Source organism: Staurois parvus, unplaced genomic scaffold (genome assembly GCF_062004578.1).
Source record: "Staurois parvus isolate SC_StPar_1 unplaced genomic scaffold, SC_StPar_1.0 ptg000335l, whole genome shotgun sequence".
Lineage (NCBI taxonomy): Eukaryota > Metazoa > Chordata > Amphibia > Anura > Ranidae > Staurois > Staurois parvus.
The window spans coordinates 1,305,995-1,368,032 of record NW_028318131.1 but is presented as its reverse complement, the minus strand read 5'-3'; the positions used below and the strand labels follow the sequence as shown (position 1 = coordinate 1,368,032).

The following is a 62,038-nucleotide window of genomic DNA, read 5'->3' as shown; positions in this document are numbered from 1 at the left end:
CGCCTGCACACAAGGCTAGTGTGAACGTAGCCTAAGTGGCACTACCTGGATGAAAATTGAGCTGTAGGGCCAGGACCTTGGCCAGGAAGGCTTTGTAATCACATGCAGTACAGGAGCGCTGCGACCATAGGTGATACAGGCGTACCCTTATGTCTGTGGGTAGCACGTGGCGTAGAGTGTGAAGGGGTTGGAACAGTTTTTGCATCAAGTTTTGGAGCCATTCTGGAGATTTTTAATCATGTCTCTGTATAGTATTTATTTATGCCTTCAAAGTGCGCTTTATAGAGTTTTGAACAGATAAAAGACTTTCTTTTACTTTTTTCTGACCTCCGGAACGGATTAATTGGTTTTCACTGCATTTACAAATTAATTCAATTTTAATCACGTCCCTATAGTATTTATGCCTTCAAAGTGCGCTTTATAGAGTTTTGAACAGATAAGACTTTTTTTTACTTTTTCTGACCTCTGGAACAGATTAATTGGTTTTCAATGCATTTACGATTTTGTTTCGCAGTACGAAGCAAGTTTCCCCGGGATGAATTGCGCCTGGGAGGTTTATAGCACTGCCCCCATGCATGTTGGAGTCTGTGGGTAGCACGTGGCGTAGAGTGTGGAGGTGTTGGCACGGTTTTTGCATCGAGTTTTGGAGCCATTCTGTAAATTTTTAATAATGTCCCTGTATAGTATTTATGCCTTTAAAGTGCACTTTATAGAATTTTGAACAGATAAGAGACTTTAACTTTTCTTCTGACTTCCGGAACGGATTAATTGGTTTTCAATGCATTCCTATGGGAAACTGCATTTCGGTTTTTGAATTTTTCACAGTACGAAACGTCTCTGAGAACGCATTAAATTCGGAAACCGAGGTACACCTGTACTTGGCATGAATAAAATCCAGGGACTGAAGGCTGAGATGCTAAAGGGGTTCTCTGAACATTTGGACCCACTTAAGGAGACCGGGCAACTGCTTCACACTTTAGAACCACTGAAGGACGTGCTCTATAAACTTGTGTGAAAAAGCTGGCTCTGACGGGAGTGACTTTGGGTGGGGGTCCATGGAACCCATCTCACTTTGAAGTGGTGAGGAGACCCCTGTTTCAGCTCCCCATATCCCTATTATGTGTAAGTCACCCTGTGCCTGTTAGGGGTACAGGGTGATCTGTCCTAATATTGGGGTGGGGGATTGTTGTTGGTTGGTGCCATGTGGTTGCATCCCATTGTTCTATTGTGTGTCTTGCCTGGGAGCAAACTATCATGGGATGTACATATGAGTCCTCTTTCGATCTGGACCTTTCCTGATCATGTGACCGCCGTGACAGCGAATCACGGCGGTCACATGACCCTAAAACCCTGACCCCGCCTCCCAGCTTCTGAAACCCTTAAAGGGCCGGGAGGCACCGGTGTCAAGGGGTTAAAGACTTACCTGTAGGTAAAAGATACCAAAGTGGAATTACTTCCACTTTAACCACTTCAAGTCTGGACACTTTTACCCCCTTCCTGTCCAGGCCAATTTTCAGCTTTCAGCGCTATCACATTTTGAATGATAATTGCGCGGTCATGCAACACTGTACCCATATGAATTTTTTACCATTTTTTTGAGACAGGTAAAGCTTTATTTTGGTGGTATTTATTCACCACTGGGAGTTTTATTTTTTTTGCTATATAAATTTTGAAAAAAAGTGTTTTTCTTATAAAATTTTGCAAATAAATATTTCATCATAAATCTTGGCCAAAATGTATTCAGTTAAAAAAAATAACCCAAATTAGTTTATAACCAATAATTATAATTAAAAAAAAATGTTTACATTTTTTTTTTTTTTTTTATATTATTATTTGTTTGTTTTTTTTCTACATACTGTTACCCTAGCAGTACAGTGTCACCATGGTGACACTGTACTACTTGTGGGGGGTGATGAAGATTTTTTTTTTTTACACATTGTTTTTACACCCATAAAGGCTGTAAAAGCAATCATTTCTCCTTCTCTCTGGCTGCATTTTTGCAGCCATTGAGAACTACCGTGAGAGCTGTGATTGGTCACAGCATGCTACATGCCCCCAGGCAATAGGGGATCATGGGGCCCCTGTGCCCTTGCCCAAACTCAAAAAAGCCTATGAAAAAGGTACCAGGGGCATCTCATGGGGCGCCCTACTGACCCCGGCCCTCGGGCAGTGCCCGCGTTTCCAAATGGTCAGTCCACCTCTGCATGTGCCTACACCCATGCCTATGCCTGCTTTTATTTACATGCAGGATTAAGCCCGTTATATGCTTTTTGGCAGCTATATTGAACCATAAGCTGTTTACTATTGGCTATAATAAAAATACTACACTATAATAGCTTTTTTCTGGTGGCTTATCCCTGGAGCTGCTATAAGGTGGATATCCAGCATTGCTAAGTTGCTGTGATGCCAGGTGGAGCTAACACCGAGGAGCTGTCCTTTTTGCTGTGAGGGTCCCATGGAGAGGTCTGAAATCCAGTTAAGGGTGGCACAGTGGCTAAATGGTTAGCACTTCTGCCTGGCAGTACTAGGGTCACTGATTCAAATCCCAGCCACGGCTCCACCTGCCTGGAAGTTGCATGTTCTCCCTGTGCCTGTGTGGGTTTCCTCTGGGTACTCCAGTTTCCTCCCACACTCCAAAGACATGCTGGTAGGTTCATTGGATCCTGTCTAAATTGTGCCTAGTATGTGTATGTATAAAATGTAAGTTAGGGACCTTAGATTGTACGCCCATTGAGGGTTAGGGACTGATGTGAATGTACAATATATATGTAAAGCGCTGTGTAAATTGACAGCACTATTAAGTACCTGAAATAAATAAATGAGAAGTACCATATCCCCAACGGTTCCTAGATGACTGCTAGTGCCCTACAGAATGCCTTTTACATGCACATTTTGGTTGTGCGTCCGCTGAGTGCAAGCACCCCTCATCTTCCTTACCCACAAGGAGTCACCTTGCACCTTATCCTAGATTGTAAGCTTGAAAGAGCAGGGCCCTCGAACCCCTCGTGTATTGTATTGTTACTGTATTGTCTCATGTTCTTCTCCATCTACACCGCCTCCTTTGGCCAACTCATACACTCTCACGGCTTCAACTACCACCTCTATGCCGACGACACACAAATCTATCTCTCAACCCCCCACCTCACCCCCTCAGTCTCCTCCCGAATCACACACCTACTGAACGACATATCAGACTGGATGTCGCTCCACTTCCTTAAACTGAACCTCTCCAAAACCGAGTTTCTTGTCTTCCCCCCAGCCCGGACACCACCCCCCACTGACTTCTCCATTACATCTAACAACGCCACCATCAAACCCGCCCCGCAGGCCAGAGTACTTGGTGTCATTCTGGACTCCAACCTATCCTTCCAGCCCCAAGTCCATTCACTAACAAACTCATGCAGACTCCACCTCCGCAACATCGCCAAAATCCGCACGTTCCTAACCCCAGAAACCACTAAACAGTTCATCCACTCCCTCATCATATCACGACTCGACTACTGCAACTCCCTCCTCACTGGCCTGCCTCGCCGCTGGCTATCCCCGCTTCAGTCCATCCTGAATACGGCTGCCAGACTCATTCACCTTTCCAACCGCTCCATCTCCGCCACCCCCCTCTGCCAATCCCTCTACTGGCTTCGGATTGCCCAGCGGATCAAATTCAAAATCCTAACCCTGACGTACAAAGCCGTCCACCATACTGCCCTGAACTACATCACTGACCTAATATCCAAGTACCACCCAACACGCACTCTCCGCTCCTCACAAGACCTCCTTCTCTCTAGTTCCCTGGTCTCCTCCTCCCATGCCCGCCTCCAGGACTTCTCCAGGGTGTCACCCATCCTCTGGAACTCCCTGCCCCAACCCATCAGATTATCACCTACTCTCCTCTCCTTTAGGCGCACCCTGAAAACCCATCTCTTCAGGGAAGCCTACCCCACCCCCTGCTAACTTGCCGACCTCCTCCACTCTTCCTACCACTCCATCCCCCACAGCTATCTCCTCCTGTGCCACCATCCCCTCCCTCCTAGATTGTAAGCTCCAAGGAGCAGGGCCCTCGATCCCCTCATGTTTTGCATTGTATTGGTATTGTTCTGTCACATGTTCTCTCCCCCTTTGTAATGTACAGCGCTGAGCGAACTATTGGCGCTTTATAAATACTGTATAATAATAATAATATTCTGTCCCCCTTGCTACTATACAGCGCTAAGCATACCCTTTGGCGCTATATAAATACTCTATAATAATAATAATAATAATAATTTGTCTGAATCTGTAAAGCAGCTACTAAGTATCCGCACACACTGGATGATATAAACACATATCTAAGGAAGAAGTTGTGTGGACCAGAGGCGGACTGACCATTCAGGTACTCAGGCACTGCCCGAGGGCCCAGGGTCAGTAGGGGGCTCCATAAGATGTCCCTGGTACCTTTTATAGGCTTTTTTGTGTGTGGTTTGAGTGTGGAAGAGGACACAGGGGCCCCATGATCCTCTATTGCCCGGGGGCCCCATGAGTTGTCAGTCCGCCCCTGGTGTGGACTAATATACATTTATACTGTGCGTTTATGTCACTGGTTTTTTGTCCATATAGGATTCTTGTCACTTTATGGTGCTCCTTGGTAGCGCTGTTTCACTTATCACTTTATATTGCTATTTGACATAATATTATTATTATTCTAGCGCTGCAATTATGATATAAATGAGGTTTCACCATTCATTCAATGACCATCCTTATTTGTCCTCTGTTCTCATACACAGCTGTTCATAAATATAGAGAAGTTGCAATACAAAACAGGCATTTCATTTATTTACAGACAGAAGTTACATGACAGTTCAACAAGTAATTCAAGATCATTGATTTACAGGCAATTGAAGGCACATAAGAGTTTCATGACAGTAGTCTCAATTCACACACGTGGTTAAATCAGCAATAAAGCCTCTTCGACACAGATGGTAAGAGGCTGAAAATATGGTGGGCAGGGGCGGACTGACAACTCATGGGGCTTCCGGGCAATAGGGGATCATGGGGCCCCTGTGTCCTTCCCCAAACTCAAAAAAGCCTATGAAAAATGTACCAGGGGCATCTCATGGGGCCCCCTACTGACCCCGGACACTATTTTGCGCCCTAGGCAAGACCAGCTACTTGCTCCCCCCTCAAAAAGAAAAATAAATAACAGATTTTTTTTTAACATGAAACTGCTAAATTTCTTTTAATTTGCAAAAATAAGTGCCACCAGCACCAATATTAACCGGTTCCCAATCGCGCTATAGCGGAAGGACGGCTACAGCGCGGTTGTGTAATCCTGGGATGACGTTCATGGACGTCTTTCCAGGACACGCCCCCCCATGCGCGCCCCCAGTGGGGGGATACAGCTGATCACGGGGTACGGTAATCGGCCAATCACTTTTACTAAATAATTAATATGCCACTCTAACAAATATCACCCCACAATGAGAAAAAAAAAAAGAAATATAAAAATAAAAGTCCAAAAAAATGAATAAACCACACAAGTGTCCCTCAAAAAAGTCATAAAGGTGATTTCCACAAATTGTCCAAATGTCAGAGCCTCCCAAGGGCTTTCACGACCATTGTCACCTCAAAAAAAGAATGAGTCCGATGACGAAATGCGTCAAGTGACGTCAGACCACACAGGAACCGGAAGTGGAATAGCGGCCATTTTGGAAAGTGGCAAGAATCACACCAAACATTTGTGGTTTATTAATTTTTTTGGACTTTTATTTTTGATTTTTTTTTTTCTCATTGTGGGGTGATATTTGTTAGAGTGGCATAGTAATTATTTAGTAACAGTTACCCCTTCAAGGGTAAAGGCGAAATATATGCTGTAAGGGAGTAATTATATTTCATTTATATTGGAGTGGTATTGTAATTATTAATCGGCCAATCACAGCGGCCTTTTACCACGTGATCAGCTGTGTCCAATGACACGGCGATCACCGGGTAAATGCAGTTGCCGGTTATCGGCTGCACTTTCCTCGCACTGTCGCAGCATGAGGAAAGTACTGTCAATTGTCAGTAAAGGGATCGGCCAATTCACCTTCCAGCATGTCTTTGGAGAGTGGGAGGAAACCAGAGTACCTGCAGGAAACCCACGTAGGCACAGGGAGAACATGCAGACTCCAGGCAGGTGGTGCCGTGGTTGGGATTTTGTACCAACGACCCTAGTGCTGCCAGGTTGTCATGCTTTGGGCAGTCCTTTCGAGTAGCTGGGCTGCCCTATACAGTCGCACAAAACAGGCGCCAGAAAACCACTTGGAAAAACAAGCATTAGTGCGACAGGAGCCTAAGGGCTCGTTCAGATGGGAGAATAGAAGCGGCTGAACAGCAGCATTCAAATGTAGATGTAGCAGCACTTTGTGCTATAAGCTGCATCCAGTTTGCATACAGCCAAAGCCGCCATACCCGGACGCATACTATCCATGGCTAACTAGCCCCTATTTCAGTTGGCGGTTGAGCGGTTACGTGCAAACAGTGGCGGCACCAGCACAGGGTACAAGTCTCCCCACCCCATTGCTGGCTGTGGCTGTTCACACACAAAGTGTACATGGAGGTATTCTCTCCACTGGCAAGAATTGTAGCTTGATGCCGTTGGCCATCTATGTGAATAAGCCCCAAACAGATGCACTCGTGGTCAAGGTCAGGCTTTACTCTTTTGCCCCCCGACTTTAGGGCAGCTGCTGGAGGAACTCAAGCTGTAATCTTGTAATAAATCTGCTGAACCCTCTGTCTCAGCAACGTCTGTCGCATTTCGACAGAAATGATAAACGTCCCCCAGAGGTCTTTGAATTCTTGTCACGTATTCAGTGCAGATATCTATTCTCGTCCCAAGCAACCTTTTGACTGTAGAGAAATATTCATGTCACAGTCTTGTGTCCGGGGTACCCTGCAAGACAATAAAAATCAGATGAAGAGCACAGCCAGCCTGTCTGAAAATTCTTTGATGCCAATTGCCTGATCTGAGCTACAAGTCACCTATAATATTAGAACATCTGCATGCGGTCTCATATGACTGCACCATCTGTCACAGCTGCTCAGTATCTCCACTTATATAACTTTTTCATCCATGAAGTTCTATGCGGCCCGTATATAAACACTGAATGCCTGTCCGCAATGGCGTCGCACCGGGTGACACCTACCGCACGGGGTGACACCGGACCCGCTCCATGAAAAGGTAAGTTGTAAAGCAAGCCGACGATCCCCGCAGGATGGATCCGATCTATACTGCGGGGATCGTTGGCTTTCTTTACAACTTACCTTTTCGTGAAGCGGGTCCGGTGTCACTCCGTAGAGGTTGCATGCTGACGATCCCCGCAGGGTGGATCAGATCTGCGGATTGGGGAGCATAATGGATCGGACTCCGATCCATTATGTTCAATCCGCAGATCCGATCCATCCTGCAGGGATCATCGGCATGCAACTTCTACAGGGTGACACCGGACCCGCTTCACGAAAAGGTAAGCTGTTGACACCATCGTTGGTGTCAGCGGGAGGAATAGTGGCCCATCGTTGGTGTCCGTGGGAGGAATAGTGCTCCATTGTTAGTATCAGTGGCAGGAATTATACCCAACTGTTGGTTTCAATGGAAGGAATGGTGCCCCATCATTGATGTCAGTGGGAGGAATAGTGCCCCATTGTTGGTGTCAGTGGGAGGAATAGTGACCCATTGCTGGTGTCAGTGGGAGGAATAGTGACCCATTGCTGGTGTCAGTGGGAGGAATAGTGCCCCATTGTTGGTGTCCGTGGAAGGAATAGTGCCCCATTGTTGGTGTCAGTGGCAGGAATTATTCCCCATCATTGGTGTCAGTGGGAGGAATAGTGCCCCATTGTTGGTGTCCGTGGAAGGAATAGTGCCCCATTGTTGGTGTCAGTGGCAGGAATTATTCCCCATCATTGGTATCAGTGGGAGGAATAGTGACCCATTGTAGGTGTCAGTGGGAGGAATAGTGCCCCATTGTTGGTGTCCGTGGAAGGAATAGTGCCCCATTGTTGGTGTCAGTGGCAGGAATTATGCCCAACTGTTGGTTTCAATGGGAGCAGTGGGAGGAATAGTGCCCTAAGGGCTGGATGAAGGCAAGCAATGGGCCGCACCCAGCCCCCAGGCCACAGTTTAGACACCACTGTTTCAAGTACTAAAATCACATAAGTAATTAAAGACGCAGACATCTCATTGGTTGAAGCACAGCCTGTTGTCACTCACATTGACACCACGGATGGAGATGTGGTCGTGATCCATTGTCAGGAATGTAACTGCATCCTGGATAGAGGGAAACACCTGAGATTTGGTGATGGTTTCATTGAACAAGTTCCCTTCCTCTAGACCGGTGATCACTGTAACTGTATGAATGAAATATTGATATTAATGTCATTGTAATATATGATGCAAAATATCGAACATCTCTTTTCATTATAAAAGTAAAAAAAGCAAAAGAAATGAACCTCAGTAGTCCTCTCTTTTAGCAATGCATACAGAGGGGTAAAGTGAATGGACTCGTCCACTCCACAGCGCATGCGTTAGCGAGTACATAATGCTCATGTGATGGCATGCAATTTCAAACGTGCGCATTGAGGCGTGTGTTTAAGGGCGTCAGAATGCACTGTATGTAAATGCACAGGATTAGCTTATCCCTATTCTATTCAAATCTAATTAGAAGAAAAAAAAGATGTGTCATAACCAGGGGTCTCCAAACCTTCTAAACAAAGGGCCAGTTTACTGTCCGTCAAACTTTAGGGGGTCCAGACTGTAGACAGTGGGAGTACAAAAATGTCAGTGGGAGGAATAGTGCCCCATCACTGGAGTCAGTGGAAGCAACAGTGACCCATCATTGGTGTCACTTGGAGGAATAGTGCCTCATCATTGGTGTCAGTGGGAGGAATAGTGCCCCATCATTGGTGTCAGTGGGAGGAATAGTGCCCCACCATTGGTGTCAGTGGGAGGAATAGTGCCCCATCATTGGTGACAGTGGGAGGAATAGTGCCCCATCATTGGTGTCAGTGGAAGGAATGAGTGAGCCATCATTGGTGTCACATGGAGGAATAGTGCTCCTTCATTGGTGTCAGTGGGAGCCATAGTGTGTCAGTGATTGGTGTCAGTAAAGGGAATAGTGCCCCATCATTGGTGTCACTTGGAGGAAAAATGCCCCATCATTGGTGTTAGTAAAAGGAATAGTGCCCTATCATTGGTGTGAGTAGAAGGAATAGTGCCCTATCATTCGTGTGAGTGGAAGGAAAAGTGCCTCATTATTGGTGTCAGTGGAAGGAATAGTGTCCCATCATCGGTGTGAGTGGAAGGAAAAGTGCCCCATTATTGGTGTGAGTGGAAGGAATAGTGCCCCATCATTGGTGTGAGTGGAAGGAATAGTGCCCCATCATTGGTGTGAGTGGGAGAAATAGTGCACCATCATTGGTGTCAGTGGAAGGAATAGTGTTCCATCATTGGTGTCAGTGGAAGGAATAGTGCCCCATCATTGGTGTGAGTGGAAGGAATAGTGCCCCATTATTGGTGTGAGTGGAAGGAATAGTTCCCCATCATTGGTGTCAGTGGGAAGGAATAGTGCCCCATCATTGGTGTCAGTGGGAGGAATAGTGCACCATCATTGGTATCAGTGGGAGGAATAGTACCCCATCATCAGTGTGAGTGGAAGGAATATTGCCCCATCATTGGTGTCAGTGGGAGGAATAGTACCCCATCATCAGTGTGAGTGGAAGGAATATTGCCCCATCATTGGTGTGAGTGGAAGGAACAGTACCTCATTATTGGTGTCAGCGAGAGGAATAGTGCCCTGTTGTCATTGGCCGGTAATAATGCCCCAAGGGTCAGATAAAAGCAAGCAAAGGACCAAATCTGGCCCCCGGGCTGCAGTTTGGAGACCACTGGTCTACTTCTACAAAAACTTCCTTTCTGGAATGGGAAAGAGGGACACCTTTTGGCACAATACACACTCCAATATATACTCTGCCACTTCTTTATTTGTGATTTTACTAGTTCCTAATGATCTGATAGATGGGATACTGAATTTTCAATCAGCTAAATGCCAATCACTGAGCAGAGATGACAGGTACACTTTAAAAATCATTATTTAGTGATGGTACAAACATCTTCAAGATATTAAAGCATAGTTACCATTGCAACCCACCAGGTACACATCCACTTCTATTTCAGCAAAATTCTTGAAAATCTGTAAATTAAAAATAAAGTTTTTTTACATTTTCTCAGTTGTGTCCTTGTTTCTAGTCTAGGCCAAAATGATGTCAACCATCCCTGGAGTCTTCATGGGAGGAGGGGCTTTCTTAGCTAAGCACGGCCTCTTGCCTACATGCCTGAGCTAAGGGCAGAGGGATTCCAGGATATGATGGCTGCGGCTAGAGGTGGGTGTTTTTCAAAGTGGTTTGTCAACAGTATAAACCATGGAGACATGGATGGGGGAGTTTATTTTGAATAATAAAAATGAATTAAATAGAGTTTTTAGTTTGTGGTGCTCCAATTAGTTTTGCTTCAATGCATATTTATTATGGGCATCAAATCCTTAGGGTATGCTAATATCAGGTGGTTTGGGAGTGTGCCGGACACAGGTACGGTACTGGAAAAAATCAGCATGAAACTCAGCAACATTAACCCCTTGACCCCGACATCACACAAATATGCGGCCTCACAGAACTGAGCTTTTTTCCGTGGGGCCGCATATTTGCGTACCTGTCTCTGTGTTGGGAGCGTGCCACACCATGCGCTCCCAGCACAAAGACCGCGGTGTCACTGAGAGCCCCGAGTCCCGTTCTAACGATCGGGACCCGAGACTCCCGATTCCGGGTCACATGATCGCTGTGATAGCCTCTGATTGGCTATCACAGTGATCAGTCACTGTGCAGCCCAGCCCCTGTTTTTTTTCTCGTTCTATGAATGGAGGAGAGAGATACATTGTATCTCTCTAACTCCTGGCATAGAGAGAAAAAAAATGTTTGTAAAAAAAAAGAAAAAGATAAATATTAAAAAATAAAGAAAAAAGGTTTTGATCTAGTGCCAGGGTTATTGTTTGGGTCAAGGTGAAAGGTCAGGATTAAAAAAAAATGGTGTCAGTGTGTTTTAGGTAAAAAAAAAAAGACAAAAACAAAATGCGCACTATTGTTTCTGGGCTGTACTACGGGTACAAACAACAAATAACACACACATATGGTATCGCTGTGATCGTCAAGAGCTGGAGAATTTATTTTGGGTTGTTTTTTGGTGGTAGGTTATGGTAGTAACAAAAAACACACAGCTAAATAAAAAAAAAATATTTTTTTTACTATTTTGGGCCAGTTTTCCGTTGATAATAAAAAAAAAAAATCAGGAGATATCCATTATCATTTACCACCAAATGAAAGCTCAATTTGTCCTGAAAAAAACGCGGTATAATTCACCTGGATGTACAAAGTAGTTGTGATGATATGTACGGTTTTACTAACACAGGTCAACGTTGCAAAATTGTGCTTAGGCATTTAGATTTGTTTTACCCTTAGGTGTGAAGGGTTAAACTTACTTTTCTCAAAACTTTTACACAGACAGTATCTACGAAATTCACCGCAGAAAAGTCCAGGATCAAGGAGTGGAAATTTGGTTTGTCCAAACCAAGAGATTGTAGCAGGCTCCTCCCACCGGGCCCTTCACTGGTTGCATTTCCGGGGACAATGATAATGGACCCCTCTGTCATATCCTGCTCTTTGTTCTAATATGATGGGAAAATATAATAGGTTAGCCTGCAGAAGAAAAAAAATATATACATTATATTGTCAAAAGTATTGGTCGGCCGGCCCTTTCCACGCACATGAACTGTAATGGCCCCCCAGTCTTAGTCCTTAGGGTTCAATATTGAGTTGGCCCCGCCCTTTCCACGCACATGAACTGTAATGGCCCCCCAGTCTTAGTCCGTAGGGTTCAATATTGAGTTGGCCCCGCCCTTTCCACGCACATGAACTTTAAAGGCCCCCCAATCTTAGTCCGTAGGGTTCAATATTGGGTTAGCCCCGCCCTTTGCAGCTATAACAGCTTCAACTCTTCTGGGAAGGCCGTCCACAAGGTTTAGGAGGGTGTCTATGGGAAGGTTGGACCATTCTTCCAGAAGCACATTTGTCAGGTCAGGCACTGATGTCGGGGGAGGAGGCCTGGCTCGCAGTCTCCGCTCTAATTCATCCCAAAGGTGTTCTATCAGGTTGACTCTGTGCCAGCCTCCAAACCCAGAAGTCACGTGACCCGTGACGCAATGCGTAGGACGGAAGCGTGATGACGTGATATCCAGTACGGACGGCAGCCACCATCTTGGTACTCCCGATCCTATACACTTTTACTACAGTTCTTTGCCTGTATTGGACTGCGGACCCCTTTTTTAATTCTTCTTGCTTAAATCTTCTATGTGGGGATACTGGAGGTGATAGAGGTGTGTGGCCATACCTGAAGCATGCCTGTGAGTGTTTGCCAGCGTCATCGGAGACAACCCCTCTTTCTTTGATTGCTATCGAGGACCATCTATTTGGGATCATCGTTTGAGGTTTTCTGTATGCTTTATGACTCCTTGTGGGTCACATTTTGGAGGTGAGCGGGCACGCTAGCCAGTGGAGGATTGATGATATATACAGCCGTACCTCGATCTACGAACGCCTTGGTCAACGTAATTTTCGGTTTACGAATGAGAATCCATTGAAAATAATGTTGCGGTTTATGAATTTTTTTCGCAATATGAAGTGTATATCAGTGCTGATTTTTAAATGCAAATGCCGGCTTTTTTTTTCTTCACTATAGATCACAGAATTAGCTGCCACTTTCCCCGGAGCCAAAGGATAATTTGTTTCTTTTATCTCGGGAAACATACTAATGCCCCATACACACGATAAGAAAATCGTACGCAACATTTTGCGGAACCGCTGATCGAACGATTTTCTCTTCGTGGATGAGCAGGATGTGTTAACCGATAACGATATTGTGAACGAAAAAATTTGATTAAACAACAGTGAAAAATGTTGTTGTTTCACATACGAATGACCGATTTTCTATGAGGTGGTATGACAGTTGTTCGCAAAAAATCTATCACGCATAAGCGGAAACAGGAGATGACCCGGATGTTGATGTCCAAGGAATCTTCATAAACACAAATGAAAAATCCAAATGTTAAAAATATATTGTCCTAATGAGATAATGAAACCAGAATTCTGCAGATTATATTTTATGTATCACTATTTATGTACACCGTGTTCCAAATTATTATGCAAATTCTATTTAAGTGTCACAAAGATTAAATATTTTGTTTTTCCGTGTAACTCATGGATGGCATTGTGTGTCAGGGCTCTTTTGATCACTGAAAACAATCTCGGACACCTGTGATAATTAGATTGGCCGGTGAGCCCAATTTAAGGAAAAACTACTAAGGGAGGGAGTTCCACATTATTAAGCAGAGCGCCATTTTCAAGCAATATGGGGAAGAAAGAGGATCTCTCTGCTGCCAAAAAGAGTGAAATAGTTCAATGCCTTGGACGAGGTATGAAAACATTAGATATTTCACGAAAACTTAAGCGTGATCATCGCACTATTAAGAGATTTGTGGCTGATTCAGAGCACAGACGGGTTGGTGCAGATAAAGGCACATTGAGGAAGATTTCTGCCAGATCCATGCATCGGATCAAGAGAGCAGCTGCTAAACTACCATTACATAGCAGCAAACAGATATTTGAAGCTGCTGGTGCCTCTGGAGTCCCACGGACATCAAGGTGTAGAGTCCTCCAGAGTCTTTCAACTGTGCATAAATCTTCTATTCAGCCACCAATAACCAATGCTCACAAGCAGAAACGGCTGCATTGGGCAGAAAAACACATGAAGACTAATTTTCAAACAGTCCTGTTCACTGATGAGTGCCGTGCAACCCTGGATGGTCCAGATGGATGGAGTAGTGGATGGTTGGTGGACGGCCACCCTGTTCCAACAAGGCTGCGACGTCAGCAAGGCGGTGGTGGAGCCATGTTTTGGGCCGGAATCATGGGAACAGAGCTGGTCCGCCCCTTTAGGGTCCTCGAAGGTGTAAAGATGACCTCTGCAAAGTATGTGGAGTTTATGACTGACCACTTTCTTCCCTGGTACAGAAGGAAGAACTATGCTTTCCATAATAAAATCATCTTCATACATGACAATGCACCATCTCATGCTGCAAAGAATACCTCTGCATCAATGGCTGCTATGGTGATAAAAGGAGAGAAAGTCATGGTGTGGCCTCCATCCTCCCCTGACCTCAATCCTATTGAGAACCTTTGGAGCATCCTCAAGCAAAAGATGTATGAGGGTGGGAGGCAGTTTACATCCAAACAGCAGCTCTGGGAGGCTATTCTGACATCTTGCAAACAAATTCAAGCAGAAACTGTCCAAAAACTCACAAGTTCAATGGATGCCAGACTTGTGATCTGCTATCAAATAAGGGCTCCTATGTTACAATGTAACGTGACCGGTTCAAATGTTTAAAAAGTTAAAATGTTGTTAAAAGTTTGCTTGAAATAGCTTTTGATTTCAGTAAATATGCTGCAAACACAACAAATGACAATTTTCAGTTCTTTACAACCTATAAAGTGTTTTGAAACTTACTGTGCGGAATAATTTGGAACAAAAATCCTGTTATCATTAGGAGGTTTGTTCAATAAAATGTGAATTGTACTCTTAATAGTTGATAACATGAGAATTATGCCGACTGTTATTTACATCAATTATTTAGGTAAATGAGAAAAATATCATTTGCATAATAATTTGGAACACGGTGTATATAGGTCATGTAATAAATGATATTATACTCATTGCTGGTCATCGTTGTGTATATCGCTCGTTCTGGCCGGAAGGGGGCGTGGCTACAAGGTCGCACACACACCGCATCACTTCCACTTGTACAGAAGATGTCAACACTACGTATTGCCCGACGAACAATTTTTTTAGATTGGTTAATGTGGACCACGATTTCCACCAATGAACAAACGCCTCTCGGGTGACCGATCGGTTGATTTCTAATCGCGTATTCCCACCTTAAGTCCTGGTTCGCACTAATGCGGTGCGGAATTCTCCAGCGTTTTCAGTGCAAATCCCGCACCACATCAGAATCGCACCCCGTTTATGCGAAGTGAACAACACCCCGAAATCGGTCTGCAAAACGCGGTGCGATGTCCAGAATCGGATCGCCTAGGTGTGAATACCGATGCGATCTGATTCTAGTGTGGACCCAAAAAAGGGTCCTGCCCCTTTTTGGTGTGGATTCGGTGTGATTAGAGCCATACAAAATGTACGGCTCCGATCGCACCGCACACAAATCGCATGTGATTTGCACAGGAAATCGGTGCGGTTCCTGTGCGAATCACATGCGATATACCGCACAGGGGCGGACTGACCATTCGGGCACTCAGGCACTGCCCGAGGGCCCAGGGTCAGTAGGGAACCCCATGAGATGCCCCTGGTACTTTTCATAGGCTTTTTTGGGTGTGATTTGAGTGTGGATGAGGACAGTTGCTGGACTACGGAGCACGTCACACAGAGAATGACGTCATATACAGAAGCATTGAGATTCCTGTAATTGCAGAAAGTGAAGTGAGAATAGGCTGTGGTGAGGGAAGCACCGCACCGGATTATTTATTTATTTCAGGTACTTATATAGCGCCGTCAATTTACGCAGCGCTTTACATGTACCGTATATACCGGACGCACAACCAAAATGTGCATGTAAAAGGCATTCTGTAGGGCACTAGCAGTCATCTAGGAACCGATGGGGATATGGTACCTCTTATTTATTTCAGGTACTTATATAGTGCTATCAATTTACACAGCGCTTTACATATATATTGTACATTCACATCAGTTCCTAACCCTCAAGGGGCGTACAATCTAAGGTCCCTAACTCACATTCATACATACACATACTAGGGACAATTTAGACAGGAGCCAATTAACCTACCAGCATGTCTTTGGAGTGTGGGAGGAAACCGGAGTACCTAGAGGAAACCCACACAGGCACAGGGAGAACATGCAAATTCCAGGCAGGTGGTGCCGTGGTTGGGATTCGAACCCACGTCCCTAGTACTGCCAGGCGGAAGTGCTAACCATTTAGCCACTGTGCTGCCCGTTATGGAAGTCGCCATAACCAATGACCAGACCTGCCACTACGGATTATATATACATACAACGCTCAGACTGTATGTACTTCTGGTAAGTGCATTATTGTACTACAAACTTCACGCCAGAGATTATTGATTACGGAACATCGAGTGTTAGTATGCATCACCCGGTTTGTTGACGGTTGCAACCAGGGGCGGACTGACCATTTGGAAACTCGGGCATTGCCCGAGGGCCCGGGGTCAGTAGGGGGCCCCATGTGATGCCCCTGGTACCTTTTTCATAGGCTTTTTTGAGTTTGGGCAAGGACACAGGGGGCCCATGATCCCCTATTGCCCGGGGGCCCCATGAGTTGTCAGTCCGCCCTTGGGCATGATCCCCTATTGCCCGGGGGCCCCATGAGTTGTGGTTGCAACACTGTCAGCTGTGGACTAACAGGCACAATATCACCTTTTGTGGACACCTATATGGCATTTGTATTTATCACTATTCATAGTCTATTTTTATCTACATTTAGTGCTGCATACTTGTTTATTATTTGCCAGCAGGGGTGGACTGACCATTTGGAAACTGCCCGAGGGACCGGGGTCAGTAGGGGGCCCCATGAGATGCCCCTGGTACCTTTTTCATAGGCTTTTTTGAGTTTGGGCAAGGACACAGGGGCCCCATGATCCCCTATTGCCCGGGGGCCCCATGAGTTGTCAGTCCACCCGTTTGCAAGTATTGCCAAAAGAAAAAGCCAGAAAAATAACAATGTCAATGGTAAATCCCACCTCTTCTGGTTCATATTCAAGTTTTCCAAGTTCCAGACGATCAAACGCCAGATTGTCATGTCCTGAGACCTGTGAAAAGGAAAGCAGAACAGTACATTAGACTGAGCAATTGAAGCAATCAATACCAGCTCACAGGCTGGACTGGATGGACCGGATATTATTTCAGTCTAATTCACTATTTAGTTCCATGAAAATGAGAAAATAAAGGAAAACTACTCTTTTTTTAGGTTATTACTGCAATTATTGCAATAGAATTGCATTAATTGCAAGCTAATTTAGTAACAAATGTTTCTTTCTAGTTACTTTGAGCTATTAAGGTTGCCTGCTCATCTTTGTGTAAAGGAGTAAAAGAAAATCTGAAAACTGACAATGGCTTGACCTTAAAGTGGAGCGTTACATCGCATGGGGGTGCCCGTACCGAAAGAAAGAGAAGAATAGCGCAGGGCAGGCATGACTAGGTGAAGAGGGAGAAAAGACAGGAAAGGGTTAAGTTAAAGGGGAAGGGTTAAAAAAGATAGTAAGGTTACCTGATTGGTGTTAGTAGGTTTGGGTGCAGGGGCGGACTGACAACTCATGGGGCCCCCGGGCAATAGGGGATCATGGGGCCCCTGTGTCCTTGCCCAAACTCAAAAAAGCCTATGAAAAAGGTACCAGGGGCATCTCATGGGGCCCCCTACTGACCCCGGGCCCTCGGGCATTGCCCGAGTTTCCAAATGCTCAGTCCGCCCCTGTTTGGGTGGGATCACCCTGAATCTTGGGGGAGTGCTGGGGGGTCGGAAGAGCCAGTGCTGGTTAGAAGCTGAAGAGAGAAGTTCCCGCCTGCCCTCCCCTGGGGTGTTTGTTCTGTTTAGTTTGGTGGCATTTGTTGGTCTTGGTAGGTTGTTAATGGTTTGTGATGATAAGTGTATGGTTGGGACCCATCGGTGGTATGGTGCGCCCGGGTAAATTCCAGTTAACCGAGGTTTAACTGGAAGATGGAGGTCTACCTGCGGAAGGTGTGTCTTTGTCTCCGAGTCGGTGCGTTGCGGCTGGAGACCTAGTAGGAACATTAAGGGGAAGGTTCCGCAGGGGGAGATCAATATTGTTTTGGGTGCCTGCCTGGACCAACAACTCATTCCATAAGTTTATGGAGGTTTCTGTTTTAAGGAATGTTTTCTGTATATTTAAGTTAAATTGTTAATAAAAGGCCGTGAAGGCCATTTTACTCCAACAAAGTGTGGTCTCCTTTTATTGGTGGAGGGAGTGTTGGGAAATGGGTTTTCTTTCGGAAGTTGGGTATGTTTTGGGGGTGTTAGCATTTCGCAACACATCTATTCTACACTAGTCATGATTCGCACAGGAACCGCACCGCATTCCCGGGGAAATCACATGTGATTTGTGTGCAGTGCGATCGGAGTTGTACATTTTGTATGGCTCTAATCGCACCGCACCCGCACCAAAAACATGCAGGACCCTTTTTTAGGTCAGCACTAGAATCGGATCGCATGGGTATTCACACCTATTCTGCACATCACACCGCATTTTGCGGACTGCTTTCGGGGTGTTTTTAACTTAACATACACACCCACAGCGGCAGGGGCGGACTGAACATTTGGAAACTCAGGCACTGCCCGAGGGCCTGGGGTCAGTAGGGGGCCCCATGAGATGCCCGTGGTACTTTTTTCATAGGCTTATTTTAGTTTGGGCAAGGACACAGGGGCCCCATGATCCCCTATTGCCCAGGGGCCCCATGAGTTGTCAGTCCGCCCCTGCGCAGCGGTTCGCATGAACGGGGTGCGATTCTGATGCGGTGCGGAATTAGCACTAAAAACGCTGTGAATTCCGCACCGCATGAGTGTGAACCCGAGCTCAAAAGGTGAAGCTAGCAGCTTCCTGAGCTTTATTACAATGGGGTATTCGGTTTGCCACGCCCAAAAAATTGAAAACAGTCGAAGCTCACCTCTTTGTTATGTTCTATTTCCTTTTTAGCTTTTTTCAAGGCTTTCTCTTCTCTCTTCTTCAGTTTCTTTAAGACCTTCCTCTTCTTTTCTATAAGTTTTTCAACATCAATTCCACACTGTTGGAAAGGGATGGACAAGCAGAATGACAGAATGGACGAGCAGAATCCTTAGATGTGGTGACTACAATATTTTCCCCTTTTCTTCCCTTTATTTCTGCCTAGTAACCCTGGACATACCCACATGGAAGAAAAATATATTTGAAATATATTTAAAAAATATTCTTCCCAAATATATTGTCATATATTTGAAATACTACAATTTTGGCCATATTCAATTCTTAATATATATATCTATATCTATATAGATATATATATACACACACTGTATTTTGAAATGCGTTTTTATTACAAAGTATATGAAAAATATTTTTAAAAATACATTTCAAATATAGTGTATGTCTTTAAAAATAAAAATTAAAATTTTTGGAATGCACTTACAAATATATGTAAAAATATATGTTAAAATTACTTTTCTATATGTTAAAAAAAATCTGAAGAATATATTTTTTAAAAATATATTTTTTTTAAATATATATTTTTTAAATATATTCTTCAGATTTTTTTTGACATATAAAAAAGTAATTTTAACATATATTTTTACATGTATTTGTAAATGCATTCCAAAAATGTTGATTAAATGTATTTTTAAAGACATACAGTATATTTGAAATGTATTTTTAAAAATATTTTTCATATATTTTGTAATAAAACGCATTTCAACACAAAGTATGTATGTGTATATATATATATATATATATATATATGGCCAAAATTGTAATATTTCAAATATATGTCAATATATTTGGAAAGAATATTTTTCAAATATATTTCAAATATATTTTTGTTCCATATGAGTAACACACTTCCTGTCCTAGGATGACAACGCTCACTCGCTGCACTGTGGAGGAAGCCATGGTTGTCACCCTAGTCTGCTCATTTGAATTGGACTGCTGATCCTTCTCTCCACTCCTCATCTCCGTTACATAGGGAGGTGTTCTTCTGCAGTTCACAAAAGGTAGCTGGAAAACTGATGTTTGTTTGAAATATCAGTTTAATGCACCGCAAGTTATGAGGACACTGGGATTTTGGCAGGATCAACAAGTATTTATCTGTGCTTGCACAAATTGTACTTAGCACTAGATAACTGCGTGGACTACAGAACCTCTCTTCTATGCAGGTTGGAGAGAAGGAGGTTTCCATAGTCCTGTCCTAGTGTGACAACACTGCTCCTCCATAGATACAGTATAGTGAGTGTTGTCACTCCAAGACAGAATGTGTTACTGCTAGGGTCACCAGGGGAAAAAAAAGGAAAAAAGCCTTACAAATAAAAACTAACTAATGTAGCCATAATGTCTAAGGACTGGAAAGCTGCAATATATAAAATTTTTGTTTGGGGTTTGAATATCCTTTAAAGTGTTACTAAACCCCAGACCCTGCATTCATCATATGCACTCTCCCGGACCCTGCATTTACTATATCTGGTCTCCCCGGACCCTGCATTCACTATATCTGGTCTCCCCAGACCCTACATTCACTATATGCGCTCTCCCCGAACCCTGCATTCACTATATCTGGTCTCCCCAGACCCTGCATTCACTATATCTGGTCTCCCCGGACCCTGCATTCACTATATCTGGTCACCCAGGACCCTGCATTCACTATATCCGCTCTCCCCGGACCCTGCATTCACTATATCTGGTCTACCAGGACCCTGCATTCACTATATCCGGTCTCCCCGGACCCTGCATTCACTATATCTGGTCACCCAGGACCCTGCATTCACTATATCCGGTCTCCCCAGACCCTGCATTCACTATATCCGCTCTCCCTGGACCCTGCATTCACTACATCTGCTCTCCCAGGACCCTGCATTCACTATATCCGCTCTCCCTGGACCCTGCATTCACTATATCTGCTCACCCAGGACCCTGCATTCACTATATCCGGTCTCCCCAGGCCCTGCATTCACTATATCTGCTGTCCCTGGACCCTGCATTCACTATATCCGCTCTCCCCGGACCCCGCATTCACTATATCTGCTCTCCCAGGACCCTGCATTCACTATATCCGGTCTCCCCGGACCCCGCATTCACTATATCTGCTCTCCCAGGACCCTGCATTCACTATATCTGGTCTCCCCGAACCCTGCATTCACTATATCTGCCTTCCCCGGACCTTGCGTTCACTATATCTGGTTTCTCCGGACCCTGCATTCACTATATCTGGTCTCCCCGGACCCTGCGTTCACTATAACTGGTCTCCCCGGACCCTGCATTCACTATATCCGCTCTCCTTGTACGGGACCTCTGTGTGAGGTCCCGATCATGTGATCATTGATTGGCCAATCAGTGATCACATGGATAGTAGTAAGCAAGATGTCACTTCTGACATCATTGCTTACTACTTGTGAAATCCTTGAATGATCACAGAGATCACATGGTACAAGGCTATTCACAACAGCTTTGTACCATGTGACAAGCTGTGACCAATCACAGCTCTCACAGTATTTCTCAATGGCTGCAAGAATGCAGCCAGAAAGAAAGAAAATTATTGCTTTTACAGCCTTTATGGGTGTAAAAGCAATCAGTGTAAAAAAAAAAAAATCTTCATCACCCCTCTATAGTACTGCAGTGTCACTATGGTGACACTGTACTGCTAGGGTGACAGTATAATAAAAAAAAACCCATAAATAATAATATAAAAAAATGAAATCAAAATATATATATTTTTTAAAAATTATAATTTTTGGTTATAAACTAAATTTGGGTTATTTTTTTTTCTAAAAAGATAACTGAACACATTTTAGCCAAGATTTATGAAGAAAGATTATTTATTTGCAAAATTTTATAAGAAAAACACTTTTTTTTCAGAATTTTTGGACTTTTTCATTTATATAGCAAAAAATAAATAAAAATCCCAGTGGTGAATAAATACCACCAAAATAAAGCTTTATCTGTCTCAAAAAAAATTCTAAATAATTCATATGGGTACAGTGTTGCATGACCGCGCAATTGTCATTCAAAGTGTGATAGCGCTGAAAGCTGAAAATTGGCCTGGACGGGAAGGGGGTGAAAGTGTCCGGACTGGAAGTGGTTAAGGGTGAACCACACCTGTTTCCAGAGAAAACTTATCGGGAAAACCTTATAGAGAAACCCTTCCATGTACTGAAGTCCCATCACTGTTACCTTCCGATACAGAGCCTGGGTGTACTGCTCGGCGTTGGCGTAGAAGACTGTGGATGAAGACTGGAAGATCTTAATTCCCGGCAGCTCTTTGGCCTGTGAAATACATGATGTATATTTTAGCATACACACAGCCAAACAAGAAGCATAGCAGATAAAAAAAAAATGGCTTACAAAGCAGATGACTTACAGTACCTACCTGGCGTAAAGCGCTGACCAGGGGCGGACTGACAACTCATGGGGCCCCCGGGCAATAGGGGATCATGGGGCCCCTGTGTCCTTGCCCAAACTCAAAAAAGCCTATGAAAATGGTACCAGGGGCATCTCATGGGGCCCTCTACTGACCCCGGGCCCTCGGGCGGTGCCCGAGTTTCCAAATGGTCAGTCCACCCCTGGCGCTGACGTAGGCAATTTTAAACTGACGTCACCATGCAAAGCAAGAGAGCTGTGATTGGCTCAAAGTTCTGCCTTCCCGCTCCCTGATTTGTGCACAGTAGTTGAAGAGAGGGAAATTTAAATAACTAAAGGCAAAGCTTTCTTTTTAGTTTTGGATTGAGTGGAGAGGGATTAGAGCCCCTTTCAGGTTTTTATTTCTGTCTGAGCCCCCCCGTTTAGGAGATTCACCCTCATATTTTTCCTGTTTACCAATAACACTGAGAGTGAAAGTAAATTCCAGATTTTGGGTTGTCACCAGAACAGGAAGATCTTCCAGTGGGGACACTGGTTCTGCTGACAACCAGGGATTCTCGCACTCTTTTTAAGGAATTTCTTCTTAATTCCTGTTTTGGCTATGGGACAGGAAGTGAAGGGAAGTCTCCCCAATGGGACACAGATGGCAAAAAAAAAAAAGACTTTAAAGTGAAAAAAAAAAACAGTTTTGCCTTTAGTTCAACTTGAAAGTATATTTATAGCCAAACATTTTATTTTTAGCTTCGGGAAATGTAGCGAAGTGTTGAAAGCAGTATCTTTGCCCCCTAGGGTAGATTTTTCTTTACTTCCTTCCCAATAGGAAGCGAGAGGAAATCTCTTCAAAAGGAGGGGAAATCCCTTCTTGGAGCCTCTTATCACATAGCAGCTGGCCTTATTGGAAGATTTACATAATCATTAAAAGGTAAACATTTTGTACTTTTAGTTTTGGATAGAGTGCAGAGGGGTTAGAACCCTGACATTTTTTTTTTGCCTTTCTGTCTGTGTCCCCATTAGGGAGATTTACCCTATTTGTTCTGTTTACTGTTGTCGTTGAAAGTGAAAGTACAAGAAAATCCCAAATTTTGTGTTGTCCCCAGAAAAGTAATAGAGGGTAAATCTTCCAATGGGGACGCTTGTTCTGGGGACCTGGAGGAGGGGACAAGAATTCCCTTAATTTGCAGGGATTTCCTCTCACTTCCTGTTTGGCTATGGGACAGGAAGTGAAGGGAAATCTCCCAAGTGGGACACAGATGGCAAAAAAACTGAGACTGTGTAAAACCCTCCCTTAAAGTGTTATTAAACCTGGACCCTGCATTCACTATATCCGGTCTCCCTGGACCCTGCATTCACTATATCCGCTCTCCCTGGACCCTGCATTCACTATATACGGTCTCCCCGGACCCTGCATTCACTATATCTGGTCTCCCTGGACCTTGCATTCGCTATATCCGGTCTCCCCGGACCCTGCATTCACTATATCTGCTCTCCCCGGACCCTGCATTCACTATATCTGCTCTCCCCGGACCCCGCATTCACTATATCCGGTCTCCTCGGACCCTGCATTCACTATATCCGGTCTCCCTGGACCCTGCATTCACTATATCCGGTCTCCCTGGACCCTGCATTCACTATATCCGGTCTCCCTGGACCCTGCATTCACTATATACGGTCTCCCTGGACCCTGCATTCACTATATCCGGTCTCCCTGGACCCTGCATTCACTATATCTGGTCTCCCTGGACCCTGCATTCACTATATCCGGTCTCCCCGTACCCTGCATTCACTATATCTGCTCTCCCCGGACCCTGCATTCACTATATCTGCTCTCCCCGGACCCTGCATTCACTATATCCGGTCTCCTCGGACCCTGCATTCACTATATCTGGTCTCCCCTGACCCCGCATTCACTATATCCAGTCTCCTTGGACCCCGCATTCACTATATCTGCTCTCCCTGGACCCCGCATTCACTATATCCGCTCTCCCTGGACCCCGCATTCACTATATCTGCTCTCCCTGGACCCTGCATTCACTATATCTGCTCTCCCTGGACCCTGCATTCACTATATCTGCTCTCCCCGGACCCCGCATTCACTATATCTGCTCTCCCTGGACCCTGCATTCACTATATCTGCTCTCCCTGGACCCTGCATTCACTATATCTGCTCTCCCTGGACCCTGCATTCACTATATCTGCTCTCCCTGGACCCTGCATTCTCTATATCTGCTCTCCCCGGACCCTGCATGCACTATATCCGCTCTCCCCGGACCCTGCATTCACTATATCCGCTCTCCCCGGACCCTGCATTCACTATATCCGCTCTCCCTGGACCCTGCATTCACTATATCAGGTCTCCCCGGACCATGCATTCAATATATCTGGTCTCCCTGGACCCGGTATTCTCTATATCTGCTCTCCCCAGACCTTGTATTCACTATATGTGGTCTCCCCGGACCCTGCATTCACTATATCCGGTCTCCCCGGACCCTGCATTCACTATATCCGGTCTCCCCAGACCCTGCATTCACTATATCCGCTCTCCCCGGACCCTGCATTCACTATATCCGCTCTCCCCGGACCCTGCATTCACTATATCTGGTCTCCCCGGACCCTGCATTCACTATATCCGCTCTCCCCGGACCCCGCATTCACTATATCCGGTCCCGCCCGGACCCCGCATTTACTATATCCGGTCTCCCCGGACCCTGCATTCACTATATCCGCTCTCTCCGGACCCTGCATTTACTATATCCGGTCTCCCCGGACCCTGCATTCACTATATCCGCTTTCCCCGGACCCTGCATTCACTATACTTGTTCTCCCCGGACCCTGCATTCACTATATCTGCTCTCCCCGGACCCTGCATTCACTATATCGATTATTTATTTGCAAAAGTTTATAAGAAAAACACTTTTTTTCAAAATGTTTAGACTTTTTCATTTATATAGCAAAAAAAATAAAAATTCCAGCGGAAAATAAATACGACCAAAATAAAGTTTTATCTGTGTCAAAAAAATTCTAAATAATTCATATGGGTACAGTGTTGCATGACCGCGCAATTGTCATTCAAAGTGTGATAGCGCTGAAAGCTGAAAATTGGCCTGGACGGGAAGGTGGTGAAAGTGTCCGGACTGGAAGGGGGGGAAAGTGTCCGGACTGGAAGGGGGTGAAAGTGTCCGGACTGGAAGGGGGTGAAAGTGTCCGGACTGGAAGGGGGTGAAAGTGTCCGGACTGGAAGTGGTTAATGGACTGTAGTGCGTTTCTGCAAAAAGCACTAAAAACCGCATTGGTGTGACCCAGGCCAGAGGGATGGGGACAGCGGGGGCAGCTTTAGGATTTTCAAAAATTCTTGCAGCTGGAATGTACACTCTGAAACCCTCTACATGGGGCACTCGGAGCCAAGAACGAATGTACCGTGCACAGGACAGTGAGTGCGAGTGTTAAGTTAGTAGAGGCTCATACCAGGTTAGGACCAGGAGCAGACTGACCATTCGAGCACTTGGGTACTGCCCGAGGGCCCGGGGTCAGTAGGGGGCCCCATGAATTGCCCCTGGTACCTTTTATAGGCTTTTTTGGGTGTGTTTTGAGTGTGTTCAAGGACACAGGGGCCCCATGATCCCCTATTGCCCGGGGGCCCCATGAGTTGTCAGTCTGCCCCTGATTAGGATTCAACCATCATATTACCTGCTGACATCTGGACACATCTCTGTAGACACCAGTTCCATAAACTTGCCCAAGGATTGAGTAATTGGACCTGAATTTTCACAGAAAACAAAAAATCCCATTTTATTCCAGCGGACTTAACATCAGATATATTTTTAATGCTAACTGTACACAAACTAATACGCCAGTGTAATACTTCCAGGTATTATCTCTCACAATGACTTCATCTGCTTTTCCTTCCAGAAGGACGGTGCCATCTTTGTTCAGGCATCAACCAGGTTCACCATCTCCTTTCTGGGCTTAGATGTTGGCTCAGACATGACAAAATCATGTAAATCCTGGTGCCTGTGCAGTGTTTTGGCTGTGTCAACAAATGTTTGACACAGATCAGCCCCCGCTGCAGCTTATCAAACATACAATGTCCAGTCTGAACCCTGGGAAGGAGGGGGGGGGGGGGACTGATAGGGGGAGATTTAGGGCTTTTTCACATAGGCGTTTCATTTTTTCTCATCAGTTCAGTCACGTTTTTTTTTTTCAAAATCAGAGCTAAACACAGAAGCGTCCCTAGGGTTGGTGTAACACTTGGTGACACCCCTCATACGATCCCCGCAGAATGGATCGGATCTGCGAATTGAGCATAATGGATCGGAGCAGGGGTGGACTGACAACTCATGGGGTCCCCGGGCAATAGGGGATCATGGGGCCCCTGTGTCCATGCTAAAACTCAAAAAAGCCTATGAAAAAGATACCATGGGCATCTCATGGGGCCCCCTACTTACCCCGGGCCCTCAGGCAGTGCCCGAGTTTCCAAATGGTCAGTCCGATCCATTATGCTCCCCAGTCCTGCGGGGATCGTCGGCTTGCTTTATAACTTGCCTTTTTTTGTGGTGCGGGTCCGGTGTCACCCTGTATGGGTTGCATGACAACGATCCCCGCAGGATGGATCGGATCTGCACATTGAGCATAATGGATCAGAGTACGATCCATTATGCTCCCCAATCTGCAGATCCGATCCATCCTGCGGGGATCGTCGGCTTGCTTTACAACTTACTTTTTTGTGGAGCGGGTCCGGTGTCACCCCGTGCGGTAGGTGTCACCCGGTGCGGCGCACACCCCCCCGCACCTGCCTCGGGACACCACTGACTAAACGGATCAAGACTTCTCCATTTTCATAATCGTTTACATCCATTTTTTATTTGTTTACATCTGTTCTTTTCATCAGTTTTTCCATCCTTTACCAATGCAAAAACAGTTGCAAACAATGGACCGTATGTCCGTTTACATCCGTTTTTCCTCCGTTCCGTTTTTTTTTAACGGAAGAAAAATAGCGTTTTCTTCCATTAAAAAAAACGGATGTTAAGGGATGCGGACATTAACAGATGTAAACAGATGATTATTCGTTTACATCCGCTAGTCCATAGAAATACATAGTGGTCCGTTTTTCATCAATTCAATTGGACAGATGAGCCCTTACTAAGGCTAGGTTCACACCTATGCAGGTTGCGTTTGAGCCGTTTCTGCATTGCGTTTTGCATTTTTGCACCTGCGTCTTCTACGCATTTTTATCTTTCTAGTTGTTAGGCAGATTTAAAACGCAAAATGCATCAAAGACGCGGAAAAAACGCAATACATGCTTTCCGGCAGAGTTTTCATTGAAGTCTATAGAACCAAAAACGCAACTTTTTGCGTTCAAAAAAGTCCCTGACCCTTTCAAAAAAACGTACCGGGTGAAAACGCGGAGATGTGAACGCGTCCCATAGGAAATCATGTTAAATGGACTGTACTGCGTTTCTACAAATCGCTGCAGAAAACGCTTAGGTGTGAACCCGGGGTGAATAACCTGGTGTCACCAATCAGATGTCACTTTTCTGAAGGTAAATCATTAAAAGGCGATTTGATTTTCCCAACTGAAGATGCAGTTTTGTGCCCCCAAAAACAAGCCAAAAGGTCTTAATGACGCAATCTGATGGCTTTCTCTTTGCCAGGCAAGAAAGCTCTTGGTATGTATATAACTCGTATATAAATCAGCGCTGACACCATGACGTAATAGAAAAAAAGAGTCACTAAAGAATAACCAAGCCAGGGGCGGACTGACCATTTGGAAACTCGGGCACTGCCCGAGGGCCCGAGGTCAGTAGGGGGCCCCATGAGATGCCCCTGGTACCTTTTTCATAGGCTTTGAGTTTGGGCAAGGACACAGGGGCCCCATGATCCCCTATTGCCTGGGGGCCCCATGAGTTGTCAGTCCGCCCCTGAACCAAGCAATCCTGTCCAATTGTACCATTAGGATCTACAGTACTTACATCTGTGTCCGGAATATGATGGTCAGCAAGGAAAATGCCACAGAAACTGCCAGGCCAATGTCCATGTTTAGCAAAATGGTTGCTGTGAAGGTCACCCACCAGATGACCTGAAAGGGAAAAAAAAATCTCAAAAATATAAAAAAAACTTCTGAACATGAAGAGAAACATAAAAACATAGAAGGCTGACCAATTGAACCTGCCTGATTTATATATCTGTAGATTTATATACTTAATATATGTACAGTGCCTTGAAAAAGTATTCATACCCCTGGAAATGTTCCCCATGTTGTCATGTTACAACCAAAACCGTCAATGTATTTTATTGGGATTGGATGTGATGGACCAACACAAAGTGGAGCATAATTGTGAAGTGGAAGGAAAATGAGAAATGCTTTTCAACAATTTGCACAAATAAATCTGTGAAAAGTGTGGCGGCATTTGTATTCAGCCCCCCGGAGTCAATACTTTGTAGGTCGTAGGACCCCCTTTCGCTGCAATTCCAGCTGCAAGTCTTTTTGGGGATGTCTCTACCACTCTATTCACAATACAGCCCCCACAGCTCTGCCCCCTATTCACAATACAGCCCCCACAGCTCTGCCCCCCTATTCACAATACAGCCCCCACAGCTCTGCCCCCCTATTCACAATATAGCCCCCACAGCTCTGCCCCCTATTCACAATACAGCCCCCACAGCTCTGCCCCCCTATTCACAATACAGCCCCCGCAGCACTGCCCCCCTATTCACAATACAGCCCCCACAGCACTGCCCCTATTCACAATACAGCCCTCATAGCACTGCCCCTATTCACAATACAGCCCCCACAGCACTGCCCCCCTATTCACAATACAGCCCTCATAGCACTGCCCCCTCTTCACAATACAGCCCCCACAGCACTGCCCCCTATTCACAATACAGCCCCCACAGCACTGCCCCCTATTCACAATACAGCCCTCATAGCACTGCCCCCTATTCACAATACAGCCCCTACAGCACTGCCCCCCTATTCACAATACAGCCCCCACAGCACTGCCCCCTATTCACAATACAGCCCCCACAGCACTGCCCCCTATTCACAATACAGCCCCTACAGCACTGCCCCCTATTCACCATACAGCCCCCACAGCACTGCCCCCCTATTCACAATACAGCCCCCACAGCTCTGCCCCCCTATTCACAATACAGCCCCCACTGCACTGCCCCCTATTCACAATACAGCCCCCACAGCTCTGCCCCCTATTCACAATACAGCCCCCGCAGCACTGCCCCCCTATTCACAATACAGCCCCCACTGCACTGCCCCCTATTCACAATACAGCCCCCACAGCTCTGCCCCCCTATTCACAATACAGCCCCCACAGCTCTGCCCCCCTATTCACAATACAGCCCCCACTGCACTGCCCCCTATTCACGATACAGTCCCCACAGCTCTGCTCCTCCATTCACATTGCAGCCCCACAACACTGCCCCCCTATTAACAATATAGCCCCCACAGCTCTGCCCCCCTATTAACAATATAGCCCCCACAGCCCTGCCCCCCTATTAACAATATAGCCCCCACAGCTCTGCCCCACATTCACATTGCAGCCCCCCCTCCACAGCTCTGCCCCCTATTCACATTGCACCCCCTCCCCCACAGCTCTGCCCCCCTATTAATATAGCCCCCCCAGCTCTGCCCCCCATTCACATTGCAACCCCCCACAGCTCTGCCCCCCTAATAACAATACAGCCCCCACAGCACTGCCCCCCTATTCACAATACAGCCCCCACAGCTCTGCCCCCCTATTCACAATACAGCCCCCACAGCTCTGACCCCCTATTCACAATAGAGCCCCCACAGCTCTGACCCCCTATTCACAATACATCCCCCACAGCTCTGACCCCCTATTCACAATAGAGCCCCCACAGCTCTGCCCCCTATTCACAATACAGCCCCCACAGCTCGGTCCACCATTCAGTGATGCCTGGTTTAAAGGAACTACTTTTGACCAGGGTAAGAGAGCCACATTTAGGAGAAAGCAGTGGGATGTATTTTGCAGAATCATCATGACCCCTATTACATCTTCCTTTTTTCCCCGTAATTACTTGTTATCTGCAAATGTGCTGGTACTGCTCTCTCATAAGCCACCCAACTTTAAAAGTCCATTTTATTTCCTTCTTCCTGCAGAGAAAAGTGACAAATACTCGTACTTGTGTGGGAACCCCGCCTTAAACTGGAGTGACCCTAGTTTAGTGTTGTTTTTGCAGCTAGAGGAGCCTAAACATTTTTTTTATATATTTTCTGGACTCAGAACATTGATTATCTCAGACCTCCAGCTGCTGAGTTGTCTCCAGTATTTAGTGTAAGAGGGAAGCTTTAGGCTGAGGGAAGGTGGTAAATGTTTGGTGCAAACATCCAGAGGGGTCTTCCCTCCTGGGCTTCTGCTTGGTGAGGATGCCACTGTGAAGAGGGGCTTTCTATCTTGGGTTTGACCCCAGCCAAGGGCCTGTTCTAAAGGCCTAGAAAAGTCCTGCAGCCATGCTAGAGGATAGATCCAGAGGGAGCAGAGCATGAAGGTGGCTGGTGGAGCATCTTTGGGGGAGACTTTTGTCCTGGGGAGCTTGGGAGAAGCTTCTAGGATGGATATTGCAAGAAGAATGCCCCAGAATCTAATGAGCAAATTCAAGAAAACACTAAAGTGACTGGCAACCAACTTTCTTTCTACCCTGCGATAAGCCTAGGATTCCACCCGGAGACTTAAATACTAGCCTACCACACCATCCTAAGGGTCATCCTCAACCATCCAGAGACAAGGAGTCCTACTTTCTAAAAGACATTCCCCCATTATTATTATTATGCCAATGTATTTGTTTTCTCTTGTTTACTTCAAAATACCGTCCTGGTTACCAGGGGCAGACTGACAACTCATGGGGCCCCGGGCAATAGGGGATCATGGGGCCCCTGTGTCCTTGCCCAAACTCAAAAAAGCCTATGAAAAAGGTACCAGGGGCATCTCATGGGGCCCCCTACTGACCCCGGGCCCTCAGGCAGTGCCTGAGTTTCCAAATAGTCAGTCCGCCCCTGCTGGTTACCTGTAACCCCTTCCAAGTATGAATATGAAAAGTTTCTTACCAGATCGATTTTATTGGTTCGCCATAGGACACCGACTTCTGAGAACTGTTTAAACATGCCCTTCAAATTGACTATAATGATTGCTGCCAAGATGGCCTGCAATAGCAAAAGGATTAATGAGTTAGTGTCCCCAGAGGTCAGAATTATTTTAAAGTAAACGTGTCATCAAAAAGAAATATGGAGACCGTCAATGGGGGTGACATCTTTCTGAAACCGCTAGTTGCATGACTGTTGACCAACCCTAAGAAGTCTTGTCTGGACAACTTGACATAAAAGCCCTATTAAGCCGGCCAAAGATGGTTCGAATCTCTGACCTTCAGCAGGGACCAGCTGAGATTCAATACATCTATGGGCAGGCTGATTGTACCCAAGTCGATCCATTGATCGACTTGGGCGCAACAGGCATGTTGGATTTTTAGCATGCGATTATTACCAGTGGCTATAGCTGCTAGCAGTAATTGTTGTGTTCTCATGGCAAAGGCGGTTCCCTGTCGGGAAAACACAATAGATGCAAAAGAGGCATTCCTCTATCAATGCTGACAGTGTTGATGGGGGAATTGAGCACCTTTCTTTCCTGCAACCCATGGTTGCAGGAAAGAAAATCACATCATCTATGGCCTGCCTTACAGTTTTAAAAAGCAGCCATGGAGTAGAAAAACCTGTTCCCTACCAGCATGCTGTAAAGAAGGACCCTTTCTCACTATGTGGAAGCAGTGGTCTCTCCGCAGATGTCCAACATGCCCACTGCGGAGTCAGACATAAAACTTTGGTTCAGAGAATAGGTGTGTAATATGGGGCCCCTTCAGTGGACCAAGTCAGGTATTCTGCCTTTGAAGGCCGCTCTGTCAACAGGGGTACTTCAAGGAGTACGTGGATATTAGAAGAATGAGATTTGTTTAGTCTAGTATGAGTTATTTATGTATTAGATATGATATGAAAACAAGACACCAAACTCATTTCAGGGGTCTCCAATCACCCTTCATCAGGGAGCATTGCATTCAAGCACTGTTATGACCCCTGTCATGCCGGCGCACAAGTGCAACTCTCCCTGATGAAGGAAGATTAATGACTTTTGAAATACGTTGGCTTCTTATCATATTGTATCAGATAAATGAAAAAGAATCATACTGGGCTAAGCAATTAAGTTCGGAGTTCTCATTTTTCAAAGACCTAAAACTTTGAGTAAAGCTCATGTCCCTTGTTCATTGGGAAGATCCAGGTCTGAATCAACAGGACCTCCTCTGCAGTTTTATATCAAAGCGTCACCACCAATCAGGGACGGACTGACAACTCATGGGGGCCCCGGGCAATAGGGGATCATGGGGCCCCTGTGTCCTTGCCCAAACTCAAAAAAGCCTATGAAAAAGGTACCAGGGGCATCTCATGGGGCCCCCTTCTGATTCTGAAGTTTCCAAATGGTCAGTCCGCCCCTGCCACCAATATCACTGCCACAGTGAATATGGCAATGACTTCTATGATTACATTTTGCCATTGTGAATCTACACCTCATCCTTACTTTATATCCATTCGCTTACCTTTGGTAAGTCCTGGAAGAGTTCCCCGGCCCGAAGGATGATCACAAAGATCACAAATGACGCTATGGCGCTGGCTACCTGTTTGGAAACCACCAAAGAATTATAAAATCACATCACATCCTGCAGAGTAAAATAAAAGGCTTCAGACAAAATTAAACAAAATAATAGCAACCAGACAGAAGAACATCAAATATCTTTACTGTGATTGGTTAGAGGATTTCAGCATTGACCTGTGTACGTAACTCACCTGGCTGTTTCCTCCAGTACTTTCTTGAAGCACAGACCGAGACACAGAGGCACTAATGGGAAAACACTGGAAGAAGCTCCCAACAAAATTGCTGATGCCGCTAGCGATCAGCTCCTGAAAAAGGAAGAAAAAAAAAGTTATTCTTTAGTTTTGGTATTTATTGTATATATCGCCAACTAGGGCTGCTGTTAGAAACCACGGGGCCCCATACAGCCAACCTGACAGCCCCCCCCCCCAAAAAAAACAGTTTACATTGCTTCAGTTATGAATGAACACAATGTGGGATTGGTACCGGCAATTACTGGAACCAGGGGCGGACTGACAACTCATGGGGCCCCCGGGCAATAGTGGATCATGGGGCCCCTGTGTCCTTGCCCAAACTCAAAAAAGCCTATGAAAAAGGTATCAGGGGCATCTCATGGGGCCCCCTACTGACCCTGGGCCCTCGGGCAGTGCCAAAGTTTCCAAATGGTCAGTCCGTCCCTGACCGGAACCGATCCCCGGTAGGGCTCTCTCTGCAGCTGCTGAAAGCCAGCGGGAGGGAGAGAAGAAGACAGTTTTCAGCTGCTACAGAGAGAGCAATACAGGGGATCAGTTCCAGTAATTGCCCCCTCCCCCACCCACCATGCTCACATCTGATTCGCCCAGCTGCCTGGACACTGTACAAGAGGACTGGTGGTACCCCCTTATCCACAGCCCTGGCTCCAACAATTTACACAGCACTTTTCACACTGAACTTTCACATCAGAGAGAGAAAAAGCCGACAATGGCTGGGAAACCAATAGGAGATGACGTCACCCATAGACTTATTATGGGGCATTCGTTCCTGGCTTCCTCTGATCTATACAGAAGCGAGAAGTCGCTCAGGATGAATAGGTCAGTATAGCCATCTTACTGTAGATATATTAGGCTTAGAATGGGGCTGGGAGTAGGTTTTAGAGACTTCCACTTTAACTTCCAACAGTTTTAGGTCAAATGACCCACCATACCTGGTTGCTGTCCACCTTGTAGCCATGCTTAGAAGCAAATACTTTTCCCAATGAAATAGTAATGGCGTATCCCACCACGGCAATAGCGAACGAGTTTCCAATAATGTCTCTGAACAGGCTGAAGTCAGGTAACATGGGAACCCTTAAGCTGAGAAACAGAAAAGGCATAAAAGATTGATGGCCCCAGCTGCTCTTATTCATTTATTATTATTTCTTTCAGGTACTTATATAGCGCAGTCAATTTACGCAGCGCTTTACATATATATTGTACATTCACATCAGTCCCTAACCCTCAAGGGGTGTACAATCTAAGGTCCCTAACTCTCAAGGGGCGTACAATCTAAGGTCCCTAACTCACATTCATACATACACATACTAGGGACAATTTAGACAGGAGCCAATCAACCTACCAGCATATCTTTGGAGTGTGGGAGGAAACCGGAGTACCCGGAGGAAACCCATGCAGGCACAGGGAGAACATGCAAACTCCAGGCAGGTGGTGCTGTGGCTGGGATTCGAACCAATGACCCTAGTACTGCCAGGCGGAAGTGCTAACCATTTAGCTATTGTGCTGCCCTGCATAAAAGATTGATGGCCCCAGTTGCCCTTATTCATTTCTAAAACTGATTTTTTTTTTGGCCCACAAATATTTGTCAATTATATGATGTGGGCCTCGTACTAAAAAAGTTTGGAGACCCCTGCTTTAGATTCCACTGAAAAGAAAAGAAAAATAGGTCAACAGGATACAAATAGTGACAAATACTAATTCAATAACATCTCAATTTCTCAACATTGTAGACACGTATTAATAAAGTGAAGGAGTACAGTACCAACAGCAAGTAATGCTTACAATTTTAATAAAAGTCACAAAACATCTGCACAGAAATCCCAAAGTGTGCAAAGATTTTGTCCAGTATCCACTTGCTGTGAAATAAACAATTTCAGTGCTCCTCACCCCACACCGCAAATGGAAAGGAATATCTCCTCTGTGTTAGGCCAGTTAAAAGACGACGATTACTTTGTCCCAAACATTGAATTTAGATGAAAAAGGTAATGATAGGATTAAAACAAAATAAAAAAATATTTTTTTTATTGAATTCAGGGGTGGACTGACAACTCATGGGGCCCCCGGGCAATAGGGGATCATGGGGCCCCTGTGTCCTTGTCCAAACTCAAAAAAGCCTATGAAAAAGGTACCAGGGGCATCTCATGGGGCCCCCTACTGACCCCAGGCTCTCAAGTAGTGCCCAAGTTTCCAAATGGTCAGTCCGTCCCTGATTGAATTACAGACACGTTTATTTTACACTGCCGGCTGGGTGGCAGTTAGTGAAACATTTGCGTGATTCCAGGAAAACACTAGAACACGAAGTCCAGCAAACAAAGAAGAAAAACTCAGATATTACAATGTTCTCTAATTAAATTATTAATTCATACACTGTTTGGCCAACAAATCAGAACAAAATGAATTTATAAGTATCTTGGGTACCTGTGCCAGATTGCAACAACTAATATTATTTTCCTAAGATAAACGGTTTAGGATACCTGAAGAATGTTTGTCAAAATCTTTCAGATATTTGACTTTTCTTCACCCACCGTAGAATGTTTTTTGGATTAGTGGAAGTGGTCCTCCAGTTGGGCACTTATTACAAGGAGTAAAGTTCATTTGGAACTCAGATGCCTCTATTCAGAAACCAACATGTTCCACAGGATAAAGCTGGGGTGTAGTGTGTGGCCCTAAAAGCTTCCATTGTTATAAGGGTTGTGGGATAGGTGCAGCGCGGTATGGCAGGCAGTGGGCACAGAGAATCCCAATTTGACAAAAACAATGTATACTAGAAAAGTTCGGTAAGTGCAAGCAGGACCGGCGGGAAAGCTCACCCGTCCGGCGCCACTTAAAACTACACAGCGGTAAGACAGCAGTTTGGAGACTTAAAGATGCCGACAGTGTCTGCTACAAGGGGTGGAATGTGGCCTGGTCCAAGGGGTAAGCTTCCTGAAGAGGTAGACGTTGTCCCTGCCTATATCTCTGAAACTTTTCCCTATCTTTAAGCACTGGCCCTGACAGATGGGGAACCTGTCGCTAAGCTAGCCACTCACATAAAGTGTGAATCAAATCCGGGAGTTGAAGTCTTAAATAGACTCCGCCTGTACCAAGATGTCCACCAGAGTCACATGGGGCACTAGCATCCAATCAGATAATTGCCCCTGTGTGGCCAAGAAAATCATAGAGGAACCAAGCTCCTCTTGACTTCCTACCCCATCTGCATTGCCCCTGTGGTCAAGCGCCACATGCAGTGGAGAATACAGACTGCTCCTGCCTACAAGATTGTCTAAGCTCTGAAGAAGTATGATTCCGTCTTCACATATGACCATCCAGGATTTGAAGGCTTTCTACTGCCAATGTGGTTTTTCATGCTACTGGCTATGATGGAGTTTTTTTTTTTAACATTGAACTTGAAGAACCAAAAAGTAGGGCACATCCACATATAGTCACCGTGACAGATATAGTATCCATTGTACAAAGAGTACCTGGAATTTATGTACAACTCACCCTACAGGGATGTCTCCAACATTTTCTATTCCATACTTGTCATACAGTCCAACACCATAGGAGATGCCGGTACAGACAATGAGCTGGTGATGAAACAAAAAAAGATAAGTCAGTACAAGACCTCTTCATACAAACATTGATTTATTATTCATATATTTCCTACCAGATGTCTTTTTACTTCAAGGTTTTAAAAAGGCAATATGTTTTATAAAGTAGGGGTCTCCAAACATTCTTAACAAAGTGCCAGTCTACTGTCCTTCAGACTTTAGGGGGGTCGGACTGTGGCCAGTGGGAGGAACAGTGCCCAACCACTGGTGTTAGCGAGAGGAATAGTTCCCCACCACTGTTGTCAGTGGGAGGAATGGTGCTCCATCATTGGTGTCAGTGCGAGGAATGGTACCCCATCATTGGTGTCAGTGGATGGAATAGTGCCTCAATGGCAAGCGAACGGCCACATCTGGCCCCTGAGCCACAATTTGGAGACCACCGTTATAAAGGAATATCTTTCTTCAAAGCACAACATTGACCTTGGTCTATCTGTTGACTCTTTATATTTTCTATCCATCCTTGTTTGCACATGGAACGTGATTGCCTCACCCCAAAGAGCAAGATCCCTTTTTCAGAGGCCACAATTATACCTCTGTTAAGTCTCCTTTGTGCTTCCAGATGTATGTTTGAACTCTGATGCCACTCTTCCCCCATTACTGAAATATGAAGACTATCAGATCTATGGTGTGCAAACTGAGGACCTTAGCAAATCCTGTTCTCCGCCTTCTGTCTTAAAAATTTAGCCAATAAAAGCACAGTCAGCTTGATTTAACATTTTCAGTGGTATACAGGGGATGAGTGACCTCATTATATAGAAGGATTGCCTTTCATTTAAAGTGTTACTAAACCCACAACAGTAAAATCAGTCTGTATATGTAGTCAAGCATGCTTGTTATACTCACTGTGGAACCTAAGGGGTTAATCCTCTGCATTATTATTATTATACAGTATTTATATAGCGCCAAAGGGTATGCTCAGCGCTGTACAGTAGATTTGTGTAAAAATGCTGTTTGACCATGACTTCTCTGATCCTCCCCTTCTTTCAGTGTCCCCCTCTTATCTCCTGATAAGACATATTGTGTGGAGACACTCTGCACATGCTCAGTTTGGTGTGTATTGCTAGAGAGGTTTTTTTGTTTCTTGGGAGAGCACATGTGATCAGTACAGGGCCAATCAGCACTGTCCAGACAGAGGTCAGGGGTTCTGCTTCCTCCTAGAGCAGAATGAAATTTCCGCCTACAAGCTTTAACCAGTGCTCTACTGGACACTGATAGAAGTCACAAGACTGCTATATACTGTTGATGAGAAAAGGTATTTATCAGTTTATATTCACTAAAATAATTGCATTTTCATGTTCTTCGTACTGTGGGAGACCAGATATAGTGAATGCAGGGTCCAGAGAGACCAGATATAGTGAATGCAGGGTCCGGGGAGAACAGATAAAGTGAATGCAGGGTCCAGGGAGACCAGATATAGTGAATGCAGGGTCCTGGGAGACCGTATATATTGTGAATGCAGGGTCCTGGGAGACCAGATATAGTGAATGCAGGGTCCGAGGAGACCAGATATAGTGAATGCAGGGTCCGGGTAGACCAGATATAGTGAATGCAGGGTCTGGGGAGACCAGATATAGTGAATGCAGGGTCTGGGGAGACCAGATATAGTGAATGCAGGGTCCAGGGAGACCAGATATAGTGAATGCAGAGTCCGGGGAGAGCGGATATAGTGAATGCAGGGTCCAGGGAGACCAGATATAGTGAATGCAGGGTCCGGGGAGACCAGATATAGTGAATGCAGGGTCCGGGGAGAGCGGATATAGTGAATAAAGGGACTGTGGAGACCAGATATAGTGAATGCAGGGACCGGGGAGACCAGATATAGTGAATGCAGGGTCCGGGGAGACCAGATATAGTGAATGCAGGGTCCTGGGATTAGTAATAATTTAAAGAAATATCCAAGGATAACTGCAGTTTTAAAACAGTCCCTTTTAACATATCCAGAGATAACAAGCAACTTTTTAAAGTTAACTCTCTTACTTCTGCCTATTCTTTGTGCTTTAAAGCAGTATTAAACCCAAAGGCAAATATTTATTATATTCCAGCTTAGCAATTCTTAGATGTTATGTCTCCATTACTTTTCTTTTTTAGGCTTTCTTTCTTTCATTGTCATCTGATGATCCAGCCAGTAAGTCTGTTGTTTTTCAACAGAAAAGCTCTCTTGCAGTTACAGGGATGACGCAGACCATTTACCATTGGCAAGGGTGCCTAAAATGATCAGCTTTTATTTATTTATGTAAAACCTTTATCCCAAAAGGGAAAAAAAACTGTTTGCTGTAACTGATTATAAAGTGTTAACTAGAGTTTGGCTTCAATTTGTTACAGTATTTAAATCTGATAGTATATCTAACACTCCTCTCCCCCCATACTGACAATGTTGCTATCCACTGGTGGCCCCTGTGCTCCGTCCTCTAGAGTGGTGTCTGTTTAACCGCTTAAGGACCGCCCTATAGCAGATATACTGCTACAGGGCGGCACCTGTGCGCAGAATCACATATATATACGTCATTTTGCATTTCCGGGTAGTGGGCACGTGTGAATTCAGCACCGCACCAGTGTGAAACAGGGCTAAAAGTACAATTATCTTTTAGTAGTGATTTTTTTAAGTTTACGGCAGAGTTCTCCTTTAGTTTCCAGTTATATTTACTGTTGGTTATGTGTTAGAGAAGACACTGGTAGCGATGAGGCAGAACTCTGTTTTACTTGTGTGGCTTAAGTTGCAAACATACAGAACACGTTTCAGCAGACATCTTGGTTTTGAAGAGAGAGGAAGAGAGGAAGGAAGAGAGAGAACCAACAAGTTTTACACATATGCACAACTAGTAACCTTAGTGTATAGTGCCATCTACTGGTCAAGTAATATTAACACACAATACTATATAGTACATGCTGTTGCATTCCCAACATTTACCATGATCAACTCGATGGGAACTGGGATTATAAGCTTGGAGGCGAATTTCTCATTCAAAAATTTCATCACAAAGAGGACCACAGTGGCGACAATACTGGTGACCAACGTGCCGATGTTGGTCTGGGTGATTTTTGAGCACAGTTTTATTATAGTCTAAAAACAAAGAAAAACAACAGAATTACAAGATGAATTATAACCGGCCCTGAAAATGCAGTCTGCATGACCAGTGCACCCGAGATAGGTTCATCCAGACCCCACTACACCACCATTACCCTTCCATACCAATCCCCTTTACTTACTATACTTACAGAAAACCCAACACCAATTTTGGAGTAAAATGGCCAACACGGCCTTTTATTAACAAATCAAGTTTAAACACATCAACCATTCCTTATAACAGAAAACATAAAGAGTTGTCGTTGGTCTTCGAAGGCACCCCCAAAAGGATCCGAAATGCACCTGCGGACAACCATATTCCACTAGGCCTCCAGCCGCAACCAACCAGCTCAGAGACAACCATACCGTCCGCAGTGCAGCACCACCACCTTCCAGTTAAACCTTGGTTAACTGGAATGTTCCCGGGCACACCATACCAACGATGGGTCCCACACCATTTTTGTACCTCCAAAATAAGAACCGCCTCCAAAGACCAACCACCGCCCATGAACCGAAATAACCCCCCCTCCCGGGAGGAACACAACACTCACCAAACAAGGCGGGCGGGAGGGAAGCTCTCTCTCCTACGTCCAGCTCCGACTGACCCCCCTCACCAGGACACCCCACCCTAAGGTGCAGAAGATCCCACCTACACTCTCCTCTACCAACCAGATCCCCCAGCTATCCTTTACCAACCCTAATACTATCATTAACCCTGACACGTCTTCCTTCCCACTCTGGGCCTAGTCATGCCTGCCCTGCGCTAATTATTTTCTTCTTTTATCGCTGCGGGCATTTCTGAATGATTGTTGTGAACTTATTTGTCAAACTGTCTGAAGGAAGGACTGTTCTTGTCATATTACCGAGAGGAAACGAATCTTGCTAGTTGATCTGGGGACCCAGAACAGCACACTATTATGGAGGACTTACCTTGAAACGAAGCCCTCCAGTGGAGAGCTGTCATGGCTCCCCAGGGCTTCCATCTTCACCCGGTCTTCTTTCCAGGTTCAAGAGCTCTGGCCGGCTGACTGGCCGAGCCGCGATGATGTCACTCGGAGTCCCGGACCGCGGCACAGTGCTCTGAAGGTACGGCACGGGTATGCCGTTCCTTCAGAGCTCATGTGGCGGCTATCAAAAGGACTAATAGCTCCTAAATGGTGCACGGTTAGGAGATATTCATTTTACCTACAGGTAAGCTTTATTAAAATCTGATCTGTAGGTAAAATTATGAAAGGAGAGTTTCAACTTTAATCTTTGATAACAAAACCTGGCAGCTATGCAGAGCTGCACCCGATTTTGCACTCTCCACTTTTAGTACATCAACCCCTTTGATAAATAGGGTGCTCAATTTTAAATTATAGATAACATACTGAATGCTGTCATACCCTCCACACTCCTCTCCTAATAATACTCGTCATATGATCTTCTCTCCTCTTCTACACATACTGTCTGCCTTCATACCCATCACATTCCTCTCCTGCACACACTAACCACTGTCATACCCGTCTAATTCCTCTATGCCAAATACTTTCCTGTACATACTGCTCTCTGTCATACCTTCCACACTCCTCTCCTACACATACTCCCCACTGTCATACCCTCCACACTTCTCTCCTGTACATACTTCCCACTGTCATACCCTCTACACTTCTCTCCTGTACATACTGCCCGCTGCCATACCCTCCACACTTCTCTCCTGTACATACTGCCCGCTGCCATACCCTCCACACTTCTCTCCTGTACATACTGCCCGCTGTCATACCCTCTACACTTCTCTCCTGTACATACTGCCCGCTGTCATACCCTCTACACTTCTCTCCTGTACATACTGCCCGCTGCCATACCCTCCACACTTCTCCTGTACATACTGCCCACTGTCATACCCTCCACACTCCTCTCCTGTACATACTGCCCACTGTCATACCCTCCACACTCCTCTCCTGTACATACTGCCCGCTGCCATACCCTCCACACTTCTCTCCTGTACATACTGCCCGCTGCCATACCCTCCACACTTCTCTCCTGTACATACTGCCCGCTGCCATACCCTCCACACTCCTCTCCTGTACATACTGCCCACTGCCATACCCTCCACACTCCTCTCCTATACATACTGCCCACTGCCATACCCTCCACACTCCTCTCCTGTACATACTGCCCACTGTCATACCCTCCACACTCCTCTCCTGTACATATTGCCCGCTGTCATACCCTCCACACTTCTCTCCTGTACATACTGCACACTGTCATACCCTCTACACTTCTGTCCTGTACATACTGCCCGCTGCCATACCCTCTACACTTCTCTCCTGTACATACTGCCCGCTGTCATACCCTCCACACTCCTCTCCTGTACATACTGTCCACTGCCATACCCTCTACACTTCTCTCCTGTACATACTGCCCACTGCCATACCCTCCACACTCCTCTCCTGTACATACTGCCCACTGTCATGCCCTCCACACTCCTCTCCTGTACACACTGCCCGCTGTCATACCCTCCACACTCCTCTCCTGTACATACTGCCCGCTGTCATACCCTCCACACTCCTCTCCTGTACATACCGCCCCCTGTCATACCCTCCACATTCCTCTCCTGTACATACTGGCCACTGTCATACCCTCCACACTCCTCTACTGTACATATACTTTCCCCCATCATACCCTCTGCGCTTCCCTCCTCTACATACTGCCCGCTGTCATACCCTCCACACTCCTCTCCTGTACATACTGCCCGCTGTCATATCCTCCACACTTCTCTCCTATACATACTGCCCACTGCCATACCCTCCACACTCCTCTCCTGTACATACTGCCCGCTGCCTTACCCTCCACACTTCTCTCCTGTACATACTGCCCGCTGTCATACCCTCCACACTTCTCTCCTATGCATACTGCCCACTGCCATACAATACAAACTCCTCTCCTATATGTACTGCCCACTGTCATACCCTCCACACTCCTCTCCTATACATACTTCCCACTGTCATATCCTCCACACTCCTCTCCTACACATACTGTGCCCTGCCATACCCTCCACACTCCTCTCCTACACATACTTCCCACTGTCATATCCTCCACACTCCTCTCCTACACATACTGTGCCCTGCCATACCCTCCACACTCCTCTCCTACACATACTGCCCGCTGCCATACCCTCTACACTTCTCTCCTACACATACTGCCTGCTGCCATACCCTCTACACTCCTCTCCTACACATACTGCCCGCTGCCATAACCTCTACACTTCTCTCCTATACATACTGCCTGCTGCCATACCCTCCACACTCCTCTCCTGTACATACTGCCCACTGTCATATCCTCCACACTTCTCTCCTATACATACTGCCCGCTGTCATACCCTCCACACTTCTCTCCTATGCATACTGCCTACTGCCATACAATACAAACTCCTCTCCTATATGTACTGCCCACTGTCATACCCTCCACACTCCTCTCCTATACATACTTCCCACTGTCATATCCTCCACACTCCTCTCCTGCACATACTGTGCCCTGCCATACCCTCCACACTCCTCTCCTACACATACTGTGCCCTGCCATACCCTCCACACTCCTCTCCTACACATACTGTGCCCTGCCATACCCTCCACACTCCTCTCCTACACATACTGTGCCCTGTCATACCCTTGACACTCCTCTCCTACACATACTGCGCCCTGTCATACCCTCCACACTCCTCTCCTACACATACTGCTCGCTGCCATACCCTCCACACTCCTCTCCTGCACATATTTCTGCCTATTATACCCTCTGCACTCCTCTCCTGCACATATTTCTGCCTATTATACCCTCTGCACTCCTCTCCTGCACATATTTCTGCCTATTATACCCGCTGCACTCATCTCCTGCACACACTGCCTGCTAAAATGGTTCTTTATTGTTGAGGGAGGGATGTACTGTGGCATAGGTTTTCAAGGAGAAAAAGGTGAAAGAGGAAATCCTAATCCATTTCTATTTTGTTAATATTTATTTATGTGACACAGTATAGAGCAATAATAATATCTAGTGGAGAAAATCTCTTTATGTATGATTGCTAACGCTTGTGAGTTTGAATCCTGTACTTACATAGATTAATGACAGTGGCTCAGTTTTTTGGGTCATTTTAATTCCAAAAAGGTATTTGAGCTGTGACACCAACACGTGGACTGCTGACGCCGTGGTGTACCCACTTATCAATGGGTCAGAGAGATACGTCACCACAAATCCAAACTGGATCAGGCCAAGAGCGATCTATGGTACAAGACGTGTGTCAGTACAATGGAAGTAACTTTATGTAACCTTCATCTACTGGAGTGATAATGCAAAATGTATCACAGTTCAAAAATGGATGTGAGTGAACATACTTGGACTTATGGATGAAAGGCTTAGAGATGAGGAGCAAAGAGGGGTGGGGAAAAGGAAAATGGAAGGTGCACCTTAATATCCCGGTTCAACACAACTCATATTTTGGCATAAATAGACCTTAGTGGGGAAATACAAATAATTCTTGGAGAACAGATGAGATGAGGGAGAAGGAGAGGGGGAGAAGGAGAAGGGGAGAAGGAGAAGAAGGGGAAAAGGAAAAGAAAGGGAGAAAGAGAAGGAGAGAGGGAAAATAAGGAGAGGGGGAGAAGAAGGAGAAGGGAGAAGAAGGTAAAAAAAAAGGAAAGGGGGAGAATAAGGGGAGAAGGAGAAGAAGAGAAAGAGAGAAAGAGAAGAAGGTGAAGAAGAGAAGAAGGGGAGAAGAAGGAGCAGGAGAGAGGGAAAAGAAGGAGAGAGGGAGAAGAAGGAGAGAGGGAAGAAGGAGAAGAAGCAGAAGGGGAGAAGGAAAAGGGGAGAAGGAGATGGAAAAGGGGAGAAGAAGGAAACAAGGAGAAAATGAGAAGGAGAAAGGCAGAAGAAGGAGAAGGGGAAAGAAGGAGAAGGCGAGAAGAAGGTGAGAAGTAGAAGAAGAGGAGAAGGCGAGAAGGAGAAGGGGAGAAGGAGAAGGGGAGAAGGAGGCGAGAGGGAGAAGAAGGAAAAGGGGGAAGAAGGAGAAGGGGAGAAGGAAAAGGGGCAAAGGAGAAGGGAAAGGGGAGAAGGAAACAAGGAGAAAGGGAGAAGGAGAAAGGCAGTAGAAGGAGAAGGGGAAAGAAGGAGAAGGCGAGAAGGAGAAGAAGGGGAGAAGGAGAAGGCGAGAAGGAGCAGAAGAGGAGAAGGAGAAGGCGAGAAGGAGAAAGGGAGAAGGAGAAGGCGAGAAGGAGAAAAGGGGAGAAGGAGAAGGGATGAAGAAGGAGGCAAGGAAAAGGGGAAAAGGCGAAGGAGAGAAGAAAAAGAAGGGGTGAAGGAGAAGGGGAGAAGAAGGAGACAAGGTAAAGGGGAGAAGGAAAAGGAGCAAAGGAGAAGGGGAGAAGTAAAAGGGGAGGAGAAGGGGAGAAGGAGAAGGGGAGGAGAAGAGAAGGAGAAGCAAAGGAGAGAAGGAGAATGGGAGAGGGAGAGAAGAGGAGAAGGAGAGAAATATAAGGATCACATAAGGATAAGGATCACAAGGTATACATAACAGAGTTTAGTATTGAGCCAGATAGTGATGAGTAAATTTGTCAGAGGATTCAAAGAAAAAATGACTTAGTTGCTTCATCAACCTCAATGACCTATGTGAATATAGGAGGTATGTTCACCATAACCATGTGAAAAGGCAGATCTAATTACACAGCTCAGCCTTGCCAGTATCGGTAAGACAGAGGATCAGCAATCCCAAGATTGCTCTATGGTAGCAACCCACCTGAAACAGTCCTACAAGGAACGCCAGTGCCGTGGCCAGCTCCACTCTTAGTGCATCTCTGGCTACAGTGTCGATAAATGTTGCATTTTCTCCTCTCATAAAATTCTCATTGGGCGCCAGGGATTCAGTAACACTGCCGATCATGACACACACCACAGCAAACGTTCCTGAAACAGATCCAGAAACAGACAGAGCTTATAAACGTGTAGTCACCCTGTCCTAAGCAGGCGCGTCTATTTAAATGTAAAGTTGCTAGGCTGTAATCAGCTTAAGCCGCCTGATTTATAGTTTGGCTTTCTTGGGTCTCTCCTAGACTTTGGTTATTTTTTTATTCTGGCTACTGCTGAGGAGTGTCCCTGGCAATAGTTTGGGAGGCCGCAATGAAGTATGTTATGAATATTTATATCTACCTGGTCAACCTCTAAGACAGTGGTTCTCAACCTTCCTAATGCCGCGACCCTTTAATACAGTTCCTCATGTTGTGGTGACCCCCAACCCTATAATTATTTACCCAGTGATTATAATTCATGAAGTGTCGTTTTACCTCCAATACTGCTGCTTTCAACACAGTAGCTGCTTTCTACACAGTAGCTGCTTTCTACACAGTAGCTGCTTTCTACACAGTAGCTGCTTTCTGCACAGTAGCTGCTTTCAACACAGCAGCTGCTTTCTACACAGTAGCTGCTCTTTACCCATCGGAAATATGTGTTTTCCTATGGTCTTAGGCGACCCCTGTGAAAGGGTCATTCGACCCCCAAAGGGGTCGTGACCCACAGGTTGAGAACCACTGCTCTAAGAGGTTTATTGCCAGTGGTGAAGGCTGGGAGAGGGTATAAGTATTCATACATGACTTTCGGAAGTCAGTCTTTCCCTGGGCTTTTAGTTGTGTGTTTGATCCTCTTAGGTCTGCTACCTACAGAGGATACTATGTGATTGGATGGCCTTGACCCCAGGCCTCCAACTGAATGCTGAACAAGGCAATCAAAGCATCATGGAAGAACCTCAGCCTAACTGGGGTACCAGAGTAACTTTTATAAGCTTGGTGCTTTACTGAGGTGTACAAAGGAGTTGGTCGTTGAACTAGAATGTTGGGTTGGCTTAAAGATCCTTCATCTGTGCTCTAAGTACTTTTGGTCCCATTTCTGGAGTGTGCCATATCTGTGGCTGTTCTGTACCCTAATTATCTCTCCCAGGAGTTGACAAGGAGCCAATACATTCCTTGGTGACTGGCACCCTTCTCTCCACATTACTCCCCAACTGCCAATGAACACACCCTGAGTTGAAATGCTATCAAATCCTGCCTCTGAGGTTCTTTATATGTCTTTGGAGGTTGGGGGTTCCAACCAACGTTAATATATATGTTAATGTTAAGCTGGCCTTACACCTGTAGAACTTTGTTTGACTTCAGACAAGAAATTATAAAAATCGGTCATCTTTCCATTTGGTGTACCTTCATGGACTCGACTAATTTTGAACAATTTTTCATTTGAGTACCGGGTCAATGTTACTATCAGGGGCGGACTGACAACTCATGGGGCCCCCGGGCAATAGGTGATCATTTGTCCTCGCCCACACTCAAACCACAACCAAAAAAGCCTATGAAAGGTACCAGAGGCATCTCATGGGACCCCCTACTGACCCTGGGCTCTTTGGCAGTGCCCAAGTGCCCGAATGGTCAGTCCACTCCTGGTAGCTATAATATTAGAACAACTGTTCTACTTCTGGATTAACTTTATAAAGTCCATAAAACGATTTTTCCTGGTCAGAAGCAAATGCAGAAATTAGAAAGCTGATTGTTTCCACTGAGATTCAACAAAAAATTTCCATCCTTGTCATAACTCTTAGATAATTGAGCAAGGGCTGTTGTGTGTCACATGACTGTCATATTGACTGCCATATGCCTTTAAGTGTTTTCTATATTTTGTCTCTGCTCCACATTTTCTTCTGGTTTAGTTAATACTGTATAGATAGTCCTCCCCCTTCCCAGTAATACATTGCAGCTTCTAGCCTCATGGCATGAAGCAGTTCACATTATGATCTTTTGACCTATCCGATGTTCATTGTTGTAAGATTCTCTCAGTTTATGGAACAAACTTCACTAGATCTACAAGATATCATCTTGATTGAGTCACTGACTGTGGTATCCAACTAAGATTGGAGTTATCGCTATCTCATCACAACTGTAAGTTACAGAGATCACACTTTCAAGGCTTTGATTGGAGAGACAGAACAAGGGCTCTGAAAACGATGGTTTTTCAGCAAAATTCTACAGGTGTAAGGCCAGCTTAAGTTCTGCAGACAGGGGTCTTGATCTTGACAGATTCAGGTTGCATTTAAAAAAAAATCCTTTATTTAATGAATAGAAAACTGCATTCGCTGTTTAGCTGTTTTCACATCTGGCTAAAGTTTAGCTTTGTTCATATCTGCTGTAAAATACGACCAGGGGCGGACTGACCATTTGGAAACTAGGGCACTGCCCGAGGGCCCGGGGTCAGTAGGGGGCCCCATGAGATGCCCCTGGTACCTTTTTCATAGGGTTTTTTGAGTTTGGGCAAGGACACAGGGGCCCCCTGTTGCCCGGAGGCCCCATGAGTTGTCAGTCCGCCCCTGAATACGACCTTTGACTTAGCAAATATCCTTTCTGAAAACATATACAGATCTCACCTACAGATATGTGTCTTGAGGTCCCCAGAAGAAAATACATGAACACAGGATAAAATGAGGTGTAGAGCCCAAAAACAGGCGGTAAGCCAGCAAGAAGAGCATATGCCAGTCCTGAAATTACATTAAAAAAAAATCATATTTAACATTCAGATACTTACCACTCATTGATGTTATTAACCCCTTCCTGCCCACCTTTGGGGTCCTGTTAAAAGGGTTTGTACGCCCAGGGGGTGTGAAGGATCATGTGACTGCTGGCCGTCACAATGGTCTTGTGATCGGGAGCTAGTCCCTCCAACTTTCAATCAACAGTATACACCGTGAGCTGTTTTTGACAGTTTGGTCACCGGGCTAGGAGCACACAGTAAGTGTCCTCTCGGCACATACTGTGAACCTCTCCCATACATGCACACATATGTGTACGGTGTTGGCATTAATGTGTTACTAAACCCACAACAGTACGATCAGTCTGTAGATGCAGGAAAGCATGCTTGTTATACTCACTGTGGAACCTAAGGGGTTAATCCTCTACACTGTGTAAAAAGACTGTTTGATCCTGTCTTCTCTGATCCTCCCCTTCTTTTACTGTCCACAATCTATTTGCTGATAGTATAGAGCTATAGGAGTCACTCTGCACATGCTCAGTTTAGTAGTGGAAGAAAGCAAAGAAGGGGCGCATTCTCCTCGTCCATTACTGTGATAAAAAGGAATTTATTTAAAATGACAAAAGTGTATACTCACAAACCAAGACTCATAATACAAGCTGGAAACCAGTGTGACACTCCGAATAAATGGTAATCTGACAGCAGGGTGTGTGGGAGACGTACTTCCTTCTTCAGAGCTCTCCCCAAACACGTTAGCACACGCTTTAGAGGGCACCCCTTCTTTGCTTTCTTCCAGTGCCATCAAGATTCCCCGATCTTTAGAGGGCTGCACCCCAACCAGGGGCAGACTGACAACTCATGGGGCCCCCGGGCAATAGGGGATCATGGGGCCCCTGTGTCCTTGCCCAGACTCAAAAAAGCCTATGAAAAAGGTATCAGGGGCATCTCATGGGGCCCCCTACTGACCCCGGGCCCAAATGGTTTCCAAATGGTCAGTCTGCCCCTGACCCCAACAAGTGACTGTTACTGTGGTCCTGGGAGGCTTACGGACATGAGCGCTTGTGTATGGTTTTTATTTCTCTTGACTATGCTCAGTTTAGTGTGTATGGCTAGAGAGGTTTTTTTTTCTTTGGAAGGATGTATGTGATCAGCACAGGGCCAATCAGCACTGTCCAGACAGAGGGTCAGGGGTCATGCAGCCTCATAGGACAGTCTGAGGAGAATGAAAACTCCTTCTATAGGCTTTAACCAGTGCTCTGCTGAACACTGATAGAAGTCACAAGACTGCTGTATACTGCTGATGAGAAAAGGTATTTAGCAGTTTATATTTACTAAAATAATTGCATTTCCATGTTCTGTGGGAGGCCAGATATAGTGAATGCAGGGTCCGGGGAGAGCGGATATAGTGAATGCAGGGTCCGAGGAGACCGGATATAGTGAATGCAGGGTCCAAGGAGACCGGATATAGTGAATGCAGGGTCCGGAGAGACCGGATATAGTGAATATAGGGTCCGGGGAGACCAGATATAGTGAATGCAGGGTCCAGGGAGACCTGATATAGTGAATGCAGGGCCTGTGGAGACCAGATATATTGAATGCAGGGTCCGGAGAGACCGGATTTAGTGAATGCAGGGTCTGGGGAGACCAGATATAGTGAATGCAGGGTCCGGGGAGACCTGATATAGTGAATGCAGGGTCTGGGGAGACCTGATATAGTGAATGCAGGGTCCAGGGAGACCAGATATAGTGAATGCAGTGTCCGGGGAGACCAGATATAGTGAATGCAGGGTCCGGGGAGACCAGATATAGTGAATGCGGGGTCCGGGGAGACCAGATATAGTGAATGCAGGATCCGGGGAGACCAGATATAGTGAATGCAGGGTCCGGGGAGACCAGATATAGTGAATGCAGGGCCTGTGGAGACCAGATATAATGAATGCAGGGTCCGGGGAGACCAGATATAGTGAATGCAGGGTCCGGGGAGAGCGGATATAGTGAATTCAGGGTCCGGGGAGACTAGATATAGTGAATTCAGGGTCCGGGGGAGACCAGATATAGTGAAAGCAGGGTCCAGGGAGACCGGATATAGTGAATGCAGGGTCCGGGGAGACCAGATATCGTGAATGCAGGGTCCGGGGAGACCAGATATCGTGAATGCAGGGTCCAGGGAGACCGGATATAGTGAATGCAGGGTCCGGGGAGACCGGATATAGTGAATGCAGGGTCCGGGGAGACCAGATATAGTGAATTCAGGGTCCGGGAGACCAGATATAGTGAATTCAGGGTCCGGGGAGACCAGATATAGTGAATGCAGGGTCCAGGGAGACCAGACATAGTGAATTCAGGGTCCAGGGAGACCAGACATAGTAAATGCAGGGTCCGGGGAGACCAGATATACTGAATGTGGGGTCCGGGGAGACCGGATATAGTGAATGCAGGGTCCGGGGAGACCAGATATAGTGAATGCAGGGTCCGGGGAGACCAGACATAGTGAATGCAGGGTCCGGGGAGACCGGATATAGTGAATGCAGGGTCCGGGGAGACCAGATATAGTGAATGCAGGGTCCGGGGAGACCAGACATAGTGAATGCGGGGTCCGGGGAGACCAGATATAGTGAATGCAGGGTCCGGGGAGACCAGACATAGTGAATGCGGGGTCCGGGGAGACCAGATATAGTGAATGCAGGGTCCGGGGAGACCAGACATAGTGAATGCAGGGTCCAGGGTTTAGTAACACTTTAAACCCTCTTTGCTGCCTCAAATATGTGTTATGTGCAAGGCAACGGGGTAGGGCTAGCTTTATATTTGTGCAGGTCGGGAACCTGTGCATGATCGCATGTGTTCCCAACCGGCAGGCAAAACATGCTGCTCTTTAGCAGACGAGCAAGAGCGCCATTAATTCTTTCTGCTAGCATTTCCAAAACAGTAACAGTCCCTGCGATAAAATAGAGAACCCCTCATTTCCAATCATCACCATTCTATATAAGTTACCTTGAGGCAGCTGGACTATGCCAACACTGAATCCGGAGATGGCATCTCCCAGCAACCACTCCCGGGCCGGGTAGCGCGGCAGCCAGCGCAGGACAGGAACGTATTTCAGCAGCAAGTGCCTGGCTGTTTCTTGAGAGCATCTTGGATAAAGAACAGGAAAGGTTATCTGCATTGGCGTTCACTTTATGATGTTTCTGTGTTTATTTCTACAGACATTAATCCAGTTGATCCAGGGAATATCCGATTGCCTCTCGGGGGGGATCAGGAAGGAATTTTTTTCCCAGCAGGAGCAAATTGGATCATGCTTTGCTGTGTTTTTTTGCCTTCCTCTGGATCAGCTGTGGGTGTAGGATTATAACCAGGGGCGGACTGACTATTTGGAAACTCGGGCACTGCCCGAGGGCCCGGGGTCAGTAGGGGGCCCCATGAGATGCCCTGGTACCTTTTCCATAGGCTTTTTTGAGTTTGGGCAAGGACACAGGGGCCCCATGATCCCCTATTGCCCGGGGGTCCCATGAGTTGTCAGTCCGCCCCTGATTATAACTTTTTTTTTTTATGGTTGAACTGGATGGACTTTTGTCTTTTTTCAGCCAGACTAACTATGTAATTAGCTACATTCTGCATACATATCCTTGTACGCCTGAAGGTTTTCTATCATAATTGGAAGGGTGAACGGTTTATAACCAGCTAGGCTCTGGGACTTCCTTTCCTGTCCAGATGACCGCAGAGGAAGTGGGAACAAATGTCCCCAATGGGGACACAATCGGCAAAAGAACCTGTCTGGGGATCTAATCCAGTCCCCTAGAGATTTGGTGGGAGTTCAACTTTTATGTTCTTTTTAATGTGCTGCAAATTCAATTTGTGTTGTATAGATGAATGAAAAAGATTAAATAATTAAAGCTGACATTTAATTTGCTTTTATTTTGCCTTCCATGCCCCCCCCCCCCCCCAACCCCCACAACATGCTGATTACATTTTTAAGCATAATCCTTCCATTTTCATTACACTTATTTTACACCCAGTGACGTTATCACTAGGTCTCTGTGCTTCCCCATGTAATACAGGCAGATCTTGTCTGGTAGGAGGCACCATCAGGGTGTTGTACATAGCTTCCTGAGAACATCACAGCACCCTACCTCAGTACTTCTCAAGAGTTCTCAGCCCTGATGCTAGGAGTGGGCTGGCTCTTGGGAGGAGATCAATCTGGAGGAATGGGTGTTCCTAGTCAGGCTGTACTTGCATGCAGACCACCCTAGCTAAGGCCCACTTGTGATGCTGAGCATTCATGATTGGAAGAACTTAAATCCAGTGAATGAAAGAGGCGGGGCCAGGGATAGTTAGGCTGGGAAAGGACGGCTAGACCAGTGGTCTCCAAACTGCAGCCCTGGGGCCAGATGTAACCCTTTGCTTGCTCTATCTGGCCCTTGGAGCACTAATCCATCCACAACTGACACTAATGCAGAGCACTATTCCTCCCACTGATACCATTGATGGGGCACTATTCCTTCCAGAGATACCAATGATGGGGCACTATTCCTCCCACTGACACCAATGATGGGGCACTATTCCTCCCACTGATACCAATGATGGGGCACTATTCCTCCCACTGATACCAATGATGGGGCACTATTCCTCCCATTGATACCAATGATGGGGCACTATTCCTCCCACTGACACCAATGATGGGTCACTATTCCTCCCACTGATACCAATGATGGGGCACTATTCCTCCCACTGATACCAATGATGGGGCACTATTCCTTCCAGAGATACCAATGATGGGGCACTATTCCTCCCACTGATACCATTGATGGGGCACTATTCCTTCCAGAGATACCAATGATGGGGCACTATTCCTCCCACTAATACCAATGATGGGGCACTATTCCTCCCACTGACACCAATGATGGGGCACTATTCCTCCCACTGATACCAATGATGGGGCACTATTCCTCCCACTAATACCAATGATGGGGCACTATTCCTCCCACTGACACCAATGATGGGGCACTATTCCTCCCACTGATACCAATGATGGGGCACTATTCCTCCCACTGATACCAATGATGGGGCAATATTCCTCCCACTGATACCATTGATGGGGCACTATTCCTTCCAGAGATACCAATGATGGGGCACTATTCCCCCCACTGACACCAATGATGGGGCACTATTCCTCCCACTAATACCAATGATGGGGCACTATTCCTCCACTAATACCAATGATGGGGCACTATTCCTTCCAGAGATACCAATGATGGGGCACTATTCCTCCCACTGATACCAATGATGGGGAACTATTCCTCCCACTGATACCAATGTTGGGGCACTATTCCTCCCACTGATACCAATGATGGGGCACTATTCCTCCCACTAATACCAATGATGGGGCACTATTCCTCCCACTGACACCAATGATGGGGCACTATTCCTCCCACTGATACCAATGATGGGGCACTATTCCTCCCACTAATACCAATGATGGGGCACTATTCCTCCCACTGACACCAATGATGGGGCACTATTCCTCCCACTGATACCAATGATGGGGCACTATTCCTCCCACTGATACCAATGATGGGGCAATATTCCTCCCACTGATACCATTGATGGGGCACTATTCCTTCCAGAGATACCAATGATGGGGCACTATTCCCCCCACTGACACCAATGATGGGGCACTATTCCTCCCACTAATACCAATGATGGGGCACTATTCCTTCCAGAGATACCAATGATGGGGCACTATTCCTCCCACTGATACCAATGATGGGGCACTATTCCTCCCACTGATACCAATGATGGGGAACTATTCCTCCCACTGACACCAATGATGGGGCACTATTCCTCCCACTGATACCAATGCTGGGGCACTATTCCTCCCACTGATATCAATGATGGGGCACTATTCCTCCCACTGATACCAATGATGGGGCACTATTCCTCCCACTGATACCAATGATGGGGCACTATTCCTCCCACTGATACCAATGATGGAGCACTATTCCTCCCACTGACGCCAATGATGGGACACTATTCCTCCCACTAATACCAATGATGGAGCACTATTCCTCCCACTGACACCAATGATGGGTCACTATTCCTCCCACTGATACCAATGATGGTGCACTATTCCTCCCACTGACACCAATGGTGGGGCACTATTCCTCCCACTGATACCAATGAGGGGGCACTATTCCTTCCACTGACACCAATAATGGGGCACTATTCCCTCCACTGATACCAACAATGGGGCATTTTCTACTCCCACTGGCCAGTCTGGCCCCCCTAAAGTCTGAATGAAAGTAAAATGGCCCTTTGTTTAGAAGGTTTGGAGTTCCCTGTGCTAGACTATACCAGATGTCCTCAGCCAGGACATGAGGTGGTCTCTATTTGACTTAATGCACATTGTAAGAAGCTCACAGTGTGCAGTGAAATCAGAGTAAGCCATTTCAGTCCGGGAGACGAGCCGGTACAACTGTGCAAGACTGAAAAGGAGACTTTAAAGTGGAGCTCCAGCCGTCTTTGTGTTTACTAAAAGTCAGCAGCTACAAAAACTGTAGCTGCTGACTTTTAATAAACACACTCTTACTTGTCCCAGGGTCCAGCGATGTGCTCACCTGCGCGGTCCCTTCTCTCCTTCTTCTCTCTCTGGCTCCGGAATCTTCAGTGTGGGCACCAAACTGTGACAGCTTGCGGTTTCACAGCCGGGTGCCCTCTGCGCATGCGTGAGTCACACTGCGCATAGTGATTGGTCTGGCAGTCTTCTGGGACCTGTGAAAGTTCCCAGGAGACCGCAGGAGGAAAGAGGGGGCTACACTTCTGGCTCACTTCGCCGCAGAGAACTGAGCCAGAAGTGGGTACCTGTCAAAACCAGGTACCCACTCCCCCCCAAAAGGTGCCAAATATGGCAGTGGAGGGGGGGGGAAGAGGCAAACAAGCGGAGCTTCCACTTTTGTGGAACGCTTTAAAGTAAATCTAAAACCAAAACTTTTTGCCATCTGTGTCCCATGTGGAAGATTTCATTTTCGCTTCCTATCCTGTAGACATAATAGTAAGCAAGAGGAAATCCCTTCTTAGAGAGTTGTCACCAGAACAAGTGTCCCCATTGCTTTCCCTCTATTCCTGTTCTGGTGACAACTCAGAATTTTGGATGTCCCCCCACCTTCATTCCTGATAACATTGGCCTCATAGGCAAATAGAGTAATTCTCCCTAACGGGGACATAGACTGCAATAAAAACCCTGCAAAGGTTCTAACCCTTCATAGCTTCATTGAAAATGTAAAACCGTTTTTGGCTTTAGATACACTTTACCGAAACATAAGCTATGCAACTCATTGAAGCAGAGCTTCTCACCTCATCCGGTTCTTGCTCCTCGTCCAGAATGATGGTTTTATGACCCGTGTCCTAGGGGCGATTTGGTCCAGCTCAGCCTCGTTTAATGCCTGGGGCTTCATGGCATCACCCTTCTCCGAAGCCTCGACCTGCTTATCCTCCATCCTGGTCAGATGACCCTCAGTGACTCCCTTACAAGTTTGCTCTCATGGATGATGTCGGATATGAACTCACTACTGCTGTCGGATGGTAAAAAACTGAAAGGGAGAAGTATAAGAAAAGTTACAGGAATGCATTTTGATTAAAGCAGAACGCCTGCAAGAATAAAAGCGAGAAAAAATGAAGAGCCCATTACAAGATGAAAAAACAAAACCAGATTTTCCTGTGACATTCATCATCAACCATCACTTTCAGGACTCCTTGTTCTTCTTTACAATGAAGATAGTTCTTAACAGGGGCGGACTGACAACTCATGGGGCCCCCAGGCAATAGGGGATCATGGGGCCCCTGTGTCCTCGCCCAAACTCAAACCACACCCAAAAAAGCTTATAAAAAAGGTACCTGGGACATCTCATGGGGCCCCCTACTGACCCTGGGCCCTCAGGCAGTGCCCGAGTTCCCAAATGGTCAGTCCGCCCCTGGTTCTTAATGACATTGGCTGTATGACTGGGGTGGTTGTCCTGCTCCAGAATAAATGTGGGGCCAATCGCACGCTTCCCTGATGGTCTGGCATGATGGATCAGTATTTACCTGTATTTCTCAGCATTGAGGACACCGTTGATCCTGACCAAATCTCCAACTCCATTTGCAGAAATGCAGCCCCAAACCTCCACCATGCTTCACTGTTGCCTGCAGACACTCATTATTGTCCTGCTCTCCAAACCTTCACCAACAAACTGCCTCCTGCTACAGCCAAATATTTCACATTTTGACTCATCAGTCCAGAGCACTTGCTGTCATTTTTCTGCACCCCAGTCCCTATGTTTTCCTGCATAGTTGAGTCACTCAACCTTGTTTCCACATCTGAGGTATGGTTTTTTCTAGACCACTTCTGGACAGACTTCTCCAGACATGAGATGGGTGTACCTGGGTCCCACAGGGTTCTGTGCTGATGGCACGGCTGTACATCTTCCAACGTTGAAAGAAAGTAAGCACAAAGTGTCTTTTATCTCCTGAAATGGTTCATTAGCCGACCACTGTGTCTACAGTCCTCAATGTTGCCCTATTCTTTGTGCTTCTTCAGAGGAACTTGAACGGCACATCTTGAAACCCCAGTCTGCTTTGAAATCTTTTTCTGGGAGATACCTTGCTGATGCAGTATATCTACCTTGTGTCTTGTTGGTGTGCTCAGTCTTGCCATGGTGTATAACCATATACAGGAAACTGTCTTCCACAACCTCTCCTTAGTAGCAGAGTTTGGATGTTCCTCACCCAGTTTCATTAGCACCAGCTTGGTATAATTGGTTAGTCATACTCCTAACTCTAATCCTACAAAACCCCTGACATTGTGCAAGTGTACAAAGTGTGCAAGTGTAGGAATTGATGCTGGTTTGAAGCCAAAGCATAGTCACACCAACTATTGATCTTCTGTTCACTCACTTTGCAATTTGTAAATTGGTAAAAATAAGCAATTACAAATTTTTTTTTTTAAAGCATTATTACTTTACAGAATGTCTGCCTAAAACATTTGCACAGTATTGTATATAAATACAATATACAACTTGTACTGTGTAAAGATTAGATAGATAGATAGATAGATAGATAGATAGATAGATAGATAATAGATAGATAGATAGATAGATAGATAGATAGATAGATAATAGATAGATAATAGATAATAGATAGATAGATAGATAGATAGATAGATAGATAGATAGATAGATAGATAATAGATAGATAGATAGATAGATAGATAGATAGATAGATAGATAGATAATAGATAGATAATAGATAATAGATAGATAGATAGATAGATAGATGGAAGGATAGATAGATAGATAGATAGATAGATAGATAGATAGATAGATAGATAGATAGATGGAAGGATAGATAGATAGATAGATAGATAGATAGATAGATAGATAGATAGATAGATAGATAGATAGATAGATAGAGTACATACCGTATATTAATCTTTTAAACAACTGTTAATACTTTTAAAATCTAATTCTAACCAAAACATTTGCACAGTATTGTATATAAATACAATATACAACTTGTACTGTGTAAAGATTAGATAGATAGATAGATAGATAGATAGATAGATAGATAGATAGATAGATAGATAGAGTACAGATAGATTAATCTTTTAACCAACTGTTAATACTTTTAAAATCTAATTCTAACCAAAACTTTTTGTTTGCTTTTGTTTTGGATAGAGCATAACTTTTTTTGCTGACTCTGCCGTTAGGTGAAAGATTTCTCTCCACTCTCCACCTATTGATGGATATCAGATAGAACAGTATAGTAAAGCTGGCCATAAACTAGCAGATTTCCAAACAAACATTCGTCCAAAATTCTTAGTACATTCAAAAGTACTGATCTGCTTTTAACATTTAATTTTACAATTAATGTCATTTCCCAAACGAAAACCACATACACTGTTAGAAATTCATTCGTTCGAAAAAACATTTCCATCCTGCTCCTATCTATTTGAGCCTAACAATTAGGAAATCAAACAAATGTTTGAACAAAAAATGTCAAACAAAATTCTACTAGTGTATTGCCAGCTTATGGAAGAATCAACCCACTCTCTGTTCTGTTCAATTTGATGGGTGTCACAACAGGGAGTGAGGGTAAATTACCCTCATGGGGACCCAAGCCACTTTAGAAAGCAAATTTACTTCACCACCTGACATTGCAGAATTCAGTTTTCCAGCATGTCCTCCTGCCTAACATGGTGACAAAGAACCAATCTCATCCCTCTTTCACCATCCCTGGTGTCCATCCTGTGACCAGGGAGTCATATGTGGCCCTTTGGCACTTAATGTGCGGCCTCTGCAGACTAGTGAAGGAAAATATTTTAGACTGGTTTCTAGTAGTTAAATGGTTTGGTTAAAGTGTTACTAAATTGAGGACCCTGCATTCACTATATCTGGTCTCCCCGGACCCTGCATTCACTATATCTGGTCTCCCCGGACCCTGCATTCACTATATCTGATCTCCCCGGACCCTGCATTCACTATATCTGGTCTCCCCGGACCCTGCATTCACTATATCTTGTCCCCCCGGGACCCTGCATTCACTATATCTGGTCTCCCCAGACCCTGCATTCACTATATCCGGTCTCCCCGGACCCTGCATTCACTATATCCGGTCTCCCCGGACCCTGCATTCACTATATCCGGTCTCCCCGGACCCTGCATTCACTATATCCGGTCTCCCCGGACCCTGCATTCACTATATCCGGTCTCCCCGTACCCTGCATTCACTATATCCGGTCTCCCCGGACCCTGCATTCACTATATCTGGTCTCCCCGGACCCTGCATTCACTATATCTGGTCTCCCCGGACCCTGCATTCACTATATCTGGTCTCCCACAGTGCTTGAATATTTCCAAGTTCAATACCACTTGGCAGAGTCAGCAGCATGACACCAATTATGTTTTTAGCTGTCTGTAAGGGTGGTTATCTGACCACCACTGTTAGGGGGCCTATTTTTCCCACTGGCAACCAATGTAAGAAGACATTATCCCCACTGACTTCTGAATAATTAATTTCAGTAGGGGTTACCTAAAAATCAATTGAAGGGATCCTTTTGGGTAAAAAGGTTGAGAAAGGCTGTCCTATGGCAAACTCTTGGGTCTGACCATCTCCTGTAGGATGGTGGTAGTCTTTGACAATTACTTATAGCATGCCCTTAGTCTCTGAATATATACTGTTGCATATTGATAAAGTCTGACTGTCTTTTATAGCATGCATATAGTCTCTGACCACGTTTCCAAGTTTTAACCTTCTTTTATAGCATGTTTGCAGTCTCTGACCATCTCCTGTAGGATGGTGGTAGTCTTTGACCATTAATTATAGCATGCCCTTATTCTCTGAATATATACTGTTGCATGTTGACAAAGTCTGACTGTCTTTTATAGCATGCCTATAGTCTCTGACCACATTTCCAAGTTTTAACCTTCTCTTATAGCATTCTTGCAGTCTCTGACCATCTCCTGTAGGATGTTGGCACCCTTTGACCATTGTGATGGATTTGGTAAAATGTCTATTTCGTTTCCTATTGAATATATATATATATACACACTATTTTTATACACATTTTTATACATATTTACTTTTATACTTTAATACTATTTCTTTCTTCATATTTATAAATGTTTAGCATGAATATATATGTTGTGTGAATATTTTCTGCCTGCTGGGCTTTGTGGTACTTCAAGAAATCCTTGCTTAAGAAATGTTTGCTCACACGCACCGACCCCTCCCACTGTGTGATTTGGAAGACAAAAGGAATGTTTTTCTTTCTATAGATAATACCTGGAAGAAGATCACACCTATACCATGACGGAGATTGTTTTCGTGTGGAAATGACCAATCAAAGACTAATATAATGCTTATGCTGTTCTCACGTGATGTTCGCATCATTCTGCATATATAAGCTCACTTTCTCATTATAATAAACTAGAAGTGTTCATAGACTGAACTTGTGTGTCAGCGTGAGTCTCTTCCAGTGTGCGCACATTCCAAAGCTAGAATGATAAATTAGGACAGGAACAGATAAGCACTGGACGATTCAGTCCTTGACTAAATCACCATTACTTACAGTATGCCCATAGTCTCTGGCCATCTCCTGTTGCATGTTGACAAAGTTTGACCTCTTATAACATGCTCGAAGATTCTAACCTTCTATTGTTGCATCTTGCCATGTTTTAACCTTCTCTTACAGCAATGCTTGTAGACCATCTCCTGTAGGATGTTGGCAGTCTTTGATCATCACTTATAGCATGCCCGTAATCTCTGACCATCTCCTGTTGCATTGCTACAGTGAATGACAGCTTTCTGTAGCATTACATTCACTTAATATTATGTGCAGCCTATTGGTTGTGTCAATAACGCACATTTGAGGCCTCCTGTATCAAGTAAATTGACCACCACTGAACTAGATTATTATTATACTGCCATAAATGATGAAGTAACTTACCGTGCATTTGGCCGATTCCATCACACAAAGAGAAATTCTGCCAGCTTAAGGTCAGTAGATGGACTATTGTTGAACTTTTTATAATAACTTACTGGGGCATGCATAGCCCATTATATCATTATATTTATACTGGTCCATAATGGGCATGTCCAACACTGCCCACCTCCATAACCAATAAAAATGAATAATTCCCTTCCTTCCCTCTTTCCAATAAATCATTCTGGCCATAAAAATGTCATAGTGATTTGTAATGCTCCAACCAAAACATCCTCATCTGCCAGTTATTTGAAAGGTCCCTTGGTAGTGCCACTAAATCATAGGTGACCTTGGTGGTGCCAACTTGCCAGGTGAAGGTGGTGCCAATGTATTCATTTGGCCAGTCACACGGCACAACAGTATTTGTTTCAATCAAAGCTATGGCATAAACACTGAAAGGCCGGCATTGTCTCTGCTCCTTTTTTTAGCATATTGTAAATCACCGCTGTGTATAAATTTACCTGTGTTGTCAATAAGCATGACGGAACACAAATGTTTAGTACTTGTCCAACCATCGATGCACAAAGGATACTCTTGTATAATTTACAATTATGTGTTTACTGTATATTTGTAGGTCAGGACACTTGTACCGTACACAATGCTTCTCTTGTGTGAAATGTAGCCGAATCAAACATATTCCTATTGAAATTAAGTCGATCTGTCTACATATCACTCTTCAAGCAGAGAGGCATCAGTGAAGAAGAACATAACCAGAGATAATTGAAAGGAAAGTGTTTTGTATTTTCAGCGGTGGGGGAGATTTACTAAAACTAGAGCACCCAGAATCTGGTGCAGCTGTGCATGGTAATCAATCAGCTTCTAATGCAGGCCATAGACGGTTCGTTTATCAGCCGAATTGTCGTCCGAAAGAATAATCGGCTGATATTCGCACCGTTAGTGGGGCAATGCCGTCGGATGATTTTCGCGGTTCCTCCTCCTTTCTTTTATTGGTCATGCTGGAAAATTTACGAAAAACAGACGATTTGCGCAAGCATTGGTGGCAACAGAACGACCGATTTTTCATTTTTCGGATGAAAATTCAGCTGATAAACGAACTATGGCCTGCATAACTGCAGCTTATTCAATTAGGCTTTGGCAATACAATCTGGAAGCTGCTTGGTAGCTATGCATAGCTGCATCAGATTTTTACTCTGTAGTTTTAGTAA

At 45.4% G+C, this 62,038-nt stretch overlaps 1 protein-coding gene across 1 annotated transcript; it reads right to left on the bottom strand.

Annotated features, from left to right (window-relative positions):
* Positions 1–4,781: 4,781 nt before the first annotated feature.
* On the bottom strand, positions 4,782–60,928 carry LOC149457103 (solute carrier family 26 member 6-like). The gene is made up of 21 exons (XM_089684075.1): positions 60,837–60,928; positions 55,709–55,944; positions 51,353–51,492; positions 48,261–48,371; positions 45,597–45,763; positions 43,922–44,086; positions 39,677–39,829; positions 36,662–36,744; positions 34,111–34,258; positions 33,122–33,235; positions 32,875–32,952; positions 31,340–31,435; positions 28,230–28,336; positions 25,948–26,017; positions 22,078–22,170; positions 18,833–18,949; positions 16,894–16,962; positions 11,535–11,720; positions 10,142–10,196; positions 8,219–8,355; positions 4,782–6,904 (listed from the first exon to the last, which is right to left on the bottom strand). The coding sequence occupies exons 2-21, from the start codon at positions 55,849–55,851 to the stop codon at positions 6,881–6,883; spliced, it is 2,256 nt and encodes a 751-aa protein (XP_089540201.1). The 5' UTR covers positions 55,852–55,944; positions 60,837–60,928; the 3' UTR covers positions 4,782–6,880.
* Positions 60,929–62,038: the final 1,110 nt, after the last annotated feature.

What these genes read in the sequence shown, in the direction of transcription:
- LOC149457103 (XM_089684075.1), bottom strand. Translation starts at nt 55,851, where the DNA reads ATGGAGGATAAGCAGGTCGAGGCTTCGGAGAAGGGTGATGCCATGAAG. An exon ending in GAACCAATAAAATCGATCTG is followed by an intron (nt 28,337 to 31,339) that starts GTAAGAAACTTT and finishes TTTCCCTTTCAG; the next exon opens with GTCATCTGGTGGGTGACCTT. An exon ending in AAATAGAACATAACAAAGAG is followed by an intron (nt 16,963 to 18,832) that starts GTGAGCTTCGAC and finishes TCCTTTTCACAG; the next exon opens with GTCTCAGGACATGACAATCT.